Source organism: Ruditapes philippinarum, unplaced genomic scaffold, assembly GCF_026571515.1.
Source record: "Ruditapes philippinarum isolate M1 unplaced genomic scaffold, ASM2657151v2 ctg1244_1_1_1_1, whole genome shotgun sequence".
NCBI lineage: Eukaryota > Metazoa > Mollusca > Bivalvia > Venerida > Veneridae > Ruditapes > Ruditapes philippinarum.
In genome coordinates, this window is record NW_026862258.1 from 317,523 (window position 1) to 389,611 (window position 72,089).

Consider the following 72,089-nt stretch of genomic DNA (forward strand, 5'->3'; position numbering starts at 1 on the left):
GTCATAAAAGTAGCAAAATGTAAACAATGTAATATTGTACTTCCATATAAAGTACTTATTCACTAAAACTGTACTCATTGCCAAAAAGCAACAGATGAAAAAGATGGCCAATGAGTACTTTTGGATTCTATAGGATTACACCAAAATTAAATAGCTTTTAAGAAATACAAATAAAAGCATAATGGGCCTTTAAAACGTTATCTTTATAATCTCGGACGGATCGACGCACCCAACAGTCCCCTCTAGACCCCCCCCCCCCCCCTGTGAGAACTTTACATTATATGCCTTTATGTTCTTTTCAAGAAATAAATGTGAGTTTTTTTTAAGAAATGAATCATATTATCGTCAGCTCAGACTAGATGTTCTGTTCCTTATAAGGCTGGTAATCACATATGTTTTAATATAAAAGAAGCAATCAATGGGCGATTGAGGTCATGCTTTATGGATATCGTCATAATTTAAATATCGGTTTAGATAAGCTAAAGAAATGGCCCTTTCAACATAGTTACAGGCACATCTTTTTATTGATATGTCTTATTAAAATTTCCCAGGATCTATACCTTGTGTTTGCTAAGAATCATATTTCTATAAAATGTGTAAATAAAAAAAACGGGAACAATGAAATTAGCTAAAATAAATGGAGTAAATGAAATAAACAGTTCTTTTAAGATGAATAGAAAATGTGAGAAAACTATATTTTGATCTTATTTATTGATACAAATTCTTTATTTGATGAATGTTCTTCACTTACTGATCAAGATCATTTAAAATCCTTTTTGGTTCCACCATTATTCAGGGCACATGTTTTGCTCATGCTTTGTGTCTATTTAATACCTTGATTTTTGTTTACCGTTGACTACATTATATTATTCAAAACATTGAATTGAATTTTTATGACCCAAAAGTGCGTTCGTTTGTCTGATGTTAAAAATGCATATGAACCTGTTTAACGCACTTTGGTTGGATCCCAAAGTACGTAACGCACTTTGGGGTCGGAACCTTAAAGCGGGTTGGACCCCAAAGTGCGGTGTTACATGGCTTAATAAAGGGGAGTTTAAATTACTGCAATTAAGACGTCTATGTTGTACTGTTGGTGAACGCTCACCGCTTATAAAGTAAGACTGAACAAATGAAGGATTATACATTTCTTTCATTTTTCTTTGAAAGTTTGCTAAAATTTGCCTAAAAGTTTCGATGCTGAAGATACTATAGAATAAATATTCTCGTGCCATGACCGTCCTGACTTACTTTTCCGCCTAGGTGTTTATATTTTATTTAATTGAACAATATCAAAATGAAATTGTGGACAGTCTCTTTTACAAAAAGAGGACATTACCTCGGTATTAGAAGGTTTGAAATTAACTAACCATTGTTAAGACCATGTATTTGATATGTTGAGAACATGATTGAGTTTATCTTCAATCGTACTGATATCATTTGTAGCTAAACAACCGTCAGCAGCAAAAAAACTCTCGCTATCACAGTTTGTCACAGTGTTTTCCGTCATAGTCAAATCGATTGAGAATTATAACAGACTGAATACTAAAACATGTTCATTGTCATGCATTATCACATGTTCAGTCTATTTCAGAACGATGGTTAACTTCGATATCATGTTTTCAAAGAAGATTTTTTTCACCTTCATAATACAACGTAAATATAAACGCATTTTATACGAAATAATCTTAATGGTTTTCAAGTACGATATGGTCTCACAGAAATTCTTTAAAAAATCATCTTTTATCTTTTTATGGCAATCTTGTCGACAAAACTACAAAGGCATCTGTTATTTTTGTTTAAAGCTGTTAAATAGATATTTGTTTAACTGTTTATCGTAAACTAACTAAAAATTGTCTATGAACTTCTAAAGTACCTACATTTCTATTTGGGGCGATAATCTACGGCCCAACACAAATTGCACAAGCGCGAGAAAATATTACATCCGGTCGATTTTTTATAACAACGGATAGCGATGTAAAAAGCTCTATAAACAGAAAAAACTCGTTAGTTTTCCAAAATAGCCGGTTTCAAAAAACGTTCTAAATCTGAAATACCTTACTATTATTTTACTTTATGATAACTTTATGTTAATGAGATGAATATCCAAGTCTTATCAGTGAAATTAGCCAGTTTAATGATGTTTGTTTTATGCAAATAAGCCCCTACTAAACCGATGACAAACGTAGAAAATCTGTACCGTGTCTTAGCCATGTTTATCCTTTGCAAGGGCCACGGCCCGCCGTCTTAAATGAATCAGGAAGGCAGTAGATCAGAAAGTTAAGGCATATTTTCATTCGGCCTCAAAAGAAATGTGTATCTTGTCAAAACTGCGTAGTGTACTTTTTGAGTTAATGTCCGTTTTACATCAGCTTCAGACACCAATACTGAACCTTAATTAACTAGAACATTTTTTTTGTAAAACAGCACTTAACTGTTTACAGCTATTAAATGTCATAAACAGAAGACAAATTTTTACTTTATATCAATATAAATAACATTTTAGATAAAATTTATTGATAAAATGAAAATGATCTAAGGAAACAAAAGACTTGGCTAAAGACGCCTTTGTTACAACATAGTACTTTGGAAACAATTGCCTGCTCTTATAAAAAATTAAATTTATTTTTCAGTACCTACATTCGACCAGAGGCAGTTTTTCAGCGGTGATCTAACAAAAAATTTGTTTTGCCAATTTTGCTTCGTACCGAAAAATCACACATTTTTGGAAAAATGCTCTAATTTGTTTGATTATTTAACCCCTCTGAGTTACATACTAAATTTCGACATAAATACCAATTTTGGTAATGATGACGACGGAACTTCTACAGCATTTGACCTAAGTATAAGGTGTGGTGAAAATGAAATCAGAGATACATTCTTTGTAAGTCTAGAAATATTGTCATTACAAACATCCAAATTACCTTATCCTACTTCCTTTGTGACATTTTAGCATGAAATTAAATATATCTGAAATTAATTAAATCTTAAATTTTTCTACATAACATATTCCATAGTATTGAAACATAAAGGCAAATAAGTTCAATAAGAAACATTTTAAAAGGTAAAAGATGAATGGACAGACGTCGAAACGGACTGTCTTTCAGCTAAAGTTATAAACAAAAGTTTTAAATCTTGAAATTATACGTTACAACTTGGACTACTAAAATGATTTCTTTCTTTTTTTCAGGACAAATGTAGACAACTGGGATGTCCGTTTCCAAATATCACAAAACACAATACGTGCAAAAAGCCTAAAGTTTACCCTGTAAATCCGACGCTTTCACTTTCGTTTAAGATAGATATAGAACAAACCATCTATGAGGTGAAATTATCCTACTGGGACGACGAGAAGTTTACGTTCCAGGTTGAAGATTTCATTCGAATATCAAACCTGACTGACTGCAAATATATAAATTTTACAACAAGTTACTACATTTCTAAATCAAAAAGAGTTCTTGACTACATAGTAGTGGATGTACACTTTGTTAGGACCAGTACATGCGGCACAAATCATCTATATGATATCTTTACTGCAAATACACTTTCCGAAGATGGGTATAAATCATTTCCGGTCTTTAATGTAAGTGTTCAAAACTATACATTAATGCGTAACATTCCGATTATGTCAGAAGACAATTTAAACTTGTCCTTGATAAGATGGAAAGATTTATATGGCATCAAAACGTACACTGAATTAGATAGAATGTATATATCTGAACAATTTTATGATTTCTATTTCAATGAAATTGAATCTCTCCCTTGTCCATATATCTATTTGCTAGAAACAGAATACAATACCATTGCATCAATAAATACATTCTCAACTGGGCTCCAGCAAGACAAGAAAAGTCTCAAAGGATCAAATGCCATTGATGGTTTTATTTCAAGAGACTACTATAATATTAATAATGAATCTAAAACTATGTATTTCGTATGCTACGAAACATTTATAAACCTAACTCGAAAATCGTCGATTACAAACACCAGTTATTCAATAAAAGGACTGATAACCCTCATTTTAACGTCTCTGTCAATAATATGTATAATTATATGTTTTGTTGTATATTCCATGTCGGCGAACACACAATCTCTACCAAGCAAAGTGTTCAGACTAGCTTTATGCCATGTATTACTAGCACAGATAATATTTCAGTTTGGAGTCGAAAGATCATCACTTCCTTTTCAAGTATGTGCTTTCATTGGAGGATTGACACATTTTCTCTGGCTTTCTGCTGTTTTCTTTTTAAATGCTTTTTGTGTTTTAGTGGCTTCAAAATTACAGGCTATAAGAGATGACACCGAAGCAATCAAATATGGGTTGGCAAAAACAGTACTATTTGTATATGTTTTGTCTGCTTGCTTTGCGTTCACTTATTTTCTGTAAATAAATGTGTACGTGCGTCGAACTATTTTGTGGACTGTGTACGTGCGTTCAAGTATTTGTGTAATGTGTATGTGCATTTTGTTTCTAAGAGCTCTTGGACGTTGGTGGATATATAAAATATCAAGACTTTCTTTTACAAAAAGTTTAGATATAAAAATGTTTATGATGAGTTGATATTAAGACATGCATTAGATGTTCAATCACACTTATATATTTTTTAGCTTTTCCCTGTCTTTCTGTTTATTGTACATGTATATTTTATCAGATATTTGCTTGTATGGACTGAGATTTTAATATTCAGAAAATATCAATTGTTTGCAACCATTTCAAATTGCAATTAGTATACTATGTATTTGAGGACTTACAACTTTCAACAACCGACTGCATTTTTAACAAGTTCAGTGTAAATGTTTAATGTGATCGTGCCTTCTATTTTGAACACCTTGACGAATATTCATAATCACCTCACAGTTAATGCAGATTGAAAGTAGCTTTACCAAGTGATATTTGATTTGTACAAAGGCGGATGGTGTAATACTTGTATATCATGTAACGAAATGTATTTATTTGACATCCACGGGAAGTAAAGTTTATTTTGGATAGATTTTGTTATTTCTTAAGAAATGAATATCTGGAAAATAGTGATCCCTTGGAAATATAAAAATCAGCAAAATAACATGAAAAATTCAGAGTCAGTTTGAATGAGTCTATACATGAGGGAAAATGGAAACGTGCAAATAAAGAATGATTAAACTGCGTGATTCCTGAAAGACATATTTTTTCATTTTCTTAATTAAAAGTTTGTATAATATGTTTCTATTCTGATTTCAGAATTTTCTATTGTTGATGTGTTTACTATTATTTCAGTATAATATGTACGTATTGTATATTAATGTGTTGGTTTTTTATTTTAGAAATAAGTTTGTTTATGTGTTGATTTTGATTTCAATAAACGATAGTATAAATTATTGACTAATGAGCGATTCAATATCAAATAATATTCAATGGCTCATTAGTAAATAATTGCTGTATTGTACGAATAGCTAAAGGTTAAACAAGAGGGCCATGATGGCCCTATATCGCTCACCTTAAGGAATAGATCTTAATTGGATTTTTCTTATTTAAAACAAGCAACATGTTTATAAAATACTTAAATGTTATTTAGTTAGTGTCAAATGTAAATTATTTTGAGCAAGAGGAATGCAATCAAGTGTATAGAAATACCTCTTTTTCTTTTCTTTAAAGTATAGGTTGCTAAAAAATACACTCCCTGTAGTGTGTTTACATCATGAAAATTTTAACAATGACATCATAATTAACAAGGCGAAGTACAAATTTGGATAATACTTCAATAAAAATGGGTCAAAGACAAAAATGGCCGGGTTGCATTTGTATACCAAATAACATGACTCATGAGGCTGTGATGTTACAAAAATGTACTACCATTGACCAGTAATGTCGAACATTTTACTAAGTCGGTAAACAGGAAGTGGATAAGCGATAGACCTGAACTTGGGACCACATATTAATGCAGTCACATTACCAAATATCAAGAGGCTGTGTTATGTAGTTGCTGAGAAAACTGTTACGGAAATTTCCTTCCATTTACAATTAATGCCAAAAATTCAACTAAGTCATCAAACGGGAAGTGGATGAGCCACATACCTGAAATCATATCCCATTGTATGTGACTACATGTTGATGCTGTATACCAAATATCAAGAGGCTGTGATAAGTAGTTGCTGAGAAAATCGTTAGGAAAAATTCCTACCATTGACCATTATTATGAATTTAACTAAGTCAGTTAACATGAAGTGGATGAGTGACATACCTGAAATCGAATCCCATGGTATGGGACAATGTGTTAATGCTGTATACTAAATATTATGAGGTTCTCTAGAGTAGTTGCTGAGAAAAATGTTACCAAAAATGGCCCAACCAATTCGCCTGCCTGCCCGGAATTAAGTCTCAATACATGATGGTAAACAGTATTTTTTTTGCATATGATTATGAAAATTTTTTCAACAACCAGTTTTATAGTTGTACCAGATATCCCATTAGTGTATAGATATTAAAATAATTTTTGATAAAGGTGTTTACTCAGGGGTATCATGTTGGGGACAGAATCTAACCCCAAGCATCTATGGTTTATCATATTTGGACATCCCTTTCTACAAAAACTTCTTCCTGTTCACATGAGTGGCTCTATACACAGGTTTAATCATAAAATAAAATCATGTAAAATTTTATTAAAAAAAAAAAAAAACAGCAGGGATCTCAGGAAGGTCAGAATTTCACGTGGCAGATTGTTTGGCCAAAATTTTTCATGAGTCAAATCAGTTTTTTCTTGTGTTATTTTTCTACACGAATCATTTTCATGTTTTCAGAAATTACTGTTTGGGAAGTCATTTAGAGTATATTTTCAAGTTTAAATTGATAACTATTGTAAGGTTAGGCAATTATAAGCTTCTTGCTTAGTTAACATGCTAAAGATAATTAAGTATTTCTAGCACCATGGATAATTACCATAATTATTGTTCCATTTTCACTTACATTTATTGAGGTGATAAACACATGTGTACATGCAGGGGTAAAAGTTACAGAAACTTTAATTCTGAAAGAAAAAGTTGGGGGTCAGGGGGCCGCTAGGGCCCCCGGTGGGTCCAGGGCAACGCCCTGGCTAGGGGTTCAGGGGGCTGGAGGCCCTTGGAAGCTTTTGCAATTTAGTGAATTTAAAAGTTCAAAAAAGGCTCAGATACATACTCAAGGGCTTTATATATCTTCAGATGTAATTAATCTGATATGGTAAAATTTACACAAATTCACTGAGCAATACTATTTAAGCAATATATACACATTCCACATAACAAATTATGTTCATTCTTTTACTTTCAATTTCATATCTTAAATTTAATCCTTTTCCATTGCCTTCCACTTGTTTATGTAGCACACTTTCAACTGACTTGACTATTTCTTCAGATGTGGAAACATTTTGAATTTTCAATCCTAAATGATCCATTACTACTTGACTAGTTTCATCATCAAAGTACTGAAAGATTACTTTGTTATTGTTTTTTGTTAGTTGCCTCATCCATATTCAAAGATATTAACTTATCTTTCACTTTTGACTTCACTCCATCCTTAACAGATTTGGCTACACCATGTGTTGTTATGTACATTGCATTGGTTGGAGAAAGAGTAGTTTTTTCAAGAGCAGACTTGTCTTCAGCTAAACGTTTGGCAAGATGTTAGAGATCTCCTGCTATGGAAAATGGCAGTCAATGTTCACTAAGAAAGGCAGTTGTGATTGCTCTTTATTTGGCAATGCGGTCTTGCATACTTTCAATCTTTTTGTCCACAGCTTTGATGAGCCTGGCAGTACCTGAAAAAGACAATTTTCAAATAAAAGATGTATGAAACATATCAAATAAAATATCACACTCATAAATTGTCAATTTAGTTTGGAAACAAGGAGATAATCAAACTAAAAAAAACATAGATAAAGAAAATCGTGTTCTAATCCTTAAGATAATATTAAGGTGGTAAAAAATCTCCAGACCTATTAAAAATTTGGGCATAGGTTCCCCTGCACAAGGCCATTTTTTAATTCAACCCCCAACCCTTGCCCAGACCACATGAAAGTTGGGGGAAGACAGAAGAAAAAGAGGGTGGGGTAATGTGAATTGTTTATTAACTACACAATGCACAACTAAACCTCTTTTCGTTGCTTACTCTAGATAGTGGCTAAACTACAAAGAGAAATGATCTTACTTAGTCTAAGATTCTTTTAGTGGTCCTCATCTTCAGCTCATCGTGATTAAGAAGCACCTTTTTCTGTTCGATTTGTCAAGTTGATCGTTTTGGAACAGACTTCACAAAAGCCCATTGCATTTGGTTTCTTCAACCAAGCATCCCATTTTTCACATTTAGAGTCCTTTTCCGCTAACCATCCCACCTCCATTTGTTTTTTGCACCCTTTTTCAGATCGTTAGTATTAAAACCAGGCGGTAAACACTTCACCGTTGTTGTCATTGTATTTGTACATGTATTTTGACATCAAATGACTATGCAACAAACGATTTCATTGGCTGGTAAAAAACGACGACCAATCAAATCTGATCTTGTATATTCTAGCTCAACTTTTTATCGGCAAACTCCGTATTGTCGTATACAAACGGGACTGAGATGGACAAATTTATTTTAGAATATATATCAAGCATTATCAAGCAATGTGCACACGCTAATTAATGAGGCATGCACACACACCCTTCCCGATTTCTTATCGGATTTTTGCGTCATTCAGAAAAATGACCTCGGAGATCGCCGAAAACATGTATAATTTTAGAAATCATATCACGGGAGGTGATATTTACATAAATACTAAATGTCATCCCTTAATACTTCACAAATAGTTAACAAAATACCTGTTTCAACGAAGCACACCGATAATTGTATTCATCTTCACTTCTTTGTTTTGAAATACGAGTTTATGTTACAAAATTTCTCAATTTCCTTGTTCAAGGTCGCCATTTTGTCCTAATTCCCGTAATCCGATTTAGTTTAGTTTATAGGTCAGATTGATACAGATGTTTTCTAAGACTCAGGACTGATTGATATCTATTATTTAATGATTTGAATTGTATGTTTATAATCAGAATAAAATATTATGTCATAAATCGTTCAGCAGATTCAGTAAGACCGGTGTACACAATGTTGAAATATATGATTTTTCCCGCAAACCGGAAGGAAGAATTTAAGTAATATCCACACTGTAAATTAAACTTTTATCTTAATAAGCTATTTTTTTGTGAAAAAAATTTAACACTTTTTGTTCACTTTCGTTTCTTTGTGCAATATCTTACAAATAAAATGTGCAAGTCAATGTCAAGAACCAAAATACATTGCATTTTATTTCGGAAATGACACAGTCTTCCTTTCTGATGATATTACGAAATTAATGGAAAAATCCATTATTGAATGGGGAAATCAACTTCACTGTAGCTCTCAAATTTGTGCTATTCTGATCGACTCTGTTTTGAATTAACATTCACATTCAACAAAATTTTCATCCTTCTTATGCTTTAAAAGAAAAATCTTCATAACAATGTCTGTTGAGACAAATAATACAAGATACACTGTCTCAATTTATCCCTACAAAGAAAATCTATATAACATTGCAATAAAAAAAAACCTTTAACTCCCAAAATAGAGACCAATTTTCAGCTTTAGACCATAATTTGAATATACTTTGTAGGAACTAACAAGCTAATGCCTTGTGAGAAATATCTAAGCTCTAGCCCTTTCCATTTTGAAGTATAAGAACTTTTAAGTTTTTTCTTTTAGTTGCCATAGCAACCAGAGTTTACCATGGAATGGCATTCTTTGAACAATCTTGATAGAGCTTCATACAATGAGTATTCCTGCCAAATTTCATTAATATTGGCCCAGTGGTATTGTAGAAGATGTCGTCTGAATAAAATGTGGACGGACACCGGACGACGGACGCCATTTGGTTGGCCATCCTAAAAGCTCACCTGCATTTTGTGTAAGGTAAGCTAAAAACACACTAGAAGTAAAGCCTTATACACAACATTTCCGTTTTTATTAAATCGTGGGAAGGAGAAAAGTCAAGATATCGTCAGACGACTACGCGAACGCTGCAAACAAAAATTATTAAAGGTTATACACATTACTATCATTATACAATTATTGACTAGTGAGCCATTGAATATTATGTGATATTCACCGGTAAATGTGATATTGACCGAGGTGATAGCTGAGGTCAATATGGCATTTTTCCTGTAAATATCATATCCTTTTCAATTAACTATTTTGTTATAGGATCAGCCTTAGATTGAAAAACACAAACAAAAACTCAATTAGTAAAAGCCAATATTAAAAAATTATCATTACTTATCAATGTACTTTTCATTGTTTTTTTTTTTTTTTTTCTGTGTAACTTTTACCTTTTTTGTCGAGTAAATAAGTTTTTGAACGAGAAATATTGCCATGAAATGTAACAATTTTAAAATAGTCTATGCCGTATTTCATTGTAAATGAGGTCTTATTCAATAATTTTTGTAAGGAAAATTCAGCCAGTGAATTATGATCTACACCTAGTCATAAACTGCGCATGACTAAACCATATTTCACCATGAATATAATTTATGCCCCACGAGTTATATTGCCTTCGCTGTATGCGTTATTGAATCACCTTTTATAGACTTCGAAACATCCTCATCACCACTGAAATATGAATAACCCAAAAATCTCTTTGGATCTATCGTTTCTCTGTTTCAACAGTCCAATTGAGATGCTCACCTCGACCGCTATTAGATATAATAACAATATTTGGTTTAAAAAATGTAAAAAATTGCTTCTTTAACACATCATTTTCCCGGGGTTTTTTTTTTATCATCCCCAGTACCACTTTATTCGGTTATTGTTCAATTTCTATATTAAAAAAAACATACTTTACCCTTTTAACCCCGTATTTCTCATACTTTTTTTCTATTTTAATTTTTTTTATTCTCTTTTTTTTTTTAAAAAAATGAAAATTTTAAATTCCTTTTAAATATGTTTTTCTGATTCATGTAATCGAGCTTTTTTGGGAATTAAATAACCTTTTAAATTAATGATGGTTTTCATGTTTGAATAAAAATTTTCTTTTTTTTTTATTTTCCTTAAAAAAACGTGGTTTGGTTTTTAAATTAATGCGGTGGGAAAAAAATTTGACAGGAATTAAATTTTAAAATAAAATTTTCGCAATCCCTTTACTTCCCAATGCATTTTCCCGATTTTTCCCCCCTTATATTTTTAAGAAATATTGTAGATATATAGAACATTTGCAATGCACAACAAACACGAATATGTGTAAACTTACATTTTAAAAAGTAAAAAGGGATTGATTTAAATTTGAAGATTTTTTTTATTTAGTGTACAAACGTCTAATAATGCCTCAGTCGGAGGGCATTTCTTGACAGTCTATGCTAGGTGGATTTTAGTATTTTTTAACGCTATGGATTAAAGTAATTAAAGCACGTGTTGTCGCGATCTTTATTCAGAATTTCAGACATGACATTACTTATGGAATTTGTGCATTAGGTTTCACCTTTTTCACAAAAAATGCAACTTATTAAACAATGAGCACGTACCTAGAAAAATTGATAAGTGCTTTGGATAATCAACTGTAAAAAGAAGAATTGTCAACATTGCATGTGACTGTTCACATCATTTGGTGGCGTCTTTGATGTGCAGCATCAACATTTAACTTGTGGCTTTCTGCACCCTTGATTTAGGGCACCATGTCATAAAGGCTGACTGTAATATTTATGACCTGTTCACTGAGGCGGTAATTTCAATAAAACAAAACTGCTCGTGCATTAAAAGCATTTACAAACCATTCTCTTAAAAGATGAAACATAATTTAACCTATTGTTTGCAGAAGCCATTGGACAAATTTCACACCATGCATAAAACTCGTAGGGTTCTAATAGCATCCTCGTGATTCGTCAAATTTGAATGCACTTCAGCACGCTTGAACTCACTATGTTTTTGTTTATAATGGAGGTCAGCATTCATATCATAAATAATTATATTGAAAGCATTTGTATGTTTATAATACAAAACATGCCCATGGGCAGAATGTCGAGCATCAAACCTAAACATTTTAGCTTCAGATCGAGGAGAATGATGTATACATAGGTGAGATTCAAGGCAAAATCTTGACATTGCATCATCTTAGGTGACCTTGACGTTTGGCCCGATGACCTGGTTTATGTGCATAACAGGAAGTCTCATGATGAACATTTGTGTCTCAAAAACTCAATTCACATTATTTGAAAATTCCAATGCACTAAGAATTTATGGCATTGACAAGTTTGGACGCACGCACACACAAACACTGAACAGCCATTTTGACAAGCGGGATCGACAAAATCCTCTGACAACTTAGCATAATACTTCAAAGCATAAGCAAGACACAGTGCAGTGATATCTTTATTTTGCGCAAGACAACTCAATTCACCATCGAGTACATTTGATAATGTATAGTATATGATAATCCATTTACTAGTTTTTCAATTTTACATAGAAATAACGCATGCGTGTCGAAATAGTATTGTCAATGACCTAATGTAAACAAATTGAAAATATTACAACCCTTCCCTTAAAATAATTTGAAACAAAACATATGCATTTATTGCAGTTTAAGCTTTAAAGTTTAGTAATAGTTTAGCACAAATATATCGTACGCATTGACCTTGAAGTGTATATGTAAAATGTCCTTAAATATCCTTTTTTCCAAGCGTTAAGAATAAAATTTATTCCGAAATATTATTACATATACTCGACCAAATATTATCAAGTTCTCATCCCTAATGTGTTCAACTTCAAGAAAGTTACTGATTAATATCGCCCGCTTTGTACGCGAAATTATGAATACATTCAAAAGGTAATCTACTGAAAACAAACCTCTCAAGTTGCAAGGGTGGTAAATCCGTATATAATTTTAAATCACTGTCGATATACATCCTATCAATGAAACCAGTTTTGTCCAAAACATAACCTATTTATTTTTTTATATGTCCCAACCAAACATAGCACGTGACTTCCGAACGAGACGGTACTATTAATTAAAATTTATCAACAAGCGCAAATATCATGGAAATTGTGCCGTCGTATTTACAATAGAAATACGCATTATATTTATATAGTAAAACAACCCACAGTAATTCTTTTCGTAATTGTCTAAGTCAATATGACGATACTTTATATAAATATTTATGTATATTTTTCTTTTCTTTATTTCATAATCTATTTTGCTGTCCCCCTGAAAAAATCATACTTAGTTCTAAGTTAAACCCACATACTGTTTGAAACATATATTGATTATATGTCATGTCGTTACTAATGTAAACTGACTGGAAAATAAAAGTGATTGTTGTTGTTGTTGTAATGAAAAGGCGGAAAATACGCCACTTGAGAACATCGCATTGTAATCTGTGGGTCGTATTGCCCACCCACAAAACCCTTTAAATGTTGTTCATCTTAGACAATTTTTAATCCCCTCCCGCAAAGCGTAAAGGGTATAATAAGACATTCCGGCGTTACTGAAAAAACACGGTGTTAATAAATATAGCTCATAAAGCTCTCGGGGAGCTACATATGTTACAGCCCAACAAATAAAGATCTCCGGAGAGCTATATACATTACAGCCCCAACAAATAAGGCTATCTGGAACGAAAGACCGTTGGGGAAGTTTAAACTGAATTCCCGATTTCATCTTTGTGAAATCACAATTTTACCTCCGTGAACTCACATTTTCATTAAACGGAATTCATGATTTCAACTTAATATAATTCAAAAATTCAACTTCGCAAATTCACGTTTCAAATTCAGATTTAAACTGAAAGAATTCACGATTTCAAATTCATAAATTTGCGATGAATTCGCGATTTCAATTTCACGAATTCACGATTTCAGCTTCGTGAAATCTCGATTTCAATATCATGAATTAATATTTTGAACTTCACGATTTCAACTTTACATATTAAAGATTTCATCTTCAAGTTAAATCGTGAATTAACAAAGTTGAAATCTTGAAATCATAAAGTGGAAAGCGTGAAGTTCAAAATCTAAATTCATGTTGAATTTGTGAAGTTGAAATCGTGAACTCGTGAAAGTGAAATCGTAAATTCATAAAGATAAATTCTTGAATAATGTTTGTTGAAAATCGTGAATTTTGTTTGTTGTAATCGTGAATTATGTTTGTTGTAATCATGTATTTTGTTTGTTGAAATCGTGAATTCATGAAAAAGTAATTGTGAATTCGTGCCTATAAATTCGTAGTGGTTGTTTCTTACCTTAACGATAACAGTACTGAAACATTACCTCATCCCCATTAAGCCCTTATCTTGCTGCAAGGGATTTTTTGTCCCTACCCATGCATTAAGAACAATAATGAGAAGTCCGTTACACCGTCTACAGCGTGCGCTTTTCAAGTGCCTAAACACTTGATTCATAAGAAAAACCTCCGGCATGCAATTAAAGACTGAATACAGCGATTTGAAAAGTGCATACAACTTAATGAGGAGTAAATAATTCCAATCATAACACTTCCATAGTATATAAAATACAGCTAAAAGATTGCAGTGTTAATTTTTATGAATTTAATCTACACTTAAATTTCCAAATGATATCTTGGGTATGGACAGACGGACACAATCGTGTCTTTTATCATCATCACACGCAGTTTAATCTTTAATATCATTGCAACGGTTCAAATTAAATAGGAAACATTAAATATTTCATTTTATTTTAAATTAGTCTCATATTGGATACTCGTGTCTAAAGAAATTCACAAATATAGCCCAGTAACGCACTGCATGACCTCCCTCGGAATCTATGATGAATCCTGAGACACATTGCATCGTTGTGGACATTCCTATTCCAGTACATGTCATTCTGTGGTACAACGTCGTCATCCGAATATTTCCAGACATCGTTAATTTTTTTACCATCCGTCCATAACGATTGACCTGAAGTGTTAAAAAAAATGTTGATACCGGTACCACCAATTTATACTAATCGACTTAAGGTATGAGTATCCTTATTTATTACCCCCGCCATGAAGAGTATTCAAATAAGCTATAATTACTGTTAACTGCATTGAAACTAAGGGCCGTGAGTTCAAACCCAAAAGGGTCAGCAATTTGCTTTCTTTCTTTATTTATGTATCTCTCATATCCCTTTTGGAAAGAAAAAAGTGAGTGTTTAATTATATAATCAATATTGGCTAAATAATGCTAAATCTAACTTGATATTTCCAAAGTCTAATAAAATCAAAACTACACAGAAAAACGTATTTGATAATTTTCCAGATCAACAAATATACTTTCGAAACAAATAGGGAAACTTAAGAAACAGTCCCCAATTTGGTAAATTTTAGAGAATATTTTATTAGGCTCTCTAAGTAGGAAAATGGTTGAACACGTGCTAAAAATGGGTGGGGTAGGGTAACATTTTTATTCATATTTCATAAATTTTGAGTAGAAACAATCATTTTCCTTGTGTGGATTGTAAGCTGAATGTTATTGTTTGTTTAAGAAATATTAATGGGAAAACATTTTTCATGAGGATGATATTGTAGATTATTTAAATGTTCATCATTTCTGAAAAATGACCTTTAAGTTCAGACAAGTGGCCATTACTCGTTAAATATATGGTAATGTTTATTTAGATTTTGCAAACATGTATCCTTGAAAGAAATATATCTGACATATTTTCAATTTTTTAGTTCCTAAAAGTGCCCGCTAGGGTCATGCATTAATTTGGCTTTTGGAACGCCTCGACGGTTAATCATTAGTCAAAAAAATGCGATTGTTAATTTGGTTGCATAAATATTTCGTTTCACAATAGCAATACATGTATATTTTTACATGTCGTGTTTTATATCTTATTTTAATATGATAAAAACATTGCATGTTTCTTTTTTTAAATGTGTTTTATTTGTATTTAACATCAGCATTCATTAATATTAAGTCACATTTACACAATGGACACAAGTGATTGTTGATGCTGGTTTTATATCCGAAGCGAAGCCCATAACTAAAAATTTTCTGTCAGTTGATATAAAAAGAGGTAATGGGGTTCTATATGTTCAACAAACTGCTGCGTAAGCGATGGAAGAGATCAGAACTGTTCCGAAGAGAATATTAAATGTTGCAGATTTGCAGGTATTAGCATGCCAAAAATACCGTTTAGCTGTATATTCGAAAAAAAAAACCAACAAAAAATTATTTTCGAAAACATATTCCTTCCTGAACAATAGAGCTCATGTTTGTACTTTTAAGAGAACTACTCCGAATACTGTTTACCTTGTAATAGCAAACACACTGGTTTCAAGCATCGTACATAAGATTAGTATTTCCAGTCTATGTTTGTGTGTTTTTTTGTTTCATTTTTACGCGTTTTCCGAACAGTATTCCAGTCATATAGGCGGGTAGTTTCCTAACCATCGTTCCTGGAGAAATACACCAGTACTAGACTACCTTCCTCCGTACTAAACTACCAAAGCATCTCCCGGGGATCGAACCCACGAGAGGTAACTGGATTAGACGTCATCGACTCTAACCCCTCGACCACAGAGGCGGTCTCCATTCTATGTAAAGTAGTTATTCTGGCAAAAATATTGCGGATGGCATACCCCGTCCTTTTTGTAGTTTTTTGTCGTCGAACATTTTATCATGTGGTATTTAAGTCTCCATACTGGTTAGCTTTGGGCCAGCGGTGTTCGGTTAGAAATTTTCAAAACTTGTTAAATGTACATGTCACGAACAGCGCCAATAAACATCAAAATACGTAATAAAGTCGCAAACTTCCGCCTTAATAAGCCGGGACTGGCACTAAGTATTCATTACAGGTGAATTAATTTCCGACCCATTTTTTTTTACTTTGACTTGATTTCAAAAAGGTCCTTTTCAGCCTTTGTCTTACTTGTTTATTTGTTTTTAAGGTGCATAGCAATACTTGCCTGTGCATGTCCTTATCATACTACTGATGTACTTGAACATCCCGTTTTCTTTGATTCTAACAAGGGAAGCATTTCGTTCGGAACAAAAAATGCGTGCATTTTGGTGTCTCATCTCTGTGCTGAAAAACTGAAATCCTCTGATCACTTCTCCATCTTTAGGGCATTCTGTAAGTAAAACAATATGTATTTTAGTGATACACATTTTAGTATGTATCAATATTTACCACAATGAATGTTAGTCAGCAGTTTATATAAGATAGTATATATTCTTCAGGATAGCAACTTAATATTTTGGGAATTCGGCTAATAGGCGGATTAATGTTTATACATAAACTATACATGTAATTCATGGGGTCACAGATTAGTTCTCCCGCTCCTCTATTATCAATACTGTGTTAGAAATCGAGGTCCAATGTATCGGTGCTGTACATAGTATATGTAAAATGAACCGGGATCACCTACGGAACTGGGCAACTGCTGTAACACTCACTACCCCGAAAGAAAAAACTAACTCTTCTTGCAACCGCACGCCACATTGAATAAGTTTAAAAACATATGATATACCTGCCCGATAAACCAGAAAAAACATAATGTGAGTGTAAATAGTGAGCAAAATTAAATTGGTCAAAAACTGTCAATTTACAAAACTGATTAAATTAAGCCGATTTACCAAAGTAAATATGCTATAATACCCAACCTGCTTGACCCGAAAGTTTTTAGACTTTGCCACAAGTATAGAGCCAGGCTTGTATGAAAATGCGTCTGACTAGACTCTGTACCATGATATGGGACCGTACACTGGATATTTTCGTGTTTTGAGTCAAAACAAATCGGATGAAATTAGATGTATCGGGAGAAAGAAAAAATCGATTTCTCAACTGATATGACATTAATTTGACATGGGTTTGATTTCATATTTCCCTTGATATATGCGCGATATGAAATATTAATAAGTATCAGGATAAAAGATTTAACGTGCTGTTTGTAAAGAACAAAATCACCGTTTATACTATTTGCAGCACAGTTTGTGACATTGTAAACTCCATTTTACTTTGATATGGACTTAAATCTATCACACAAATTTTGTGGGGTTATTTCCCGTATTGGTAATTAATGTTCAAATTTTACCCCTGTTCAGCTCTTCTTTTTATCAAAAAAAACCCCTGCGAGCTTTAAACAAAATTATTCACTAAAACATGCAAGGTCCTAAATGTAAATATGAAATAATATAGTTTATTCATGAAATAAACACAGCTAGCGTCATTAATGGTGCAAATCCTGTTATATTAAACTTTTATACCTTGATAACTCCCTCATTCGAAAGAATCCAAATACCCTTAAGGGTTTCGACCTCACAGCCGTGTGTGACAAGTGAGCCATATAGTTAGTTTTTTCTCAATATTATTATAATCATATCGCATTAATCCACTTGAATTACGAAAACACTATTTAATCATAAACAATTTATTAGTTTGTTTCTATACAGATACGCTCAACGAATTGTTGAATAATTAAATACCGTTATTTCAATTGCGAACGAATAATCCGACATTTTAAAAACATGTAACCAATCCAACTTTTCTGCAATTTTGCAATCATTGTTGTTCTCAAACCCCAAAGGAACACATTTCCGTTGTAGAAAGACGTTTTCAAATAATCTATTCATGCAATAACCCAACCTTACCATTTTCAATAAATTATTTAACTACTTTTAAAGTAACAGAAATAAAGACAATAACAATATAGGATTGACATTTGCATTGCTAATTTGCTATATCACATTTTGTTACATTTAATGTAAAACGTCCTAGTCCGATAAACGTCAATATAAGAGAGTTCTATATGAAATATAGTTTTATATACAGATTTTGTAACGACCATGTTGCTTGTTTATTATTTCTTCCCGGAAAAAATGTAGTTTACTTGCTTTCTACTTGCTATAAAAATTGAGCAAATTTTTAATTGAGATAATTTTAGTCAGATTTTCATGACTTTGTGCATGTTAATTTATTTTTATTCTACAAAGTTTTAGAACAGTCCAAGTATGAATAGTAAAAAGTTACAAACATGTATTTTTGAGTTGGTTCAATTAAATATCACTCAAAATATCTTAATGATTTAAAAGTGAAAATTAAAATTTCAAATGAACAACTTTAGTTGATTTCAATGGTATTCTGTTTTTAAAAAGAGTTTCCTTTGGTTCATTCATGTGCAATTCAAGCTGATTAATTTGAATATTGTTATATTCCGTTTGGCTCATGATTCAATATAATGGCTGTTTGGTAGTGTTTTAATCTATGTATGTATGCGTGAATAACAGGACAAAAAATAAATCATACATTTAGCATTTATTTACATACTTTATTGAATTTTAAATAATTTCCATATAATTTGACTTAAGAATATGGAACATCTAACACATTGGTGGTGAAAATGCTTTAATTAATTCTGTAAGAAAAATAGTCCTCAGATTTGGACACCACTTGAATATGTTTTTAAAATGTCCAGACGTTATTTAAAACATTCCCTTTTTCAAAAAAGTGGAGGATAGTATTCTTATAAAATTTAAATACCCAAAAGTGATGCCCCAACAATTGTTTGTGCAAAATTGTCGAGTTTTATGCCTGTTGTATAGCAACTTTAGCTAAATTTTAACAATTTTAGGTTTGATATAAAAATGAAAAACACTAATTTTGAATTCTCATGGATTAGTTTTTGCAGGGTTGCACAGGTGCAAACCCGAGTTATAATATGGTGAATGTCGGGCGGCGGGCGGGTTTAAACTTTTGTAACAGTTTTCTCATCAACTACTTATCACGGCCTTTTGATATTTGGTATACAGCATTAACGCATGGTCCCATACCGTGGGATTCGATATCAGGTCGGTTGCTCATGCACTTTCTGTTTACCGACTAAGTTAAATTTTCGATATTAATGGTGAAAAGTAGGAAATTTTTGTAACAGTTTTCTCAACAACTACTGATAACAGCCTCTTAATATTTTGTATACAGCATTAACACGTGGTCCAATACTGTGTATTCGATTTCAGGTCTGTGGCTCATCCATAACATCGCAGCCTCATGATATTTGTTATACAAATGCAACCCGGCAATTTTTGTCTTTGACCCATTTTTATATTTATAACTCTTGTTGTAGTTCTTCAACGTCTACATAACATTTTGATTTCAAATATGACTATTTATATGTATATTCAGATCAGTTATTTCCGGTTTACTGGGTAAGCAAAATTTGCGTTTTAAGACAATAGGTGTGTCAAAGAAACATTTTTTTTCTGGACAGTGAAATTTCTTGCAAATTCGTAAACAGATGTGATAGATGATGTACTATTGGGAAATAATAAGTTAATTAACTTAAGTAACTAGAGATTACTATCCGTATTTTTCACGACGAAACCATTTGATTGAAAAATCCTCAATAGATTCAGCAATTTGACTACGACAAGCAGTAAAATCAATTTCAGAAGAAATTCTGTATTTAGTTCCTTTCAAGTTTACATTTTTGCTTATTTTTCCATTGATTGATATAATGTATTATTATTGTCGTTGTTGTTGTTTCAAAACACAATTTTCGTCTTTTTTGTTGAGAATTAAGACGCTTCTCGATAAAAACAAAATCTGAAATATTTATGTTCTTAATTCACTGAAACTCAAGAAAAAAGGATAATAACTTTTTTATAAAGATTATAGGACATGTACATCTACCTTAAACCTATGGAAACGGAGTTAAAATGTGTTATTTTCAGTAATAACTAATGTATGTTAGAGCTGACACGTTTGGAAAAACATCACTTATTTATGATACTATGCAACCAAGCAATTCAATCAATTAATTGATCCTTTATATCAGTCTCATTTTACACCTAAAATACTGTAAAGCGATTTTTGGCGTTAAATTAAGTACAAGTATTATGTCGGTCTATGGGGAAATAGGGAGGTATGCGTTTAAACTTACCCAGTTGTTGTCAACCAGAAATGAAAAAATGTTGAATAATTTCGTTTGTTTCCTAAATTGTGGATATAAAAAAATGTTATTTATTGTCATGTTCGTTAAGAATTTCATGTTAAATGATGCTGATAAATATTCTTTACCTTCTTTTGTCATATGTACCACAGATACTGTCATTTTCAATATTGTATTATATCATTATATTGTTTGACTTTGACATAATAATGTATAATTGTGTTATGGATGAGGAGCGAAATGCTCAAATCTAAAATGAAATTCAAGTTCTGTTCTGTTCTGTGTTATTTATTTCAAGGTGTACACGTGTTATACAGTATTGGTTTAAATTACCAAATACAAATAATAAATTTACGATAATGCCTGTGAAAAATGTGAAAATGGCACAAATAATGGTCTTGTAAAATTAAGAAAATGCTTAAGGTACTTGGTTTTGCCGAAATATAAAAATTTTCCGATAGTGTATTGGTGTAACTGTTCTTACCTATTTTTAAACAGAAACTTATCGATTGTTAGTTACAGGAATGGCGTTTAGATGTATTTTGAAAGGTGTGGGGCCCGAATTTTTTATTATAGTAGAGGAAAAGTTTTTCCGTTTTTGAATTTTATTTAGAAAAGATTAAATTTTAAAACATTTAGAAAACGCCCCTAATGTTTTTAAAGGGTTTTAATACTAAAAATAGGTCCCGGAAAGGGATTTTTTAAAGGGGTTGAAAGTCCCAAAAGGCTTTTCAAATTTTTTGATTTTTTTAACGAGCTCGAAATAAGAAAATTTTTTTTTTAAAAAACTTTTAAAAATTTCGTTACAATTTATTAAGGGGTTATTATTATATTTGCCTTGTTTGGGCCCAAAAAAAAGAATAACTGCAAAACCCAATGCCTAAAGAAATAGAAACCCTTTTGTTATTATTTTAAAAAAAAGGGAAAAAAACAGACCAATTTTAAACTCTGAAACCTTCAATTTGCAAATTTATTATATACCGTGACGTTCTTTAAATAGTTACTAAGTAAATATTTTTTGTCAAACAAAGTCTATCAAAAGCGAAGTTAGAGTTTGTTCTCCGCTTAAAACTTTAGTTCTCTTCATTATTCAAAGTGATAAATCCGATATAAATATTTATAATTGATTATTGGACCTTTGCAGGTATATGATGTATTGCATTGGTATGTATTAAATATCCCATTGCTCTGTATTGTATTGATTGTTTCTTGATGTTTATTGTGTTTTTTTCTATATTGTAAAATGTGTGACCTGAGAAATATTTCAAACTGTTTGATATAACGATGTACCTATGTGTGTACAAGTTATGAAAGAAACGCTATTCTGTTCTTTTCTGGTTACAATAAGCAGAAACAATGAAATAAAAAAACTTTAAAAAAAATAACAAGAATGTAGAAGTGAATATTCAAAAAGTTAATTTTTTTCATATCACCATGTTCAAAAGGTATAAATTATGTTTAAGGCTACTTTTGAGAAGAATTCTAAACTTTTTTATCTTTTCAAATATTTTTCTCTGGAAAGATTTCTGGTTTTCAAATTCTTTTTTTCCGTTTAAAGCGAAATTCTCCCTTGGCCTGTTAAAAATGTTTGCCTTTGGGGGTTTTTTGGGTTTAAAAAATGGTTTTATTATGCCGTCCTTTTTGGTCTCCCCTATTATCCCAAATATTTAATAAATGTTATTATTTAAATTGATTAACAGTATACACATCATTTTTTGGTAATAATTATTTATTATCAATTCAGCTGCACCTATCACCGGTGAACATCTTGATTTTAATCACCCATAGCATCAGTTTTATCTCTTATCGACATAATTCATCATACATTATATAAAGAGAATTCTCGCAAAAACATCACACCCTCTTTTTAAAAAGTTAATAAATTTCAAAATTTGGAAAATTGGAAAGGGAAAAATAAAAGGGGGATTATACTGTAAAAATAATGATGATGTTGGGTGAAAATTGATGGTTTTTTATTTTTGATGGCCCACCGATTTTGGTTAAACAGTTCTCAAAAAATGCTATACAAAAATAAATTTTTTGGGGGACAAAATTTGTTTTAAATAACTTTGATTTCTGGAAAATTTTTTTTCGAAAGGAAACATTAAAAGGGTTTTCAAAAAAACCCAAAGTTTTCTTGGAGTTTATTTGGGGTTTTTACGTAAACGAATAAAAAATCATATGTCTCCGGGGAAACATACTTTACAGGCCCCCAAAAAAAGCTCTCCCGGGGAGTATATTGGGGTTAAAAGCTTAACAAAAGAAAACTATTGGGATGAAAAGGGGCCCTGGGGGAAAAATTTATTGGGGGTTGATTCCCCCTTTTGATTCCGGTTTTTCAATACCCGGAAAATTATTTTCGTTACATTCAACAAATTTTAAAAATTTAACTTTTGCAAATTTTTACGTTTCAAATTTACACTTTTGAACTTAAAAGAAATTTAGATTTCATTTTTTGTTGCGGTTTTTAAATTCACGAATTTTCGTTTTTAACTTTGTGAATTTTAAAAATTTAATTTTAAAATTTAAAAACCCAAATTGAAAACGTGAAAACCAAAATTTTAAAAGTGGTTACAAAATTTAAAAAACCCTTAAGTTTTAAAAATAAATTCATTTATGTTTTAAAAACTGAAATTGAAACGGGGGAATTCTTGAATTATTAATTTAAAACCCCAGAATTTTTGTTTGTTCAAATTGGGGATTTTTTTTTGGGTTAAATTGGGAAATTATTTAAGTTGAAAATTTTTTTTGTGTTTAACCCGGAAAATTAAGTCCCCCCTTTTTAAAATTTTTGAAAAGCCCTTTAACCATTCTACCCCTAAATAAAGGGTTTCGGAGACTATTTTTAGTCGAGAGCGTTTTCAGCGTTACAATTTATATTGAATTTTTAAAGGTGTCAAATTTTTTTTATTTTAGTTTTCTAAATGATGGAGACTTAAAAAAAAAAAAATAAAAAAAAGAATTCCCTTTCCCTATGTTTGTAGTCGAACGTGGACCAAAAAAAAGTTAAAATAAATTAAAAGTTTCAATTTTTTTTTTATTAGTCTTTTATAATGGATATTTGGTTTTAAAAAAATTCACAAAATTACCCCCGTTTAAACCCCCAGCGATGACCTCCCCAGGAATTTTATTATGAATCCCGAGAAAATTGGGTCCCTTGTGGAAATTTTTCCAGTAATGTTTTGTGGCAAGTGTATGAATTTTAGAATCGTTAAATTTTTTTTTAAAGTCCTAAGATGAAAGTTTTTAAAAAAAAGTTTATACCGGTACCCCTTTTTATAAACGAAATTAAGGCAGGGGATCGCTGAAACATGGCCAGCGATTGGCTGAAAAAAGTGCAAGGAAAACTGTATGATTCAATTTATAGTTTTATACAAGAGGTGATGAAAATGGGGTATTTTTAAGAATAAAACCTAATTTAAAAAGTAACACTACATTGTTTTCTGAAGAAAATGAAATATTTCATGAGTCTCAATGATCATTTTGACTTGGATATTTGCATTTATAAAAAGTGTATGTCAGTCCTGTGATCCACAGAAAATTTCAATGAAATGGGGGGTAATCCTCTTTAAAGTCATTTTGCAAAATAATTGGTTGGCTACCCCTATATAACAGGAACATTTTTATGTGTCAGGCATTTCATTCTGCTAGAAAAATTACCTCTTTAGCTTGAAAACTCAATTTTTAGGTAGGTTTAGGGACCATTTCTTATAATGTTAGTCTATGGAAATATCAATGTGAGTGTCTGACCTTAAGGTATGAGTATCCTTATTTATTACCTCCGCTATGAAGAGTATTCAAATAAGCTATAATAACTGTTAACTGCATTGAAACTAAGGGCCGTGAGTTCAAACCCCAGAAGGGTCGGCAATTTTCTGTCTTTCTTTTTTTCCTTTTTTTTCTTTTAGCATTATTAATGTATCTCTCATATCCCTTTTAGAAAGAAAAAAGTGAGTGTTTAATTATATAATCAATATAGGTATTTATTGGCTAAATAATGCTAAATCTAACTTGATATTTCCAAAGTCTAATAAAATCAAAACTACACGGAAAAACGTTTTTGTTAATTTTCCAGATCAACCAATATACTTTCGAAACAAAATAGGGAAACTTAAGTAACAGTCCCTAATTTGGTATTTTTAAGAGAATATTTTAATTAGGCTCTCTAAGTAGGAAAATGGTTGAACACGTGCTAAAAATGGGTGGGGTAGGGTAACATTTTTATTCATATTTCATAAATTTTGAGTAGAAACAATCATTTTCCTTGTGTGGATGAAACTAAAATTTATTAATGTTTTTTAAAAAATTTTTTCATGAGGGGGTTTGGATATTTGTAAAATTATTTAAAAGTTCATCATTCTGAAAAAGACCTTTTTAAATTCAGACAATGGGCCAAACTCGTTAAATATAGGTAAATTTTAAATTTTTCATACAATATCGTTTTAAGGGAATACTGCCTCCTTTCAAAATTTTTTTTAGTCCTAATTAGAAGCACAAGTATCTGGTTTATATCCAACGAAGCCCAAACTAAATTTTGTCAGTTGTAAAAAAAGTAAGGGGGCTATATTTTAAAAAAACCTTTCTAAGCGATGAGAGAGACAGGACTTTTCCGGAGAGAATTAAATGATTTTGGGGATATGCATGCCCAAAAATACGTTTAGTTATATTTTTTAAAAAAAAAACCAAATTTCCTCTGAACAAAAAGAGGCTATTTTCACTTTTAAGAGAACTCTCCGAAACTTTTATTCTCGTATGCCAAAACACGGTTTTAAGCTCGTCAAAGATAAATTCCCTATTAAAATAGAATTCTGGCAAAAATACGCGGATGGCATACCCCCTCTTTTTTTTAATTTTTTGTCGTCGGGAAACTACATGTGTATTTAATTTCCCTACGGTAAAGGTTTTGGGGGAGGGTGTTTTGGTAGAAATTTTTAAAACTGTTAAATGTACTGTCACGAACAGCGCAAACTTCCGCTTTAATGAGCCGGGACTAGCACCAAGTATTGTTAACATTAGAGGTAAATAAATAAGTCCGACCCATTTTTTAACTTTGACTTGATTTCAAATGGGTCCTTTTCAGCCTTTGTCTTACTTGTTTATTTGTTTTTTAAGGGCGCATAGCAAAACTTACCTGTGCATGTTCTTATTATACTAGTGATGTACTTGAACTTCCAGTTTTCTCTGATTCTAACAAGGGATGCATTTCGTTCGGTACAAAAAATGCTTGCATTTTGGTGTCTCATCTCTGTGCTGAAAAACTGAAATCCTCTGATCACTTCTCCATCTTTAGGGCATTCTGTAAGTAAAACAATATGTATTTTAGTGATACACATTTTAGTATGTATCAATATTTACCACAATGAATGTTAGTCAGCAGTTTATATTAAACAGTATATATTCTTCAGGATAGCAACTTAATATTTTGGGAATTCGGCTAATAGGCGGATTTATGTTTATACATAAACTATACATGTAATTCATGGGGTCACAGATTAGTTTTCCTGCTCCTCTATTATCAATACTATGTTAAAAATCGGTGTCCAATGTGTCGGTGCTGTACATAGTATATGTAAAATGAACCAGGATCACCTACGGAACAGGGCAACTGCTGTTACACTCACTACCCTGAAAGAAAAAACTAACTCTTCTTGCAACCGCACGCCACATTTAATAAGTTTAAAAACATATGATATACCTGCCCGATAAACCAGAAAAAAACTTTATTTAAGTGTTAATAGTAAGCATTTACAAAATTAAATTGGTCAAAAATGTCGATTTACTAAAATGATTAAATTAAGCTGATTTACCAAAGTAAATATGCTATGATTCATTTGAAATACTGCATTTCTGTTGGACAGTTTTGATTTTATTAGACTTTGGAAATATCAAGTTAGATTTAGCATTATTTAGCCAATAAATACCTATATTGATTATATAATTAAACACTCACTTTTTACTTTCCAAAAGGGATATGAGAGATACATTTATAATGCTAAAAGAAAAAAGAAAAAAGGAAAAAAAGAAAGAAAGAAAATTTATATTATAATATAAACCACCGAAAAGCATGTAATAATAGTATTAAAACGGATATTGTCACTGTTGGCTTTCTTAATTGTCGTGGTTCTTTTAATGGTTTTTATTTACGAGATTCGTAGATTGTTGAAACTTCCTTGCAAGACGTGTAAAAATTCACTTCTATACTTATTCGTCTTTTTTATTTCCCATCTGTGCACAAATATTTATTTGTCTTTTTTCCCATCTGCGAAAGACATTCAAAAATATCCGTCATGTTACCTGGACAAGCGGAAATAATTACAGGAGCCAAATAATAACATGGGTCATGAAAACGTAAACTTTAATATTTTAACACCATTTCGACGATCACACATGTTCTAAAATAAAACTTTGAACAGTGCCTTTACATTGTGGGACAAAAATCCAATGACCAAACTGTGAACACGTAGCATATCGTTCCAAATTTTTATTTTTTACCTCGAAAAACCCGTCATGACATTTCACCGACTTATTTGCATTAACTTCATTCATATTTCCACGGAAGGTAACGTTAAGGAAGTGTTGTTCAGGCGGGCATTCTGTACAACAAAACAAGAAAGATATATGAAAACTGGGTGTGTTTGGCTTTCCAATACAACCAAATCAATGTCATAATAAAAACAGCTCAACTCACCAACGGTTATTACTTAATACCCAACCTGCTGGACCCGAAAGTGTTTAGACTTTGCCACAAGTATAGAGCCAGGCCTGTCTGAAAATGCGTCTGACTAGACTCTGTACCACGATATGGGACAATACACTTGATATTTTTGTGTTTTGAGTCAAAACAAATCGGATGAAATTAGATCTACCAGGAGAAAGAAAAAATCGATTTCACAACTGATATGACATGGGTTTGATTTCATATTTCGCTTGATATATGCCAGATATGAAATATTAATAAGTATCAGGAAAAAAGATTTGACGAACTATTTGTAAAGAACAAAATCACCGTTTATACTATTAGCAGCACAGTTTGTGACATTGTAAAATCTATACTCAAAGCCGTGAGTGACAAACGAGCCATATAGTTAGTTTTTCTCAATATTAATAATAATCATATCGAACTTATCCATTTGAATTACGAGAACACTATGTAATCATTAACAATTTATTAGTTTGTTTCTATACAGATACGCTGAACGAATTCTTGATTGATTAAATACCGTTATTTCAATTGAGAACGAATAATCCGGCATTTACCATAAAAACATGTAACCAATCCAACTTTTCGGCAATTTTGCAATCATTGTTGTTAACAATTCGCAAAAGGAACATATTTCCTAAGTATAAAGACGTTTTCCAATTATTATTCATGCAATTACTCAACCTAACCATTTTAATTAGCTATACTCAGAAAAAAATAAATTATTTAACTACTTTCAATAATCAGAAATGAAGAACGGCAAAAACAATACAGAATTTGACATTTGCATTGCTATTTCACATTTCGATACATTTCATATTAAAAGTCCTGGTCCAATAAAACGTTAATGAAAGATCATTCTACATAAAAATAGTTTTATACACAGATTTTGAAACGACTATGTAGCTTGTTTATTATTTCTTCCCTAAATAATCTTTAATAATATCAATTTTACAAACAAAATGAAGTTTACTTGCTATTTACTTGTAAAATTGAACAAAATGTTAATTATAGTCAGATTTTAATGTTAATTTATTTTTATTCTTACTATAATTATCTGAGAGTTTTAGAACAGCCCAGATATGAAAAAGTAAAATGTTACATACATTTTTTCGATGTTGGTTATGACTGAAAACAACAATTGAAAGTTCCAATTTTTAACCAATACTTGATCAAAACTGAAATATCATTCAAGATATTATAGAGACTTAAAAAGTGAAAATTGAAAATTTTAAATTTAACTTTATTTATTCAGTGGTTATCTGTTTTTATAAATGATTTTTATTTTGTTCATTCATATGCAATTCAAGCTGATCAATTTGAATATTGTTATATTACGTTTGGCTCATGAGTCCATATAATGGCTGTTTTGTAGTGTTTTACACTATGTATGTATGTATGTATGCGTGAATACCAGGACAAAAATTAATCATACATTTTGCATTTTTTTACATACTTTATTGAATTTTAAATAATTTCCTAAGAATATTGAACATCTAACTTACACTATGGTGGTAAGAATGCCTAAATTCTGTAAGAAAAATTGTCCACAGATTTCGACACCACTTAAATTGAAAATGTTTTTACAAAATATCTAAACGGTAAAACATTCCCATATTTAAATAACATGTGGTGGATAGTATTCTTATAAAATTGACATATTCAAAAGCGATGCCCCGACAATATGTTTGAGCAAAATTGTCGAGTTTTATGTCCGTTGCATAGCAACTTTAGCTAAATTTTAACAGTTTCATGAAAAAAATGAAAAACACTAATTTTGAATTCTCATGGAATAATATTATATCTATAACTGTTGCTGTTATTCTTCAATGTCTTTTTTATATCAAATATGACTATTTAGATGCATATTCAAGATCACTTTTTTTTTCGATTTACCTTAAGTGAGTGGGGTTGACACACACTCTTTTCTGAAAACCGAAATGTGTCATTAAAATAATTAATACATGTTATTCAGAGCTTTATATACTTGAAGATCGGTGTAAAAATACATTTTTGAAATGAAATATTTTTAATATTTTGTATTTTCTTAAGGGAATATTTTTAATTTTTTGTTTTAATTTTATGATCGTTTTTCATTGGAATGTCTAGAATAATTTTGCAAATTCAAGTTTGTATTTTGTATATTCGGCATATATTTTTTCGTTTTCCCCATACATTACAACAATAATAAAAAGGAAGAAGGTATGCATTATGAAAAAATGCGAGATTCCTTATTTAAAAAGTACTTTATTCGCCTAAATAAATTAACTTTAGAATTAAATTTTTTACACACCTCATTCGCTTAACAATGTCAATTGAGTGTATTTACAACATAAACAGCAAATTTTGTGATAACACATTGTCAAGAGTTGAGTCGTTAAGTTTGTGTTATTGCAATCTTTAGCATTTTTACTACCCTCTAGCATACATTTAGACACTTTCGGGTGCAAAAGCATGTTATTTATTTTACACCACTTAATAATCATATTAAGACTATATTGTAGTTTTTCTTCTATATCTGATTTATGCAATGTCGAATCATCAGCATATAATATATATTGTAGGCAAAATAGAAATAGGTCTATAGTTGCTCAGATTATCTTTCAATCCAGATTTGAAAATCGGAATTACTCGCGCATTTTTAAATTTCATCGGGTAATACCGGTATTTCTTATCTAATACTATTATTTTTCATACTGGCACTCAATTTGAGTTACAAAGGCACCGCACGATCTTATTATTTTTGGACTTAGTTAATCCAGTCGAGTGGTATCTAGTTTATCAATAATGTTTTTAATAACAAATGCAGAAATGTTTTAAATTTTGAATTATTTTCATTTCAATTTATTATCTAACTTATCCTTTAATATTTTAAATTCGTCATTAGATAACTGTACTTTTTTCTACAATATAAGAAATACTTGACAAAAATTTGTTCAAATCATTTATATTATTAGCATGATCATCAAATTTAGTGTCTCAAAAAGTGAGCCTTTCAGGAATATGTACAATTTCCTTTCTACCAAAGTTAGTTAAATCATTTATATTTTGCCAAATGTAATTGTATCTTCACTTTCATTTATTGCATTATTGAAGAAATTCTTTTTTCTTTTCTTTATCTCTGAGTTAATTTATTTCGTAATAATTTATATTCATCGAAATCTCAATTTTTGTGATATTTATCTCTTAAAAACGTCATTGCTTTCATTTCTTCAGTTAACAATTTAGACTGCGTATCAAATTTCACTCTCTTTTCTTTTATTGGAGAATATTTGGAAAAAATAACTTTGACTATTGAACAAATGATTTGAAAAGCTTAATTTGGATCAATAATATGCTCCACAGATTCTTGAGAAGATGGAGCTAAATCAGTCTGAAAAGATTGTTGATTAGATGTTTTAAATGATCTGTTCTTCATTGCCTTATGAAAACCAAGTTTCATTCGTGTCTTTACTGTTCTAATGAAACAGACAAGGAAGTGATCACTTATTGATAAATTTGATGCAAATATATTTCAGACCCGTATAAGGCTATTTACAATGCCATAAATATGATCAATGAGTGTTGCACTAGTTTAAGTTGTTCTTGTTGGAGTTTGAATGAATTGCCTTTGACCAAATTTTGATATTTAATTAGACAAATTTGTATTATTGAACTTATATCTGAGTTTATCAGGCATAAAGTTGATATTTACGTCGCCTAAAAAATAGTACTCAGAATATTTAGAATCAATTTCATCCAGTTGCTGTCCGTATTCAACAACCCATGATTGGCGTTCTTTTGGTGGGCGGTATGCACAGTTTACTAGAAAAGTTTTGTATGAAGGTAGTTTATCACTATCCAAGGAGATTCGAAATTTCCATTTTCTATGTTATAACGACGTTTTAGGGCACTTTCTCATTTATGAAATTTATAAATCCGCCTCTTTCACTTTCATTTCTATCCTTTCTTTTAAAACAAAGCTTTCTAACTTCAATTCATTATTTGAAACATTTTTATTTATTATATTTCACAAATACTTAAGATATCTGGTTTGTTCGTTTTCCCTAGATTATATCTGTTTTCATCATTTGTGCATCAAATGTTGTATATTGACCAATGCAAAACGCAAGCCCTTAGATGTTGACATTGTTTTGATTTGTAATATTGTGTTTTTTTTTCGGAAGACATATTAAAAGTAGAAAGCTTTATCTTGCTCATGTTATATTCTAAACTAAAAAAAATCAAAATGTGATGTAGAGATAGGAGATTACAACAAGAGTTTTAACTATAAAAATCATTCTATGACAATTCAAAATTAGTGCTTTTCACATTTAGATCAATCAAAAAATTGTTAAAATTTAGCTAAAGTTGTTCTGCACATACATAAACACATTACAATTATTACGGCATCACTTTTGGATATTTAAATTTTATAACAATACCATCCTCTACATTTTGTTTAAATATTAAAATGTTTTACCGTCTAGAGATTTGGTAAAATATTTTCAATCCATGTGGTGTCCAAATCTGTGGACTATTTTAATTACATAATTTAAGCACTTTCACCCCAGAAACAGATTACCAGTCCACTGAATTAATAAAGTTGTTAATTAAAAAAAAAACACTTGATAAGTCTCTATGATAGATCTATCTTGAATGAAATGAAATTTTGACCAAATATTGGTTAAAAATTGATATTTTCAATTATTGTTTTCAGTCATAAACAACACCAAAATACATGTTTTTAATTTTACTTTTTCAAGTTTGGACATCCAAAACTTTCAGAATGTTATAGTTAGAATAAAAATACATTAACATGCACAAACCTATGAAAATCTGACTAAAATTATCTAAATGGAAATTTTGTTCAATTTTTACGGCAAGTAAAAAGCAAGTAAACTACATTTTGTCTGCAAAATTGATATCATTTTAGATTTAGGGAAGAAACAATAAACAAGCTACATAGTCATTACAGAATCTGTATATAAAACTATATTTCATGTAGGACCCTCTTATATCAACGTTTCATTTGACCGGGACTATTATATATTTAAATGTTACAAAATGTGAAATAGCACTGCAAATGTCAAATCCTGTATTGTTATTGTCGTTCTTTACATCTGTTACTTGAAAGTAGTTAAATAATTTATTTTTGTCTGAGTATAGCTAATTAGAAAATGGTTAGGTTGGGTTATTGCATGAATAGATAATTAGAAAACGTCTTTATACTAAGGAAATGTGTTCCTTTGGGGTTTGAGAACGACAATGATTGCAAATTGCAGAAAAGTTGGATTCGGTTACATATATTCACAATGAAATATAGTACAAATGGGTCATTAAAAAAACAGCAGCCTTCCTCACAAAGTCAACGTGTATCATACAGTTAAATTATTCTAATTGAACAAAATTAACCGATGGTCTTTGATAGTCATAGCTATATGGAAATACATCCGGTTTGATCGAAAATTTAAATACGTATGGTTTTACTGAAATATGCCATAGTTATTTGAAAAAAAACACAAAGGTATACAAGTGGGTTACATGTCATTGAAATCTTGACCAAGTAAAAAAAGGCAAAATGAAATCGTTACCTTTTTGGACGCACTGTCCTGTTTCCTCTTCGCATACACTGGTGTCATTGCAGTTGCACTGTCGTTTTTTTATTTTTGAAGAAGATAAACATTTAAAGTGAATAAATACACTTAAATACCCGCATTTCTTTATTTGACAGAAACACACTTAAATACCCGTATTTCTTTATTTGACAGAAACGCACTTTAATACCCGTATTTCTTTATTTGACAGAAATACAATAAATACCGGTATTCCTTTATTTGACAGAAATATACTTAAATACCAAGAACTTTATAAAGATGTAACGAACAAAGTCCGCTGAAATTCTCTACAGTACGGATATAAGTACTATGCGGAAAAAATTACATGCCATTTCAGAACATTTTTACTTTGTGCGTTAACACTTTTGTCGCTGTGAATATGTAATACATTTTCTGATTTCAAAATTTATTCCTTTTAAACATTTATGAGAAAGACGCATTTAAGAGAATGACAATCATATCATCATATGTTTTAAGTTGGATTAATATATTTTATAGAAAATTATTTAGAAAATAAGCTTTTTAGATTCATTAATGTTTTATTAATTACGAAAAGATCTCACCAAAGTGGGTCGTTCATCCATGTCATTCCGTAATACCATCACACAGTGTTTGTCTGTAACCGCTGGAGAAATTTCGTGCGCGTAAAGCTCGCACAGTCGAAACAAACGCTTAAACCCTATAGCCTTACAGCTCGTTCTTCGCGTGCACTCATCGACGCACTGTTCCAGAGAATGATCAACTATCGTAAGAAACTTTGAATTCTGTGCCGGGCACGTGTGAAACTTACTTATACGAAAAGAATATTTACATAAAACACTCATTTTAGACAAAACATACATGGTACAACATATAACTAGTAGAAAATGATAATGTTTATTCTGATTTATCATATCTGCCTATGTTGAACTCATGTCACATGTAACAAGCGCGTTCCTTATTGTGATTCACTAGTTCAATTGACTGTATCCCACCGTCCTCATGTAACTTATTAGTTATATTTACAACTGAATATAGCTTTTATAATTGACACGTTCGTGTGTCAGATAATTCTTTTTCCAATCTTGCATGCATATTTAAATTGGTGTTAGATGAAGCAAAAACGTCCGCTGACTATGACTTATCAAATATTCAAACCTTATTTTATGAATTGATGTATTAAATCATTGTGATCATTAAAAGTCAAAGTTAAATGCGATATATGTAAAACATGAACTTAAAATCCAATGTTTGAAGGCCATAGTTTGAAAATTTAAAGTTAGGGTAGTACATGTATATGCAACAAAACCTACCTTGGATGGGGCCATAATTGACCCTTATGTATGATTTACATTAGTAAGGCTATATACCAAAAATCTAAGCTATGTCAAATTGTTTCACAAAAGAAGATAGAAGTGTGTTTTAGATTTATACTGAGTTTATTTCAAGTTCGATTGTGCTTATAAACACACTTTCGACTTTTAAAATGTGTATTTTAGTCTATATAGACTAAGTGACCTCATAATGAGGCAACTTTATTTATCTTATTTATTTATTTTTGGTTGGTTTTACGTCGCACCAACACTGTATAGGTCATATGGTTACTTTCAAGCATTACTGGTGGAGGGAGACCCCATGAGCAAACGGGAACCTGAGTAGAACCATCGACGTTCTGTTAAATAACTGGATGGCTTTCACACATGAAAGAATCCGAAGACGCTTGTGGGGCTCTAACTTACAGCGGTTAGAGGCACATGGTTTGAAGTCAACGACCTGAACCATGGCTACGGACGCCCTAGGGGCTACTTTAATCCTATGGAAATACTTCTATACTTTTGTAGAGTTTCACTAGGAAATGCTTCATCCCAATTGTCTAAGCGCTAAACCTTGGAGGGACTAATGAGACGATTTTAAAGGGATTCCACTGAGTATTTGTGTTATGATCCAACTGGATTAATATCCAAAATTTATGAATCATTTGATGTAAGTCTGAATCAAGGTCAGAAATAAGAAATTGTGATCAGTCTTGCAGATCATAATCTTGCCCCATTTTCCCAAAAACATAAATTTTTATTTTGCAAAAACCGGCATCGAGCACATTTATAACAAAATATATGTATGTAACAAATGTGTTTTATTTCCATTACACATGTGAAACATCCATGCCTTGCAAGTAAAATTTTAAGAATATGACTACGGCTAACAGAAAACACCGGAATATCTAGCTCGAGAGTGCTAACGAGGCTCTACATAGTTTCCATTAAACAGTTACCCTAGAGATAGATATTTCTTCTGTGGCAACAGCCAGTGTCTGATTTTTTTTTATTTTCTTATTTTTTTAAAAACAAAATCCATATTTCAGTATTGTATGAATTTACAGCGCTTCATTTATAACGGAAAAATGACGTCATCATCAGCTGGCAATTCGATGACGCAAAAAGTCCTTTTTAGAATCAGTATATAAACGGTAGATTATCATCTTGTCTGATACTCAAGAAACAAGGGTCTGCTCTAAACAAATTCAAACAACTAGATCATGAATAACGGTAAAGGACAATGAAAGATAAGTCAATGGAGTTCTTTTAAATTAATTTCATTAAATACTTTATTAAATATATTTTACTTATGTCCAAAACCCCTTATTTTAGATGATCAAATGCTTAATTTCTCGCAGAAAAAAAGGAATTTAAAATCACAGTGGGTGTCGTCAAATAGACCATTAACTATTCTGAAACAATGATGTGTTTCAGGAGAATTAGGGGCGTGGCTCGCCCAATAATATTTGTCCATAGGAACTACTTTGCCATCATGGAAACGCCAAGCATCCGGTGCGTAATAATCGACAGCATTCGCGTTCGTTCCATCCAGCCAGAACTGTTGATCTGCTAATCCTGGGATAAAGAAACGCAGAATTAGAATCATTCAGGTAAATTTATTAGCCCTTTTCGATAAACAATGGAATTTATACCCCGTTTCTTTTACGAAAATTGACAAAGTATACCTAACACACGTTTTTTCATGCAAATATAAACTGATTATTATTGCCGTGTCGCAAAAGATACAGTTCGTTAATTTGCAATCATATCAAACCTGTGCGTTTTATGGCACTAATTTCAAAATCAATGATTATATCATTACTTTCAACTTAAGTTATCAATTATCAATGTTAAGTAATTACCTCGTCTAAATTGCACATTTAACACAGCAGGAGTCTACAATTATGCTATTATCTATTTCTAAATGTTACGAATGATAGAAATGTTCAAACACCGCTTTTGAATAAAATCGATAAGAAAATTGTTTTTCTACCATGGTTTTTACGGAAGCGTATAAGTACCACGCTAACACTTACTTTTTGACACTTTAATCTGTAAATTTTAAACTTAAACGATAAAATGTTAATGCTGTGCATATGTCATGTAATAGATTTTATCATACATCCGCCGGAAAGCGCTGTTTACTGCTTTTTTGTCACGTTGTATACCGGAAGTCTGTCGAGTTTTCAAGTCGTTTAACTCTAAGTCATATATCTAATTTCTGTATGACACGGAAAATTATGAAATGTAACGAATTATCATGAATTATGCCGCTATTTCTCTTAATCTGCCGAAAATTGGATAGTGGTTTTGGTACATTCACTGCTGACAAACTGACAATTATGGACTGAGCAACAGTATTCAAGTCAAATTATGGCGAAAAGTAACGAACTACTCCGTATGTTTCAAACCGACTTCCTCCACTACAATAAAACTGTTGCACGAACAAGTAAATTTTATTACTTCTGATATATCTCAATTATAAAATAAATGTTCTTAAAAGCGATGAAAAAAGGTAAAAAAGGTAATACATGTATATTCTTAATTACTGACGGTTATCTACGTTTTTGTACTATAATGCCCGATGTTTTTATCCAAAGTACCGGGCAGTTACGTTGTCTACGACTGAAAATAAGAATTCAGGCTTATCCACCAGCGATGAATTAATGAAATAAGTTAAGCGGCAAATGTTTGAATTATTTATAAATTTGTGCTTTAACATTTTTTATAAATTTATATTCTGTTAAATTATTCAAACCTGGACAATCCTGAAGAAGCTCAACAATAAAGTCCATTTTCCATTTCTCGTCTACTTTGAAGAGGTGTCCATCGATCGACTCGCAGAACGCCGAAGCCTCGGAATGAGTAACAATTTCCTGTAGCTGAACATTTATTCTAGAACATTCTTTGGGTAAATCTATCCAATCTGAGTCAGCAGACGGACACACTGTGGTAGTCAACGAAAAAAATGTTATCTCCTTTGTAGAAGAGGAATAAAATAATTTGAATTTAACATTTCTTTTCGTTTCAAACTGGAAATGAAAGCTACGGCCATATACTTCTATCGGTTATCTGCAAGAAATAACTTTACAATTCGATTATTCTCTCAGATCTTTTATTAGGTTTACTTCAGAAATTGCTTAACTTTGGACAGAAGAGCATTAAAACTATTTGTATCTAATTTTGTCGAAATGTATAAGGAATAGTTTTAACTTTGCACATCAAATGTAGATATTTATAGAATCTATGTTAATTATTTAAGAATGTTTTCGAACCTATTATAAAATGCTTACCTTTGCGCTTATAAAATACAGAACCAGTCATGACGTTTTCAGTTGTATTGACATTGCACTGCGAGCGGCACGCAACGCATGTCAGCGTGTCCCGCTGGTAAAATATACCACTGCACGTAGGGAAGACGGAACACACCCTAGCGCAGTCTAAAACACTAGCCGATTTTGTTGACTCGAAAATTTCGTTTCCTTCATGACATCTATATCCATTTAGTTGTTCAAACCTTTCCAATTTATCACTTATAATTATAGCATTTATTAGGAAAAAAGGTACAAGACAAATCTTAATCAAGGACAACATTGCCATCATGAAATCAATCTGGCGACTAGTGACATAGGAATTGATCTTCAATGTGAAGGGACATGAACGCAACACACCTGATTATTGTCTAAACAATTATAGTTATCTTGAAGACTCAGTGTAAGGTTTGTTGTTATTTACGCCTTCTAAATCATAAAGAGCTGACAATTCTGATGAAAAGTAAAACAGACGATTCATATTTAATGTTTTTAAAAGCAATACTAAATATTAAAATATTTGCCTAGTGGACAAAATGTGATTTTATTACTGATGGGGATTTTTGTGACATAAATGGTTGACTATGATAGGGAAAACAATTGTTGTTAGTTGCAAGTTTTCGTTTTATTTAAATATGAATACTATAACAAGCTGGGCCTCTATTGCCAGGAAACGCTGATCAAAAGTAGCTACTTCATTTCAAAATTATAAAAAACACATATAGATAATCTTTTTTTATTTCTTTAAGTATGTCAATTTATAAGCAAGCTCTAATAATGAACGGAATTGCAATCAAGCAAAATAAGCTTTTGTTTATATAAAAAGAGTGTAGCTGTGAATTGTCAAAACTGACTTATGCTGCATCTGTTGAAATGTCAGAACTGTAAGTGAAATGATTTTTTTAGAATGTTTATTTTTATGAAAAAGATGTGAAAATGTTTTTTTTTAAATCATCTGTTTTTTTCTATTTGGTTGAGCATTGGACGGCAGTAGTAACTGAAAGTTACTGTTCTCGAACATAAAATCCCTAAGTGCAAAATTAAAAATGTTGCAGGCTTGGTTTGATAGAGTCTGTTCATGGACTGATCATATTATCGTACTATAATATCATTTAGAAATTATTTCTCAAAATTCAAAATTTGATTTTGGCAACCGATGTCCGTAACTCCGATATGTATGATGTATGGCAGAGCTTTTAAATTGCTCGGTATAAATTTTCATGTAGATTTAGAAAAAAATGGTAGATATTAATGTCACAGAAAAATTTAAGAAAATAGAAAATTGCATAAAGTATTGGAATCGGAGGGAGTTAACTTCTATAGGTAGAATTATAGTTGTTAAGTCTATTATATGACCACTTCTAACACGGTTGTTTATGTCTCTTCCAAACCAGAGTACACAAATACTCAAAGATATTAATAAAATGTTTTATGAATTTGTTTGGGGTGGCCCATCTAAAATTAAATCTAGTGTTTTAATAAAAAAAACTACAGGGAAGGTGGTTTAAAAATGATTGATGTATTTGCATATATAAAAAGTTTGAAATTAACATGGTTTAGAAGACTTCTCACTGGAAGTGGTAAAAAATGTTTCACATTTATAAGTAACATTTTTAATTATGACAAAGTTTTTAACTGTGGAAAGTGTTATGTAGAAATTGAATCTAAATCAATGTACAATTACTTTTGGAAAGATGTTTTGTTAGCGTTTATTGACTTTAAAAATATTGTGAAAATAACAGATATAGACCAGTTACAGTCCATTGTTTTACAATAATAATATTTTAATAGATAGGAAGCCTCTGTATGTTAAATCAAGGTATGAAAATGGAGTGTCAAAGATATTATGCAAAAAACTTGAAATTTTGTGAGTAAAAAAAAATTAGAAACAAAAATTGGTACAAATATATTTTTTTTTAGTTTATGAAGGTTTGAAAAGTGCTATTTGAAAGTACATAAAGTCTCTAAAAATAGAATATTCTAATAGCAACGTAATATTGCCATCTATTCCCTTTTTATATAAAACAAATATTTTTATGTAGAAGTGGAACCTCTACCATATATAACGTATTTATTGATAATTGTCAAATACCTACATTTATATCAAAATGGAATGCTTATTTTTACATTGATGATACTGAGTGGAAATACCTGTTTGAATGGGTTCACACTGAAACTAATGATAGTTACATTCAATGGCTTCAAACTAGAATCACCGATAGAATTCTAGGAACAAACTATTTATTGTCTAAAATGAAATTGACACAATCTGATAAATGCACTTTCTGCAAAGAAGAAAAAGAGACATTATCTCATTTATTCTGGAATTGTTCTGTTATAAAAACTTTTATCTCAGATGTGCAACAATTGTTAAAATGTCATAATGTTGATTGGACGGTTGATTGTAAGACATTTATTTTAGGGTATCAAAAAGGTGACCAATGTCAATTTAATATTTTTTGTCTAGAATTAAAAAGATATATATTCTTGTGCAAGAGGAGGGAGATAATATCATCTATACAAGGCCTCGTCTGCAGTTTAAACCTAGCATCTTCAATAGTTAGTTATACTAAAGTTAAAAATCTATGTACTCATCAGTTGATATGATAGCAAATAGACTTTTTTGAATTAACTACTTATATATTACAGTTTGTGTATTTTTGTGGAAATCAAATACTCTGAATCCCAAGAGAACTTTTATCTTCTGTGTATTGTATATATTATAAAATAATGTATGATATAAATGCCCTTATGTTTTTTGTAACATTATAATAAATTGTAAGGTAAAATATTGGATGGATCCCCGACGCTACTTTACCTATTATGGGGATAGTAAACGGAGTTACCTCTTGGGCTTCAAAAAAAAAGATATGTATAATGTACTCAGTGACGGTCTTGGCTATAACATTTTGGACCGAAAATGGTTATACCGAACTTTTGGCTTTTTTACATAAACTTTTCTGTGGCTTCTATATAGTATTATAACATAATATCAAAATTGGACCGATAAAGGCAACAAGTGATATTTCGACCTTACATATTAGATGCTTTCAGGCTTTCAGTCAGCTGGATCAGTGACGCTTGTGACGATTATCTCAAAATCTGGAGGATCGAGAATAACAGCCTGAGAGGATGAAAAAGACAGCTCGGGAAGACCTCGATCGAGGCCCAAGAATGTCGCACTCTCAAAGTAGGCATTACGTGGGAAAGAGAGGGCAAAGAAGACTTCTCAGAAGACCAAGACGAGGAGCAATCTTCAAGATCCACCAGATAAGGGAAACAGTTCATGGTCATATGGTTGAGCTTGATAGTTGGTAAGAATAAACTTGTCCGTCCGAAACGCATGTTTTTTGCACCAATCCGGAACATCTGACTGAGGCACCATTGCTTGTCCGTGAGTCTGTCCGTACACCTTGCATGTACGCTTTTAAAACATCTTTTATTTAGGCAGCAAAACAGCGCATGATTGCATTATATTGGTTTCATATGCCCCCCGTGTATTATCGTAATTAAAATATAAAAATGATTGCGTATTCTTTGGTATCATTATGTGAATTACTGAATTCAAATAAATTAGGTCACCATTAGCATAGAATAGAAGAGGACAGGTCGATAATTGATCAGACATTAAAAAGATTATGCACGAGTGTCATTTTCTATAAAACGGCATTATGTGTTTTTCCATAAAACTGTTTTAACCGCCTTCCATAAGCTATATATCGACTTGAAATTGAGACACTTGAGAAAAGTTGAGTTGAACTATTTAAATTGGACAAAATCATTCAGATTCAACGTTTATGATCAACTACACATTCACTTCCACGATATTGTGTAACCTTTTATGTGGTAGGCTGTTATCTTTAGTTCACAATGCATAACTCTAACATGATTTGTTATCGTTTAAGACAAATTATACAGTTCTACTGTAAAGTTCTACCAATCTATAATGAAATAAGTTTACATTTTCCTAATAACTCAAAGTCTTGCATTAAAGTGGTGTAACAGGACGGAAAAGGTTTACTACCATTAATAATTGTGTGACGTATATTGTTTCTTAATTAATTAATTATTTTTTATCCTTTGAAAGATATTATAATGTTTCACTTTATGATCCCTGTACCTGACGTTGATCGTTATTCCTTCATCAGCTAACGTGTATGCTCTGGTACTTTATTTAGTTTATTTTTAAAGAAATGTCATTTGTTTACCTACTTCACCCCGTTCACTCGCCAACAGTTTTCCATCTACTCCTCGTTTTATACAACCGTGCTAGACTTTGTACACAAGACAATGTCGTTTTTCACATTTTTTCCTAAAACAGTTCGAGTTGAAGGAGGCCCCCTCAAATACAAGTAGAAGGAAGCTTATTTGTATTAAATACAGATTTTGATATGACCCTATTTAGTGGTAAATGTCCACATCTTTTTTCAACAAATACACTAAAATCTATCGCCAATTTAACCAAATGTATTCAATTTGCAGAAAAAAGCAAATCTTGCAATAAAACCAGACATATTTAGCTTCACAAAACTGTTAAGTTGGAAATGGAAAAATTGATTACGTTATGAAGGAGAAAGAAGTTGAAACTGTATCTTGGGTGAACTAGACTTAAAAAGAAATTTCTTTGGTTTTCTGTGTGCTGTGGGGCTATTTCCGGTCAACGCTGTACAGCAGTGGGGTCAACGCTGTACAGCAGTGTATTGTGTCAGTTTAAAACAACTTCTATTTTATGATGATAAAAAAATAAAACTTAAGATATTCTTTTCACAAATGAGATAATAATGCTCAAGAAAATTGCAAAAGTCATAGAGTAAGAATAAAAGAAACAACACTTACCGCCAATTTCAGTCTTCAGGCAATCATCTATCCCACTGAAATTGTTTGAATCTGTATTCAGATCAATTGTCTTTAATACAGCCCTTAGGCAAATTAAGTGGCGGCCCTCCTTTAATTTTGTGAATGACTGCTTAAGGCACAGTGTGTATGCTTTTATATCTTTAGTTGTTCTTAGCGCAGTGCCATTCCTCTGAAGCAATTATAGCCTCACAGATCTTGTTCTTTACATTTTTAGGATGTTGAGTATGTACAGACTCAATCAAACCGAGTCTGCAATTGTTATGTAATTTTGTTGTGATTAATGCTTCCAAGGGATCACTTTGTTTCCAGATTGTTTTCACTCGGGCCTTAATTTTGCTATAATACTGATAAAAGTACGTATATTTCTTTATATATTTCTTTAATTTATCGTTAAATTGAACGAAGGTTTTGAAAACTATGGCCATTAAATTTATTTTCTTTGTTTATTCTGGCATCAAAAAAGGCTCATGCGAGGTTGTCTACATTTATGCCTTTATTACAAACTCTTACCATTTTATATGTAAGAAGGAAGAAAATTATCCTTATACATCTTTGACCAAGTAATTTTCTAAATATCTAGCTTTATTTGCTGTATTTCATAATATATGGTAAAATGAACGCAACGCACCTACAAATGAAGTAGGAGATTGCTGATTAGTTAAGACATTTTTTCTTTCACAAGCTCTAACGTAAAGGAAATGACCGCGAGTAGCCCGCGTGTTGTGACCGCTTTTTGAACTGGCGATTTGTTCTTTCTGTATATAAATTGTATACATTTTTGAGGAAAAGAGACACCATGTTTTTGGAGCCAAGTGCTAGAACACCATTTGTAATATATCGTTACCGATAGGCAATTAAATAAGTTTGGATATCTTCTGTACAGAAATATAAGACTCAACGCTCTTACCAACAGGCAATGGCATTAATAGTTCCATTACGTGGCATGGTAATTTTCTTTCGGCAGTGAAAGTTGATACTTTAAGATAATACAGACAAATCCTGAAGATTTTACTAAGAACTAAACTTTCACAATGACATAATATAATGGCCATTGTCCCTGAGAATGTTCCTGGAGTACATCATGTTTAAACTGGTAGGGGACTTTTGTATCGCTTGCTGCTTGTTCTAGTTAGGTGGTCCAAGTATTCCTCGCTTGAATACTGTATAATCGCCATTAGGAAATGTTGCCTGCTTTTTGTCTTTGGCCAAATTGGTCTTTTGATATATGCACGCTTCATAATCTGACGCTGTTTCAAATTTCATTTATATTCATCATAAACTGTCTGTTGGAGATTATCATTTACAGTGACAGATGAACCGCATTCCAAACACCCCTGTTCATAGTTATCTCATTCCAGTATTCAGCGAAGTTCGGCTCCATATCTAGCTTGAAATGGTCATTTAGACTTGCTGTAGAGTCTTCCATCTGTGGTTCTATTTGGTGTTTCCTTTCACCATATATACGTTTGTGACAACATATTTTGAAGCCAAAGCAGTTCTGCTTTAATTGCTACTGGGTCAGTGTTTAGTTATGTTTTTGAGATTTCTAAGCTTAGTCATTCAAAATTGATTTCCGCCGAACGGAATGGACAATAGTGGGTATTGCTCTCTGATTAAAATCGACTCCTAAAACACTCAACTACATGTAAGAAATAAATAGATCTGAACTTTAATCAGGTTTCATGGGTATTGTGCTTTTAAACTTATTCACGGTGGCATACCTAGAATGGTACACTTGAACTTCCGTCAATCTAGAACCTGCAAGCCAGTCTGGCCGCGCTTTCCCAATGCTATCAGACGCGGCATCATATCAAGCTGTCATGACGTTAAGCGCTTTAATCCCCGTCCGCGATTTGCTCTCCTATTTGTATCTTGTATCCTGCTTGGCTCTTTGCCGATGGTCTTATGATGCTGGATTGTGCTGGGCGTTGCGTTCACTCAATGCTACCCTTCCTTTTTGATCTTTGTTTTCATATTTTAGCCAAAGAGTTGTCCTTTTCAATATACAGACTGAATACGCATACATTTTCCTACGAGTATTGTGTTCGAGTTCGTCAGTCTCATTCTTATTCACCTTTATTTTTCTCAAAGGTCAAACGTTTAGCTCACCGTTTTACGTCTTAAATGCATGAGGAATTTAGAAAACATGATAATGATAAATAAATAAAAAATAAACAAACATAAGCAACAGTAACACAGTTCTGGCTACTTTTTTCGTTTAATGGATTTTATTGAACATATACTAGTACTTTAGTATTGTCTAAAATGTCACCACCACCGTGATCAGATATTGTCCCATCTTCGTCAGCTGCTGAAGCTGACCTCTTGTCATGCTTTCAGCATTGATTGTGATATGATGCCTTATAAAGATACAAGAATCTTGAAACAAAACACAGAAAGAGTTTAAGACGAAAAAAGGAACGTTCGATATTGTTTACATCAAATTTATTTGAAAGATCACTGGGATTGTAGGAAACAAATAATGATGGTTTTCGCTTAGATAATAAGATCACATTGAATTATGTCAACGATGATCGTCCCGTAATGGCAACCGCGGGCTTTTTTTCGGAATTTTTGTGTTATGTGACATTTTAACTCTTATAATGGAACCTAAAGGAATAAACGTTAGACTAAGTTACATCTTAAATAACGCTTGAAAATATACTTCAATATTCACAAATATAATTCATCAGTTTCGTACAGTCTCTGTCATCGAATAAATATTCGCCATTTTCTTTCGTTAACCTAGCACAATCTTTATTTTCATAATCATCCGGTTTGTCTTTGAACCAGAATACATTCTCAGTCATCGGCACCAGGGTGTTATCAGCAAACCTGTACTTCCCATTGACGGGTCTCCCGTCCGTCCAGTAATCATCACAACCCGAATATGCTAAAATAAAAAATCATAAATATGTTTATCTCCTCCTATGTCATTTATAACCATATCTTAAAAGCTATAAAATGTACCGGTTAATGTTAAGTGCCTTCTTAGTACCTGGTTGGTGTGGTTGTGTTATGTCGTGACAGCGTTCTATGAACGTTCCTTATTAGGTGGATTTATTTTTTTCATTATGCATGGACTGAAATTAATTTGATCAAATTGCAGTGAGATGGCCGCAAGTATGCTACACGTCTTATTTGAACAACATCTATCCAGCTAGTTTACGAAAAGACTGGCGGTTCTATTGATTTCGCTCGTGACTGGAATATTGTTCGATTAGCGCGTATGAGGTCTTCCTCTCCACCAGTAAACCTGGAATATTGCTATATGGCCTTTATAACGTCAATATTACTTAAAATCGAACAAAACAAATAAACAAACAAATAGTCAACCATGTTTAAAACTCACAAAAAGCAGTCGATCCTCGCTTCAACGTACCAAAATTCAAACACGTTATTAAAAGGGCCATTGACGTACCAATATTAGAAAGATTTTATATATTAGAAAGAAAATTAAATCGTTTATCATATAAAGAATTTACGTTTACCTGAACAAGCTGTCAGAATTTCATTTAAAAACTCCATTTTCCACCCTTTGTCAATTTTCACTAGTTTACCGCCCTTAGAGGAACATTTTGAAACCGCTTCATCTCGTGTAAAGGATGCGGTTAAGAAAATGTTTACAGCGAAACCATCTCTGTAGTAGCCGTCAGATGATGGACAGTCTGTAAGTGAGCATAAAATAATAATGTAACTAAAAATACTCTCCTAGACTGAAAGCTTCCTTAATGGACGTTTTGAACGTTTTTATAAAATTTGCTTTTATTTTAATCAAATTTGAATGCATTTTCATATGTTGTTTTTATTTAAATAACTATGAACAATTATCTTTTTATCCCCCGTCGAAGGCGTTGTCCGTCCGGACGTGCGTTCTGCTGTCCGTCTGACCGGCAAAAAATGACTGGAGCATAAAAGGACTATTTTAATTAAAAAAAGAATATTACTTCATATATTGACAGCACCTTGTATATTAATTATAAAATATCATATACTAGTACATGTACATGTATAGAGCTTGTGAACCAATAAAAATGGATATAAATAAGCAACTCAGATTCTGTGTTAACAATTTCAGTTTAACTTCTTATATCCAATTAAAACACTTGAAACTAAGGTTTTGTTTGAGTTATAACATACTTAGCTTGCATTCTGGGATATAGGACCACCTGCCCTCACTTTCACATGTGATTGTTTTCACACCTGATGCTTCCTGGAAACCTGTGTTACAAACTATTGCCCGCGACGCTCCAACGTTGTACCCAGTTCCGGTAAAATATCCATTCAATAGTGTAAAATTGCTGCAAACTGAAGTAAGAAAGGTGTCTTTGTTACTTTTTAAAATAGAAAATATAGCTAGCAATGTGGCAAAAAATGAAAGTGCCGCTTATAGCAAACCAGGTAGCAATATGAAGAGAACATAATGTTACAACAATATTCAAAAATGTAATGGTTTTATCAGAATTGATTCACTAGTACCGGGAATCGTGGGACATTTGTGGGGGGGGGGGTTCTTCAGTTTGATTTAAAATGGAAATTTATTAATCCGAAGAAATTAAATTATTATCACCATTTATAACATTGCATATGGGGTTATAACTCCAGTTGCCCGAAATTTCACAGGTTATCGTCGTAATGTTCGATCGTTCCTCATATCCCGTGTTACAAACTACTGTTCTTACAGCGCCGACGTCATTTCCGGTTCCAATTAAGTTTCCGTTCAACGTAGATATGTCGGTACAAACTGAAATATATACATAACCGTTGTGATTTCTAGATGTATAACACATGCTAATATGGTCAGAATTTGTTTGAATAGTCTTCTTTGCATGAGCCATATGTAAGTAACATTGGCGGGAAAATTACACTGGATCGAAGTAAAATTTAAATTGCAATAGCTACGAAACATATTATGTTGTAATACCACTTTGTTATTTTATTATTGGACTAGACATAAATTTAAAAATCCTTAAACAACATGCTTTTAAAGATCCTGTATGTTGTAATTAAGGTTGTTACCACACTTAAGTTATTTTTATATATGTATATAATTATGCTTCTAAAACAATTTTCAAACATCGAATAATGTGTAAAATATATGTACTGCAAACATTTGTCCACATTAAAAGCAATCATTAAAATATATGCATTCATTTCTTATTGAAATCTTTGACTAGACTTTATAGAAAATAAATTTTAAATTACCTCTCCTTATTAACATGATATGTAAATTCGTAATATCTTCATAAATAATGCTTTTTGGAACTTACAATATTGATAAATCTTCATTTGAGCATCATATTTATGATATAAAGACAATAAAATACTTAATAAACATGGGATTAACTGTCTAGACATAAATGACATAAAGAAATTTAAATATATGACATAAATAAACTTTGCATTAATGATTCACACATAAGAGTAACAATCTTGGCATAAAACGTGTATATATTATAACTCTGTATTATCGGCGGAGCTCTATTACAAACGTACTCACAATATTTTGTCATGTGCGGTAATGCATTCTCTTTGACCTCATTCAAAAAATATGTAATGATTAGTTGAAATTGTTCTGCTTCACACAAAATATTACTTATCATCTGTGGAATTCAATGCAGACATACAGGAAACGTTTAGTATATCGTCTCATACTACATTGAATAATTAGTGTTGTCAAAAACTAATGCAGTAAAGACTATAAAAGCTTAATTCAATTGTAGTGTTTGAGCAATTGAGAACATAATAGTGCCTATGATTGTTAAAAGATGAAATAAGCCAGTCTTGTCAAACCTACAGCATTCAAAAAATATACAGGTCTGGCATGAAAAACTATGCAGTAAAGACTATAAAAGCTTAATTCAATTGTAGTGTTTGAGCAATTGAGAACATAATAGTGCCTATGATTGTTAAAAGATTTCCACTTAAACAAATTCTTCCGTATGATTTTTTTTGTTTGTTTGTTGCTTTATTTTTGTTTTGTTGTTGCTGTTTTTTGTTGTTGTTGTTGTTGATGATGATGTTTGTTTTATTGGTTTTTACTCTTTGTTTTTGTTGTTGTAATTGTTTTGTTATGTTGTTGATGTTTTTGTTGTTTATTGTGTGTGTTCATTCAAAGAAAATACAACTGCAGCTCACCGGTTGTAGAAATACATGACGGGGTATGACTCCAGTCGCCAGACGTCCTACATTGAATCGAGGAAACGTTGCTTGCTTCTATAAACCCAAATCCACAGTAAACTACCAGTCGAGATCCTACATCATTTTCATTACCGAGAAATCCAACATTGTTAATTGAAAGCTGGTGGCATTCTGTAAGCGGAAGAAACAGTTTTCATTGTTTGCGTTCTTTAAAAATCTTATGAAAATGGTTAATCATTCACTATGCAAACCACAAAAATAATTTGGGGCATACGGTTTCCGTGTCGTTCATCAAGACATACAGGTAGTTTCATTTTGTCGGAGAAAATAAATTAATCAGAAAAATTCAATGTTTTACGCTATTGTTTCACAGGTTCAAAAGGTAGTGTTACTTTCCTTTTGGTAGTTGATGTGACTTTGGTTATTCAATTTAGAAAACACCAAGTACTTTTTCACATTATTTTGGCAGGTCTAAACATTGATTTCTAAGTTTAATCAGTTCCACTTTCGTTGATCATTTCACGAGGACTATATGGGTGAGATATTTATGTCGTATATAAAAGTATTGAAACCACATCCTACATTATCTATTACTCTGTCTATTCAATGGAAAATTATGTAACAAATTTTATTTTATATTGAAGTCTAATTATTTGTCTTAATACAATTTTATCAGGATCCTTTACGATTCTGACAGCTTATTAACCTGTAAATATTTCTGAAACCTTTAAGACTTTCTAAAATAAAACAAAGCTCGTATAAAATATGCTCGTGATTGGTAAAAGGTTATAATGACACTTCTTCAATATTTTCATATTGACGTCAATGTTTGCCACTACGTCGTTGGTACTTTAAACGCATTTAACGCCATTATTTTCATTTTTGAATAAGCATGTATAAAATGATAACATGTTGTTGCTGTCCATTGACATGTGATATGATTGATAGAAGACAGTTTGTATTTAAATCAAAACACTGATATTAACATGAAATATTAATCAATTTTATTAATCAATGTGTAAATATGAGTGAGGTCATCTGTAAACTAGACTTCTAGTAAATTTTACTGGCTTTATGCCGTACAGGTAATCTGTGTGTTATGTCAGGGGCAAGTTACACAGACGGTCGGTCCCAAATCGGTCATTTAATTTTAATTTACTCGCTGTTTTGATCGGTTGTCATGCGTGATTTTTTTTCTGGTTTTCTGTGTAAACGGCCATCGGTAAGAGAAAGCAAACTCAAACGGGGTTGGGTCGATGATTAAAATGCTGAAATACTATCGGTTTTCATCGTTTGTAAATCGGAGCTAAATCGGGCGCAACGCTGATTAATCGGTGTTTGATAGCTTGTCATCAGTGGTTAAACACTTTCCGTCAGATATGGCCGGTGATTAATATTTGGTTATCTTTGTCCAATCGGCGATATCGGTGATTAAGAGCTTGCATATAGGTTGCTGTCGGTTATTTGTAAAACATTTTCACCGATTGAGAATTTTAAACATGTTAAAAATCCCAATCGGTAATTTATCACCGATGAAACTTATCTTTTCCCAATAGCAGTTGATAGGTGGAAAACAGGTGACCAATAGGTGATATCGGTGTTAAATACGTTGTCATCGGTTCACTACATAATTTGGCTAAAAAAACTACCGATCAATCACCGATGGCTCTGTGTAACTGTGGTGTCATCGCTTTAGCATTTAGAACGCTCAATTATTGTACCCAGAATCTTTCTTAAATGTACTTCTTGTTTTAATAACCGTTTTTAAAAAAATGTTTAAGATAATTTGAGTTATTTGCCCTTACCTTTATTTGAGCACGTGCCGGCATCGCAAACTTGATCCTCGTTACATGTACAGTCATTAGGTACCTTAATAAGATTATAAACGGGGAAATTAATGAAATTTATGTGAAACATATAAAAGAAAATATACATATTTGTCAATCTTTAAAGGACATATTATTTTATAATTCTCTGTTTGTTTGTTTAATTAATTGAATGAAATTTATTATTGTCGTCTCAGTTATCATATTCAAAATTAAACCTAAACCTGTGTTTTTGTCCCTAACCATCATAGATTCGAGTTCTGAGCAAGACACTTGCATTCTAACGCAATGACAATTTAATTGACCATAATCTATCTGATGTAATTCGTCATGTCGCTGTTTAAAAGTGAAAATCTGGCAGTTATATTTGATAGAAAAAAAAAAGTTATTTCTGGAACAGAATCCAGAAACAAGACATGTTTTATACAGTTTATAATTTATATTATTCTAAAAAAACTAACTGATCTTACAAGCGTATTATCAATATCTTGTTTCCCAATAACGATGCCTGCTCGATTTTGTATCCGAGAAAATGTATCCGAACTTGGGTACAGTTGGCACATATTTGTATACCTATTGTACCCAACGTATTCACAGCCTTGTCGTTTCCCACATTCAGGAATACAGTCGTGTAATGAAATTCCAACAATTGTTTTTAATGGTAATTTATCTGGCAAGAAATAATTCCAATTTGTAAATGATATTGCACAAATCACGCTTATTTGATTTGAGATCAATACAAGGAAAATAATATTTATTATATCAAAACTATGCATGACGTCCTCTTAGATATTATAGTGGTATCTAATATCCTGATTTGTTTAAATTTTTTTGTCAACTTGTTTCTGTCTCTATTTTCGATTTTCCTGGACGAGTCAATAACACTGTAGAGTAAATTATTCGTTGTTAAAGTAATCGGGAAGGGGGTGCACTTAAAATCAGTTAAAGTTGAAAGTTGAAAATAATGCAGTCCTGTTGACTTTTCCTGAATGACATTAAGAGCTTTCTGTTATATTTACTTTACTACACTGTTCAAATAATATTTTCCTACGACTAACACAAACATTTAAAGAAAAATGTGACAAGGTGTATTACAAACCTTCCGGTATATTGTACAAGCTATTTACAAGCTATTGTTCCATTTGCTTGCCACTTTAACCCAAAGCTATAGTGGCTGATGTGAACCATGTCGATAACCAGAAAGTTGTTTGATATGTAAAACGAAATCTCCGTTGCTATAAATTTATATTTTTATTATGTGCTTTCACTTGTATAACCGAAACGATGAAAATGCAACAATGCGAAAATGCGAATATACAATGCAAAAAAAGAAAGAAAATTCGACAGTGCTAAAAAGCGAAACTACGAAGAGACAGCAAAGTTTGCCGTGCTTTGCATTGTCGCGTTTCTGTCGATGCAATGCAAGACCACGACGCTTTTCATTTTTGTGTTGTTTTGTCGCCATTCTATTGTTGCCATTTTGCGATTTTCATCGAGAAGGCAAAACATACTGAGTCAGTCATTTTCGTTCTTTCGTGTTTTCGCTTTTCTAAATTTTACGCGAATAAGCACAAGAACGGCATGGCGTAACTGAGCAACTACAATAAATCTTTTTAGCAAATATATATCTATTGTATATGGTTGAAATACCTTGAGGTAATATGAGGTAATAAGTAGCAGAAATTTCAGGTCATGTCCCGCAGACGCTAGAAATCTTTATTTCATATGACGATGGATAAATAACTGTGGATGAAGTTGTTTGTTGTTGTTTGTTTGTTTTTTTGTTTGTTTTTTGGGGGTAGAGGGTTATTTATTTATTTATTTATTTATTTATATTTATTCGTTTATTTATTAAGATATTCTTAAATTAATGATTGGCAAAATTTTTGCAATTGTTTGATCGTTTAAAGAGTTACCTGTACTTGATATCCATATATTTCCAACTAATCTCAACTAACTTTTAATATCGTAACTAAAATTTCAAAGACATGCCATCTTTAATAACTTATATCTCTACAGTATTAACATGTATGAAGTCACAGTTTGGACTAATACATGATAAAATGATTAAGTAAATGGAGCATGAAGGTTGAAATAATTTACTAAAACTAGAAAAAAGGAGTGTGACTTATTTTGCAAATGATTCATCGCGTCATATAATTGTTGTCATAGTAAATCTATATTCTAAGTAAATTTTAAGTAAAGCTTAAATAGAGTCAGGATTTCGTTCTAGAATTATCATTAAGATGATTAAAGACTTTAGAATTTTGCCAAGAAAGATGTAAACATCCGGACTGATCCTCACAGGTCATTTCCACCGACTCCCGTAATACATCAACATTTTTCTTTATAGACAAAGTATAACTGTTGTCGACGTATTGAACTGTTGTCTGGTTTTTCGAATACATTATATAATATCAACGGATAAAGAAATAAACGGGGAATAAACGGGTGAATGTGATCCATTAGCAGGGTAATATTAGATCATGACAACATGTATTAATGTATCTTGGTTTGACACAGTCTATGTATTAATCCTACATATTCGTTGAAAGTACCATATTTACTAAATGATGTCTTAATGTGTTACCTTCGTTAAATAAAGTTATTATTATTATTATTATTATTATTATTATTATTCAAAACAATAATAATGAGAGCTTTTGTGTGTTACCGCATTTGAATTCATTCAAATAAGTTGAAAAATAAACACGAAAAGTACACACACTATGTTGTAAAATATCGAAGGTTATTTAGCCTAGAAATCAACTAGAAAATGGACATTTTAGCGTGTAGGTTATAATATCGAATGCAAATATTGGCAAAAGATTACAACTTAAAAATAAACGTACTTTTTAGTTTTATTTCAAATCAACTTTAACAGAGTAACCTGCCACTGTTTACCGGATATGAATAAATGTTATGACGTCATGTGATTTTTTCCTTTACAAGAGCTTTTATTCTGTTTGCCGAGTAAAGTACATTGCACTCTGTGTCCTTCCGAGATTTGAAATAAAAAAATTAAAACTTGAATCGGACAATGTTATAATAATAGCATTGAAAGCTCTTTCAATGGCTATTTTGACATTATCACCTAAAAATAACAAGACTTTTAGCACAATTGATTGGACAAAGAGGAAAAGCCACATTCACTCTTACGGTTACATAATAATTAATTTGACACATTAAATATTTGTAACTTAACATATTTGAAATTTCAAACATATTTTAACTAGTGGTCTTCTAAATAGAAATAACAACTTTAAAAGTAAATAGCATGCATATTTATCCATTTTTTGTAATTGCTTTGTTTTTCGACAGCACAACATAAGATATAAAAAAAGAAAAGAGCAAAACTATATATGAGCCGCGCCATGACAAAACCAACATAGTGCGTTTGCGACCAGCATGGATCCAGACCAGCCTGCGCATCCGTGCATTCTGATCAGGATCCATGCTGTTCACCTACAAACCCTATTACAAGTAGAGAAACTGATAGCGAACAGCATGGATCCTGATCAGACTGCACGGATGCGCAGACTGGTGTGGATCCATGCTGGTCGCAAACGCACTATGTTGGTTTTGGTTTTTGGTACATTTTGTAATCCTAATAAAAGTGGATATATGTACTGACATGTTTGATGAGTATTACTTTATACTTGTGTAAGACAATGTTCATTGCGTTTAACACATTCGTTGAAAATATTTCCCTTTATACTTCATCATTTCAGAATTATAACACTTTGAATAGTAACAACAATAAATGAATAAATATGCTTGTTCTTTATCAGCAAAATTTAAAAACGAGAACATTTTAAAAGGTCAATTGGAGATATTCAGAAGGAAACGGCCTTGAAACTTAAAACGATGAATTATGTCAAATGTTTATCATACTGTGTTAGTACCAAATATGTACTTTTAAAATTAATACATTTTTAAAAGTACAATTCAACTTAAAAAAGAGACACTATAAATTTATTGGTGATAACGTTTCTGGATGATTCCTATTGATGGACTTAAAATAACCTTGCACATTATGATTTCCGTGGGAAAGTGTCCTTTTCCGGTTCACCTTAGATACAAACGCACTTTTAAATACCATGTTCATGTGCATTTATAGATTTTAACAAAAAACTGGACAGAGTAAAAGTTCTTGTCCATGTAAAATGCGTTTAAACTGCTAATTTATGTGTGTTTTGTATAAAAAAAGAAGAATTCTCTATAAGATTTTTCTACTGTATTTTATATATACTAGTATATAAAATAATGGTCATGTAGAAATCTTCGTTTACATATCAATTATTGTGTATAGTTCCAAGTTCCAGAACTATCACAATGTATGTTTGTTTCATCGGTAAACTTTTTTGTATATTCGAGAAACACACATAAAATGATATTTTTTATTTTTAAATGTGAATTTTTAGGTGCAAATTAAACTTTGATGATTAAGCATGCCTTACATATTATATTATGTGTAAAAAAAAAACACTTTATAATCCATTCGTCTCTTGTTCAAAATCTGGTAGTTTTGAGTAAAATTTCAAAATTACTTGCTCATTCGTACATATTTATCTTTTCATTTGTGATTTTCTTCGTTGACATATACATAATTACCTAATTATAATAGAATGTTGCAAACGTAAAGTTCAGGCTTATAAATATATAATATTTTTCAAATGTTAAGGAGTTCTTGTGATAACTCTGAAGATGTCCTATAGTTCTTATAACTTTTGTTACTGCCAGTGTGTTTCTTGTGGAACGTTTTAGCGTATTTTAACTACGGAATGCCGTTAGGGCCATCGCATATGAATGTGTTGATCTGAAACGCGATAGTCGATAATACGATGGTGAAAACGCGAAATCACGAAACTACGATGGTGAAAACGCGAAAGTACGATGATGAAAACGCGATAGTACGATGATGAAAACGCGACAGTACGATACTACGATGATGAAAACGCGATAAACTATCGTGTTTTCACCATCGTACTGTCGCGTTTTCACCATCGTAGTTTCGTGATTTCGCGTTTTCATCATCGTACTGTCGAGTATCGCGTTTCAGGTCAAACCATTCATAGGCAATGGCCCTAACGGCATTCTGGAATGCCGTTAGGGCCATCGCCTATGAATGTGTTAATCTGAAACGCGATAGTCGATAGTACGATGGTGAAAACACGAAATCACGAAACTACGATGGTGAAAACACGATAGTACGATGATGAAAACGCGATAGTACGATGATGAAAACGCGATAGTACGATGATGAAAACACGACAGTACGATGGTGAAAACGCGATAGTACGATGATGAAAACACGACAGTACGATGATGAAAACGCGAAATCACGAAACTACGATGGTGAAAACGCGACAGTACGATGGTGAAAACACGATAGTTTATCGCGTTTTCATCATCGTAGTATCGTACTGTCGCGTTTTCATCATCGTTCTTTCGCGTTTTCATCATCGTACTTTCGCGTTTTCACCATCGTAGTTTCGTGATTTCGCGTTTTCACCATCGTACTATCGACTATCGCGTTTCAGATCAACACATTAATAGGCAATGGCCCTAACGGCATTCCGTATTTATCAGCAATAAATGTGTAGATCATTATGAAGCTTATCATTTGCACAAAAATATGGTTAAACACTGTTGGTTTTGAGTGTATTTCAGTTCAAGAGATATTTTTTTTTTTTAATTTGATAAAATTTTTTGGTTACGCAGATTTTGTAGACTGAAAAAAGGCTAAATGAAGTCATGAACATTTCATTAATATATAACTTTGTTTATGTCAATGTATCAGTTTCAAAGGTTTAAATAAGTCGTGGCCTCAAAATAATAAGTTGTGGCCACAAGGTTTTAAGTCGCGACCTCAAGATTATAAGTTGTGGTCACAAGATTAATATCTTGAGGCTACAAAATAGTATATTTAGGCCTCAAGATAAGAAGTTGTGGTCACAAGTTAATATATTGATGCCTCAAGATAATAAGTTGTGACCATAAGATAATAAGTCGTGGCCACAAGTTAATATCTTGAGGCTACAAGATAAAATATCTAGGTCTCAAGATAAAAGTTGTGGTCACAAGTTAATATATTAAGGCCTCAAGATAATAAGTTATGACCACCAAATAATAAGTCGTGGCCACAACATAATAGGTCGTGACCTCAAGATAGTAAGTTGTGGTCACAAGATAATATCTTGAGGCTACAAGATGGTATATCTTGGCCTCAAGATTAATAAGTTAATACATTAGGCCTCAAGATAATAAGTCGTGGTCACAAAATAATATCTTGAGGCTACAAGATAAAATATATAGGCCTCAAGATAAAAAGTTGTGGTCACAAGTTAATATATTGAGGCCTCAAGATGATAAGTTGTTGCCACAAGATAATACACGTATGTCGTGGACACAACATAATAAGTTGCGGCCATTAGATAATATGTCGTGGTCACAACATAATAAGTTGTTGCCACAAGATAATATGTCGTGGACACAACATAATAAGTTGTGGCCATAAGATAATATGTCGTGAACACAACATAAAAAGTTGTGGCCACAAGATAATATGTCGTGGACACAAAATAATAAGTTGTAGCCATAAGATAATATGTGGTGGACACAACATAATAAGTTGTGGCCATAAGATAAAATAATACTGGAAATATCACGTATATGCCACCCTAGTTACTGAATCTAACCACTGTTCGCTTTAAAGTATGATATCTAATTTGTCATGGGCAATATAAAATTGATGGTTGCAAATTTTGAGCATTGTGATACTGTTATATTAACAGTTCCAAATCAAAAAGAGAGCATGTCCTTTTTTATGTAAAAGGGAAGTGATATTTCGTCTAAATAAATTATTACATTGATTTCTTTACATGTAAAACGCTATATTCACAGGTGGCAGTATCAGTGTTTGGACACCCGACCCTTATCTGCCCCTGGACCCCTACTATAACCCTGAAAAAAATATTCAACTCTCTAAGGCTTACTATAAGGTACCAAATACAAAACCACCGATAAAATTATGAAAAAAAATCCACTATCAAAATTATAGTTATAGAAAGGTAAAAAGCCTACTATACTGTGCTCCTCTTAGTCCACGGTACTTAACGCTTTGAAACCAGAAAGAAAACAACAAATGAAACTTATGGTACAAAAATTGTCATAATCTTTAACATATAGGTATTTTCTGATGTATGGCACAAGGAAACAACAGTTTATTTAGTCAAAGTTAATTCAAATGGACCAAATGTAGACCATATGTCGGCCATTTTGAAAACAGTATGTCATCATTTAAATCGCGGTAATGGTGTTACATTTCAGTTTTTTCATGTTCAGTTAAAATTTCTACATGTTATTTTGCTTGATTTTAAATATTAAAATTTTCCTTACTTTGTTACTCAAAATTTATTTTTACAACAAACAGAACATTCAGAAAATGACGATTGTTTCAGACATACGCACAAATTTAACGGAATGTTGTTGCTTTTTGAAGAATTTGTAAAATGTTGTTCTCTTTTACGTTAAAATCTAGAGATTTAAAATATTTTGCACAAAAATTTTGTTGTAAAGATGTATGAATAAAATATGTCAATTCTGACCAATTTTATCACTGGTCACATGAAAATATGCCATTACCGTTAAATAAGTGATGACGCGGAATTAGTGATGTTGAGTATACATGTTCATTTGCCAAACAATGTGGAACACGGGAAATCGTCGTTATGGCGACTGAGGCGCATTCCGAAGGCATTTCGCTGCATCATTCACACGGGGGAGGAAGTGTTACACGAAGGATGGAGTTCTTATGATAACTTGTTTGGAGTTCTTATGATAACTGTAACGGAGTTCCTGGAAAACGTTAAGGATTTCTGTGGAAAACTTTTCTATATACTTTGAGAACTCACGTAAAAAATGGTTATTTTTAACTTTAAATGGGGAGTTTGAGGTGCTAAATTTAACTTTGATAATTAAGCTGGCCCTTCATATTGTATTATGTTTCAGAAAAAATCTTTTAGTCCATATTTCGTCGCCGTTTAAAAAAAATCTGGTAGTTTTGAGAAAAATTACCAAATTACTTGCTAATTCGTACATATTGACCTTTTCTTTTGTGATCTTCGTTGCTATACATAATCACCTAATTATAGTGGAGAGTTGCAAACATAAAGCCCGGGCTAATAAATGTATACCCGATTTTTCAAATGTTACGTTTAAGCGTATTTTATCAGTCAATAAGTGTGTAAATCATTATGAAGCATAGTACGCTTATCATTTGCACAAAAATTTGGTTATATAACGTGGGTTTTGATCGTGTTTTAGTTCCTAATTAAATTTGTGCGAAATCATATTGACATTAATAAACCCAACGAATGCACTAAATGTTTCTGTGTATACTGTTCGTCAACAAGAGTTTTATGTCATAAGTTTCCGCAAATGCAACATTGAGGCCATGTGGCAAAATTAAAACACGATCATTCAATATATCTGGAGAAGACATGAAACTGCTTTGGTGTACAGTCTACATAGGATAAACAGGTGCTTAGCTATCTTCAGGAACGACCGCCTCCGTGGTCGAGGGGTTTGAGTCGATGACTTCTAATCCAGTTACCTCTTTGGCGTGGGTTCGATCCCCGGGAGATGCTTTGGTAGTTTAGCACTGAGGAAGGTGGTCTAGTACTAGTGTAACTCTTCAGGAACGATGGTTAGGAAACTATCCGCCCATATGACTGAAATACTGTTGGGAAAAGGCGTAAAATGAAACAAACAAACAAACAAACAGAAATCTTCAGGAAAACCTGAATCAGCGGTCACCAGTATTCAGCAGTAACATGGCTTAAACCGCCAAGGAAAAATTGTTTAAAACTTACACTTTTTTCTCGGTTTTATGTTTTAAGCAACCGCCTTTCTAAAGCAGACAATAAGTAGTTTGGCTTCCCTCAAGAAGCGGCTAAGTAAATTGTATCATTATATACCATGTATCGTATATAACCGGGATACCCTTCACACCCATGCACCCGAAATGTATGATCTTTTTATGCATAATAAAAAATCAACCGATTACTACCGATCTCTTCGACAGATTTGCACGTGCCCTACGGGTTCGAGCGAAAGAAGTTCAACAATATATTTTTGTAATCAATTACAGCAAAAGTTGTTGCAAATTTCCACAACTAGGACTCCAACTTTGATCAGAAAAATGTATGCAGTAATTTTCCGAAATATGGAGATTGCTGTACGTCACGTGATGCTACATTGGATGTAATAGAGAAAGGAACAAGGTCGATAAACGGCATGAACCTTACGGTGACTCACATATCTTATTGAAGACTTACTTTCTATCGTCATATCATTGTCATAGAACTTAATACGTTTTATGAAAAAAGCTTATACCTTTTAGAAATTGAAATATCCGTTGAATACATAAAGACGACACCCACCTCATTAAATTTAGATAAAGGTAGTGCATACTACCTCCTATTTTGCTGAAAACCATTTACATGCATACCGATAGCATAGTTACTTAATGTTTTCTAAAACTGCCAGGAATATTTATATATATGACGAAATCATGCTTGAGTATTAAATTCAAAGCGTATTTTTATCCTGTAAGTAAATGCTCTACATCAAGTATGTTTACAGTCATTCCAATCAAATTACACACACACACACACACAAAGACCAAAACAAACACAAACAACACAAGAAACGGAGGTAAGAACTGAAATACACGATCAAAACCAACGTTATATAACCATATTTTTGTGCAAAGGATAAGCGTACTATGCTTCATAATGATTTACACACTTATTGACTAACAAAATACGCTTAAACGTGCCGTGATTAAGCACAAAAACACACTGGCAGTAACAAAAGTTATCATAAGAACTCCAGGACATATTTTGAGTTATCGCAAGAACTCCGTAACATTTGAAAAATCGGGTATAAATTTATTAGCCTGGGCTTTATGTTTGCAACTCTCCATAATATTTAGGTAATTAAGTATAGCAACGAAGAAGATCACAAATGAAAAGGTCAATATGTACGAATTAGCAAGTAATTTGGTAATTTTTCTAAAAACTACCAGATTTTTTAAAAAAAAGGCGACAAAATATGGACCTAAAGATTTTTTCTGAAACAAAATACAATATGTAGGGCAACAAACAAGCCTAATTATCAAAGTTAAATTTAGCACCTCAAACTCCCCATTTAAAGTTAAAAATAACCATTTTTTACGCGAGTTCTCAAAGTATATAGAAAAGTTTTCCACAGAAATCCGTAACGTTTTCCAGGAACTCCGTGACAGTTATCATAAAAACTCCAAACAAGTTATCATAAGAACTCCATCCTTAGTGTAACACTTCCTCCCCCGTGATTCATTAATATCAATAAAAAGAACTTGAATATCACAGCTTACTTAATTCAAGTCCAACGAATATCAATATTCTATCGATTTTTTCTGTTTCACTGTATGTTTTGACTTGTCGCTGTCATTTTGGATTCTGATACCTGTGTGATATACGCGATCTGATTGGACGTCCAATAAGGCTCGTCCTATCAGACTGCAAAATGGCTACGACAAGTCAAATCAAAGCACAGAAGGCGCTGAATTTGTTTGGGTCTCAGAATGTAAGAAAGGTGAAGGTTGTGAGATTATAAACCAATTTGTTTTTGTATAGTGCCACCAACGCTTTCCAGCGTTTTGTTTGTACTAAATTGGCTATAAGACTAATTGCAACACTGATATTCAATCCAATGTTTATTTGACTTAAACAATTTGAAAAAAAATGAGTTGCCTTAACTGGGATTTGAACTCCAGACCTCTCGCTTCTTAAGCGAGCGCGCAAACCCCTCGGCCACGGCATGAAGAAAACCATATTATTCTAAAGTAGGGTTTTTAACGACGCTAACTGTTGTTTAACACAGATGAAACTAATCATGGAGCTTACTATAAGTATGTATATCTATAAAGAATAAAACAATATTAGAAATATTCGAACATTCGGGAATTATTTTGCTTGAAAATTAATGAGCCTTTCATTTGACCATCTTTACGCAGTGATCTCCCCTGAATTGTTCGGCTTTAATGTACATATAAAGGGAAGTAACCGCTTCAAAAAAGCGGACTACTTTCGGCATTTGCAATTAACAGCATTAGAGTCTGTAATTTCGCTACCATTATTTGTTTGGTCTGACGACCCAAACAAATAAAAATACCGTGAAACAGAAAATCAAAGCACTGATAGCGCTGAAGTATACATTGCTTGAAAATATAATCCATTTTTGTCATCAAGGCCATGTTGATTTTAACCTACTGACCTCAAAAACAATAGGGGTCATCTTCTGACCAATGTCAATGTCCCTAACAAGTGACTCACACCAAGGCTTTTTTCTTCCAAAGTTATTAATGAGACAAGGAAGATGTGATGTTCCAGGCAAGCTGATAGATGAGCAATAAAGAAATCATTTTTTGAAACACCGTTAAATGGACTGCAGTATAGAATATTGAGTCTTCAGTGATGCTATCTAATAATTAAAAGGCATGACCTGGCTTGAACTCTGTACTTTGATGCATTAATATATATATATATATATATATATATATATATATATATATATATATATATATATATATATATATATATATATATATATATATATATATATATATATATATATATATATATATATATTAATGCATCAAAGTATATATATATATATATATTAGAAGTTTTGTGAAAGACTTTCCTCAGACTTACTCACTCTTTAACTAACATGGCCATACCTTTTTAATATACATGTAGATATTTTATGGTTACAGCTAAATGCGAGTGAGGAAATTTAGAAATGTTATTAGTTAAAACATATTGTATTGCATCAAATAAATGTCAAATATTATACAAATGATGAGTATATAACAAAAAGCAAATGAGTTTGGCAACGAGTTAGATTAAGCCCTACCTTGGTATTGTAATGTGTCTTCAAATGTATCTTCAAATTATTAGGTTACTTAGAAACTGAAGTGCAGAAAAATTTTTGAATAATTTATCCTCTAAAATAAGGTTATGACTAGACTACCTCTATATAGACACCATATAAAACATATAATTTAATGCCAGCATTTTTTAAAAATTATTTTCTGATTTTATTATAATCAGTTGTAGTGCAAAACTAACTGTTGAAGAGATCACCTTTCAACAAATACTGGTCTTTAATGACAAGTAATTAAGATTAGTTACAATAGTTATAGATGAAAGTTAAAGTGTTGAAATATATGTATAAACTTTATCAGCTAATCTGTTCGATGTACATTTACACTAGTCTTGTAAAACAAGAAATAATTTCATTATTTGTGATATTCATATTATTTATACCCTTAGATTTGATTGTTTGTAAATAGTCCTGTATGGGAGAATATTAACATTATGTAAAAGTATTAAAATAGTCTCAGTGTAAATGTATTCATCAATAAATTAACTACCAAAATTAATAAACTCCATTTAAATGTCAGTTACAAATAATATTAACTCCATGTGTATTTATGTTTCAACTACATGTACTAAAAATTAAATACTGCTAGTTCTTCCCTGTATAAGCATAATATACTGCCAGTTAGAATAAAGAACTTTGTCAGAATATCTATTGTAAAGAAGTTCACTTTGTCATGAAATATCTCAGATTCTGGAATTCTCAAACATCTGAATGAGTCTAATATAATGTTCTTTAATTTTTAATTTCTAATTTCTAGGTACAGTTGTATGTTATTTCCTTTCTTTTTGCATAGGTTGGTACCTTTAAACACCTTCAAATGAAGCATGCATACCTTTTGTCATGCAAAATCTTTGAATAAGTCTATTAATTTTGGAACAAGCGCAAGCTTAGAGAACAGGGTCTAAGGTTATGAAATGAAAACGGCTTCCATTGGCCAGTTTGATTATTTATACTCAAAAAGCAACCAATCAGATTCTAGCTTTTTTGTAGACTGGTATCTAGTTTTTAATTTATAACAAGAAGACTTTTTATATTAAGGGCGGGGGTTATCTTTATATAATATAAATATTTATGTATGTGCAATCTACAAGAAAGATGACCCTTCAATTGTTTCTAATTACAGACCTATATCACTTCTTAGCACGGTCAGCAAATCTTTAGAAAAAATTATACATAGACATATATTCAATTTTTTGGTTGTTAATAACACTGTTCCAAATGACTCCACAACCAATCAACTTGCGTCTTTATGTAATACATTTTGCAAAGCCCTTAATGATGGAAAAGAAGTGAGAGCTGTCTTTTGCGATATTTCAAAAGCCTTTGATCGTGTGTGTCATAAAGGTCTCATTTTCGAGCTTTAGTCTGCTGGAATAAATTGTGGGCTTTTAAATTGGTTAGTAAAACGGAATCAGTAGTAATCGTAACGTGTTGTGAACTTTTTATATGCCCGAAAGGGCATATTATGTTATACCCCCTGGCGTCCGTCTGTCTGTCTGTACGTCCGTCCGTTAGCAATTCGGTTTCCGGAGCATAACTTAAGTTCCATTTGGCCCACAATGTTCAAACTTCATAGGATGATCGTCCATATTGGGTAGGAGACCCCTATTGATTTTGGGGTCAAAAGGTCAAAAGTCAAGGTCACTATTACCTTAAAACTGAAAACAGTTTCCGGAGCATAACTCAAGTTCCATTTGACTTACAATGTTCGAACTTCATAGGATGATTGTCCATATTGGATAGAAGACCCATATTGATTTTGGGGTCACAAAGTCAAAGGTCAAGGTCAATATTACCTTGATACTGAAAACAGTTTCTAGAGCATAACTTAAGTTCCATTTGGCCCACAATATTCAAACTTCATAGGATTATTGTTTATATTGGGTAGAAGACCCCTATTGATTTTAGGGTCAAAAGGTCAAAGGTGAAGGTCACTATTACCTTAAAATTGAAAACAGTTTCCGGAGCATAACTTAAGTTCCATTTGACCCACAATATTCAAACTTCATAGAATGATTGTCCATATTGGGTAGGAGACCCCTATTGATTTTGGGGTCACTAGGTCAAAGGTCAAGGTCACAATTACCTTAAAACCAAAAACAGTTTCCGGAGCATAACTTAAGTTCCATTTGGCCCACTATATTCAAACTTCATAGGATGATTGTCCATATTGGGTAGAAGACCCCTATTGATTTTGGGGTCACAAGGTCAAAGGTCAAAGTCACTTTTACCTTAATACTGAAAACAGTTTCTAGAGCATAACTTAAGTTCCATTTGGCCCACAATATTCAAACTTCATAGTATGATTGTGTATATTGGATAGAAGACCCCTATTGATTTTTGGGTCACAAGGTCAAAGGTCAAGGTCACTATTACCTTAAAATTGAAAACAGTTTCCGGAGCATAACTAAAGTTCCATTTGGCCCACAATTTTCAAACTTCTTAGGATGATTGCCCATATTAGGTAGAAGACCCCTATTGATTTTGGGATCACAAGGTCAAAGGTTAAGGTCATTATTAATAACTTAAGTATTCAGCAACCTACAGCTGTAAAATTTTATAGAGTGAACAGCTAATTCCCATGTCTTACAAATGCTTCATCCTTACTAAAAAAAAACACTTTCGGGCATATAATGCTCCGCCTAGCGATGCTCTTGTTTTTTATTATTTTAATATTTACACCCCCTCACCCACCTCGACGAACCCCAGCACCAAAGTATCTTATTTGTCATGGGCAATATCATATTGATGGCTGCATAATTTTAGCATTTTGATACTGCTTTCCCTAAAATTGATAATGAACAGTTCCAAATTAAAAAGAGAGCAATTCCATTGTTAGATGAAAGGAAATGGCAGTCAGTAAGCATATTTCGTTTCATTGATTTCTTTACATGACAAACACTCTATCACTAGAGTTTCGATATTTACCACCGTATTATCATTTATTTTTAAACCGCATTAAGACACCTGTTCATCTCTTTACAAGGACAATAAGTAACAATTACAGTACATGTAGGGTAAGTTATCATTGTTTTATGTTTTTCTATAGATATGTATTAATACATGTATATATGCCAAATAATTGATTTAAATATATTGAAAAATTAAAGCTATTGCATGTACTGATTAATCAATTGATTGCTCGTACTTGATAAGCGGGCGTTTCATAGTTCGATGACCTTTCTGTTGAAAATGTGTCAGGGTTCAATCGTACACATATACACGCACAGTGCGTTAATTGGATTGCAGGTACTAGTAACCCGCACTTTACTTATATTTACAGATATACATGTTCTCGTAGTTCCTCAATTGTTAAGGACTAAGGCCAAAAATAGAAATATGTTTGTTTCCCCTTCCCCACCCATTAAAATCAGGGTAGGAAAATTATTTTTTATATGTGCAAAATAATAAATAAGCTGCATATATGTATAATGAACTATAAAATTAATTTATTAAGTGCAATAGTATATGTACATGCATTACCATATTCACCACTGACATACTCGTACATGAAATATGAAACAGTAGTAAAGAATTATATTGTTGCCGGTGAATCTTCAAATTTTACCTGTAAAATCAAAATTGGAAGTAAAGCTATTTTACTAATGAAGTTAAATGATTTTCATTCATTGCATGTAAGACAAATATTCATTACTTTCTTTAATAGTTCGAAATACATTGATAAAAATAAATTCAGCATGTTTCTTCCATAAACTGTCTGTCTTTCAAATTTGTCCAGCTGATTAGTCATCTAAATATAATACTGTATAATGTACAAACCAGCTCAGATTTTCATTTGTCTGTTACCAGTATAGTTTGCACACAAAATGTTGATATTTTATAATGTTATAGGTTACATATATGTACATTTAAATTATTTAGAAATAATTAACCAGTTTGAAGTATGAGCACATCATATATACATTTGTTTATTGTTGCAGGTTAACAATGAGTACATTTGAAGATTACAATACCACGTGTAATGGTTATGATGACAATCGTCAGCCGCTAGGTGCTGATATTGTTGCTGGAATGATGCATGTTTACAATAACAAACCGCTGAAGGTAAACGTATTATTTTGTCCTTTTTCAATGACGGGAAAAATAGATTCAACATTTTAAATGGCATAACCACATTGTCATATTTCAATGACGAGATAATTACATCTTTACATTACCACAACATACTATAATCAAAGCACTGAAAGCATTGGCAGCTGAACGACATGTTAAGAGAAATTGTATAAGTCATTCCGATAATTTTGATAAACAAATATTAATTGTTAGCATTGCGTTACTGACATTTTACAGTTGCAATGGGTAGTTATATAAAACTAGCGTTTGCTAGCCAAATGGATTGTTTTAAAAATGCAAAAAATGAGAGCAACTATATATGCAATGTTGTCCTGCACCGATTCGAAAAAATTTTCTTACCATTTAGTTTATTTAAGACATGTATTGTGGTATGAATTATAATTATAAGCTGTAGATTTTTCAAAACTCATCTTATCTTAAATATAGCCTTCAAAGTTGTTCATATGTACATGTATCTGTGTTTATATGTTGAGTTGAACGAGTAAATTCATAAAATCTTTTTAAAAGTTATACCGAATACCGGGGTATATGATTTTTTCAATTATTAATCATCTATCAGTGTATTTAGATTCATTTTTGTATAGTTTAAATTATACATATTTGCTTTTAACTTATTGACAATGGTAGACATCGTCTATTATGTAAAGTGTCGAATTTGTCATACATTGAAATATGTTTGTCCATAACACTAGATCTAGCACCTTGATAAGAAGGGTGAATTTATGTTATCTGTGGGACATTCCAGATCTTCAAACTTGTTACTCCATATTATGTATAACAAAGAAATGTACTTCTATTATAAACAGGAGCTTCATCTGCTCGATGCCGGATGTGGGACCGGTAACTATACAAAATCTTTAATCAATTATGGCGTCGGTAAAGTAAACGCTAATGGACGCTTCCACTGGCATGTTTTGAAAGGGCTAAGATTAAACTGCTGATGCTCTATCTAGGGATGTTGTTGTTGACACAGTTGAACATAGGCTTCCAAATATGCCATTTGATGACGCTACATTTGATGCCATTTTATTCAGTCAAGTATGAGATTTTGATGTTAAATAAACATGAGCGTCTAAAGTAAGTTTAATAAGATATAATAGCCCTTACCGTCCTGGCGGCAACAGATTCTACGTAGGACAATGCCAACGGACACATCCGTGCCGTCTAACCATGGTCTGCACTTCTTGCTATTCAGTCAGTACATATTATTAATATTTTGCTAAAATTGTTATGAACAGAATACGCTTTTAGTCAACACATTAAAAGATGGACAAGTCCATATAATATGTAAACCGCGGTAGGGCGTTTTGCTTCTTATTCAGTTATGTTAACGCTGACTGCACATTATTAACAAACAATACTTATGATATAAAAAGACTTACTGTGGAAGTAACAATATTTTAATCTGTGGGTACAAACAAACTTTTACAGTTACAGCTAACAAGTAACCGTGAAGCTTTATACCTATGGATTGGCTTGGGAAAACACAACATGTGTGCCGGATAACGGCATTGATCAAGCTTGACTTTATTACTACATGCTTACAGATTAATGTCAAAAAAATGAACGAACGACTACAGCATTAAAAATATCACTTTTCTATCAATGAATCAGTAATGCGTTTATGGATATTGTTTTGGAAGGCAATATCCGCCAGGTCGTCTTTTGTGCTTTGTTGTTTGATATTCTAACATGATATTTCTTATTTTATTGCGTTAGTTTTGTTTTGGACGGAAATGTGTTAGCTTATCAGTATGACACCTTTCTTATATGACTTAAGTATATTTTGACAACATTTTATTTGTGAAAAATCATCGTTTATCTTAATTCGTATCAGTGATAATATGATTATATGCATTTTATTTTGTAAACATGCAAAGAAACTATTAATGCATGATTATCACTATTATATTTTTTGTGTTCAGACATTATTTATCTTTCTTATCAAAATTAGCTCTTTGATTCCCCACAACATGTGTAAAATATTTGAACAAATAAATACAAAACATAAAAAAATAGCAGATACATTGTGTTGTAGTGTAAAATGTGTCATTGAAGAACAGCTCGCAAATCAATGTTACTTGTAATGCACCTTTGATTAACACATCAACACCAGTTATTGTTAATATAGTGACAAAGGGGAAGTAGCTAGTAATGTAGCGCGAATGAAGATGATGAAATTAGATATATTCTAATATTCTATGAGAAACTGAAGGAAATAATTATTAGCATCACTTTTAAAAATAACTTCTTACATTTTGACAAATTGCAATTTTGAATAGTTTAAAATCATATCTTTATGCGAACTATTCTGCAGCATGGAATAAAATTTTTAAAAAAATTGTAGAGATATATCACTACTTCTCGTAATCCTCCCCACCCTCATCCTAACACATCCTAGGCAGGCTCAATAAAAAGGTAGTCATTTAAGTTGCCGCTGATGAATGTACAAACACCTGACCAGCAAGTGTGCAGATATTCTGGCACATACTGTTAAATTCGGCGGCCAGTATTATACACCTTTCTACAAAGATGTGTCATCAGTGCAGACTGATGACGTCCATATTCATACATGTATACTGATTTTTCTATACATTACTCAATGTTACTGTCAAACAGCTTTTGCAGTTACTGAAACATTCCGTATATAAGATGCAGAGAAAGAGTGCAGATTGTTAAAAAAAACACATTGCTCACCCAGAATAGATATGAATAAAAAATACAAACCTATGTGCTTACTTTTATATGCCGAACATTAAAAAAATAAAGTGTGTTTATTCATGTCAACCCGACAATAAAGGTTAGAGAGTAGACTTTTTTAATGAAAGTATGCATATTCATAAACACCAATCTGACAAAATTATTCATCATTGCAACATTTTGTTCTTACATTCGCTTACTCGAAATTAAGGGATGTTCAGTGGAAATAGTTATTTTAACCAATACATGTACAAAGATTGATACAATGTAAAAGTAAAAATTTTATAAACTGAGAATGTGCATGCATATATACCCGAAAATAATATCTGATAAACGTTTTAGTACATATATATCAATCTCGTGTATATACACTTGTATACTGTTAATGTCTGTCAATCTCGAGAATATAAATCTACCTTCAAAATGGTTTGCACTCCAGAATGGTAACAAACTCGGGTATATGAAATATGCATTTTTAATTTGGGACTGTTTTTTTATCATTCAAGTCTAATAGAATACTACTTCCTATTGTCAATTTCATTATGAGAAATAAATTTCACATTCACAATTCATAAAATGAGACATAGATCATGATAAACAAATTCACATAAAAGTCAAAGGTACTGTTCAAATAAAAATGTTCTCATAATATGCTTTATTCATATGAGAACAGTATCTTAGTAATAAGCATGTTTGCCAACAAACTATTGTAATAAAATAAGAATTAGGATGTTAAATATCAAACAACACAAAAAAGTGGCTGATATTCCCCTTCCATATTTTGTAACGTATCTTCATCAGGTCTTACATCATCTTGATACAAACGACGATATAAATGAAAGCCAGCGCTTCGAACAACTCGGGCACGCTATTGCTGAAGCTGGCAGGGTATTGTGTCAGAATGGAACCATGTTCATTATGGCATCTACCCCGGATGATATCATGAACAGTTGGTACAATCATCTCAACATGGAAATTTCGCGCAAATATGTCAAGAAGTTTGCTTCAATTCATCAATTTCTTGACCTCTTTACACTGACAGGTTTTACTTGTATTCAGAAAATGAAATTGCTAGGCTCCGTTTTGGTAGACTATGATAACGCAGAAGGTCCACTGAACAAAGCCTGGCGGGACAGTGATTCTTATTGGGCAATAGCAAACGAAAAAGAAATAAAAGATGTTGAGCAGAAAATAAATGCCTTGAAAAAGGATGGTAAGGTTAAGGACTTTGTTGAAAAGCACGATCGCGTACACACCAATGGCATTGCTACTTTATTTGTATGTAAGAATATATAAGAAATCCGTACTTGAATTTTTTCCATGTATCATATATTTCTGTAAAAAAAGGCGCTAGAATATGCCCAAATTTCTACGGGCATTATTTCCCATATGCATATAATAATCATTTGTTCATTTTTTTGTAAAGATAGTTTCACTCATATAGGACTACCGTTATATTACCGTTTAGCAGTGATTTCGATTGTATCTTAAAATGGTAACTTCGAAATGTTCCATATGAACCACAACAAACATGTCTTTATAAGGGTGCAAGAAAGACAACCGTGTATCAATGTATACTGCCGTATGAATTTGGATATGGAATGATCTCCCTTAGATATTTGAATTTCTTCCAGCAGTTATAATGTTATGTTGCATGTCAATAAACCGTCGGTCTCCGACGGTAAGTTTGTCTTATTTGTTGTTATTTTCGTTAAAAAAATTTAATGTTATAATAGTAATTATCATTATTTATTATTATTATTATTATTATTATTATTATTATTATTATTATTATTATTATTATTATTATTACGTTTTATTATGGGAAAATAAATTATGTCAGTTTTTTTGTCGGCATTTTAAAAATTTTACAGACAGTTATTCTGCACACAGTTGTGCGAATGGGCGCTAATAACGAAACGACCATTCAAATTTTACAAATCTAAATGACACATTTAAAACAAGGACAAAATAAATACATTATTTAAATAATTTTATTTCGTGTACATTTGTATACGGTTATGTGATTTATCATGAATTGTACGTATAAACAGAAAAGTTTTCTTAAATGTTAAAACAATCTTATCAAGGAATAAAAGGTAAGAATAAAGCGTGACAACTCTTTTCTTTTTCTTACACTTTGTCCATTTAAGCACAACTACAAGTATCAAAACTTTTCTTAAAACTAAAAATTAAAAGAAAGAAACGGCAATTAAAGGGACTCCACTGAGGATTTTGACTTGAAGGGTCTGGAGAAATTTTCCAATATGTGTGTGTGTACCATTTGATGTATGTCGAGACCAATAACTTTTCTGCAAATTTTCAGAACCTTCACTCTCCACGTTTTTTCAGAATTATCGTTTTATTATGCAAAATGTTACCCCAAAAAAAAGCGTTGCAACGCTTTTCACTCAAGTTGGGATAAGAAACGCTCAGAAATCGATTTTCATTTTAGTTCTGAGCATATTTCTTTATAATCCTTTTCTATTTTAAGTGCTTCATTTGATTTATGTAAATTTTATTATTTTTTTTAATTTTTAGGCTTTTTTGACCTCAGTGGAGTTCCTTTAAAGAAGCTATCTGGTCATAACTATTTTCATACATGTATGACAAATAGCATTATTATTTGTAAAACAAGGAAACTAAGAGCTATCTCTATTAGTAATAGAAAGA

General features: G+C 31.9%; 5 protein-coding genes and 1 long non-coding RNA gene across 6 annotated transcripts in view; 2 read left to right on the top strand and 4 right to left on the bottom strand.

Annotated features, from left to right (window-relative positions):
- Positions 1 to 27,278: 27,278 nt before the first annotated feature.
- LOC132718446 (uncharacterized) lies at positions 27,279 to 34,439 on the bottom strand. The gene is made up of 3 exons (XM_060702146.1): positions 33,758 to 34,439; positions 33,171 to 33,228; positions 27,279 to 27,490 (listed from the first exon to the last, which is right to left on the bottom strand). The coding sequence occupies exons 1-3, from the start codon at positions 34,085 to 34,087 to the stop codon at positions 27,279 to 27,281; spliced, it is 600 nt and encodes a 199-aa protein (XP_060558129.1). The 5' UTR covers positions 34,088 to 34,439.
- A 1,384-nt stretch (positions 34,440 to 35,823) lies between these two features.
- On the bottom strand, positions 35,824 to 38,096 carry LOC132718448 (uncharacterized). The gene is made up of 3 exons (XM_060702147.1): positions 37,783 to 38,096; positions 37,248 to 37,436; positions 35,824 to 36,064 (listed from the first exon to the last, which is right to left on the bottom strand). Exons 1-3 carry the CDS (start codon positions 38,090 to 38,092, stop codon positions 35,826 to 35,828), a joined length of 738 nt encoding a protein of 245 aa, XP_060558130.1. The 5' UTR covers positions 38,093 to 38,096; the 3' UTR covers positions 35,824 to 35,825.
- Positions 38,097 to 44,929: 6,833 nt separating this feature from the next.
- Positions 44,930 to 51,796, bottom strand: LOC132718449 (CUB and sushi domain-containing protein 1-like). The gene is made up of 7 exons (XM_060702148.1): positions 51,095 to 51,796; positions 50,604 to 50,667; positions 48,796 to 48,969; positions 47,228 to 47,401; positions 46,798 to 46,965; positions 46,149 to 46,325; positions 44,930 to 45,550 (listed from the first exon to the last, which is right to left on the bottom strand). Exons 1-7 carry the CDS (start codon positions 51,398 to 51,400, stop codon positions 45,324 to 45,326), a joined length of 1,290 nt encoding a protein of 429 aa, XP_060558131.1. The 5' UTR covers positions 51,401 to 51,796; the 3' UTR covers positions 44,930 to 45,323.
- A 13,782-nt stretch (positions 51,797 to 65,578) lies between these two features.
- On the top strand, positions 65,579 to 67,621 carry LOC132718452 (uncharacterized). The gene is made up of 3 exons (XR_009624086.1): positions 65,579 to 65,638; positions 66,563 to 66,686; positions 67,523 to 67,621. It is a non-coding gene; the product is annotated as an uncharacterized LOC132718452 (long non-coding RNA).
- A 37-nt stretch (positions 67,622 to 67,658) lies between these two features.
- On the top strand, positions 67,659 to 70,796 carry LOC132718450 (uncharacterized). Its single transcript, XM_060702149.1, has 2 exons — positions 67,659 to 67,754; positions 70,218 to 70,796. The coding sequence occupies exons 1-2, from the start codon at positions 67,710 to 67,712 to the stop codon at positions 70,710 to 70,712; spliced, it is 540 nt and encodes a 179-aa protein (XP_060558132.1). The 5' UTR covers positions 67,659 to 67,709; the 3' UTR covers positions 70,713 to 70,796.
- Positions 70,797 to 71,392: 596 nt separating this feature from the next.
- The window catches only part of LOC132718451 (proline dehydrogenase 1, mitochondrial-like), a gene marked incomplete at its 5' end in the record, with an annotated part of 5,395 nt that continues 4,698 nt past the window's right edge, over positions 71,393 to 72,089 (bottom strand). The window contains 1 exon segment of the mRNA XM_060702150.1: positions 71,393 to 72,089. This exon segment is cut by the window's right edge and continues 1,349 nt beyond it.

What these genes read in the sequence shown, in the direction of transcription:
- LOC132718448 (XM_060702147.1), bottom strand. Translation starts at nt 38,092, where the DNA reads ATGATGGCAATGTTGTCCTTGATTAAGATTTGTCTTGTACCTTTTTTC. An exon ending in TGTATTTTATAAGCGCAAAG is followed by an intron (nt 37,437 to 37,782) that starts GTAAGCATTTTA and finishes TGACTACCACAG; the next exon opens with TGTGTCCGTCTGCTGACTCA. An exon ending in GCTTCTTCAGGATTGTCCAG is followed by an intron (nt 36,065 to 37,247) that starts GTTTGAATAATT and finishes TCTTTATCCCAG; the next exon opens with GATTAGCAGATCAACAGTTC.
- LOC132718446 (XM_060702146.1), bottom strand. Translation starts at nt 34,087, where the DNA reads ATGATAAATCAGAATAAACATTATCATTTTCTACTAGTTATATGTTGT. An exon ending in TGGATGAACGACCCACTTTG is followed by an intron (nt 33,229 to 33,757) that starts GTGAGATCTTTT and finishes AAAAAACGACAG; the next exon opens with TGCAACTGCAATGACACCAG. An exon ending in AGGACAGTGCGTCCAAAAAG is followed by an intron (nt 27,491 to 33,170) that starts GTAACGATTTCA and finishes TTTGTTGTACAG; the next exon opens with AATGCCCGCCTGAACAACAC.
- LOC132718449 (XM_060702148.1), bottom strand. Translation starts at nt 51,400, where the DNA reads ATGCATAGTTTTGATATAATAAATATTATTTTCCTTGTATTGATCTCA. An exon ending in CGGCACGTGCTCAAATAAAG is followed by an intron (nt 48,970 to 50,603) that starts GTAAGGGCAAAT and finishes TTCCGCTTACAG; the next exon opens with AATGCCACCAGCTTTCAATT. An exon ending in AATTCTGACAGCTTGTTCAG is followed by an intron (nt 45,551 to 46,148) that starts GTAAACGTAAAT and finishes TTTTTATTTTAG; the next exon opens with CATATTCGGGTTGTGATGAT.
- LOC132718450 (XM_060702149.1), top strand. Translation starts at nt 67,710, where the DNA reads ATGCCATTTGATGACGCTACATTTGATGCCATTTTATTCAGTCAA. An exon ending in ATGCCATTTTATTCAGTCAA is followed by an intron (nt 67,755 to 70,217) that starts GTATGAGATTTT and finishes TATCTTCATCAG; the next exon opens with GTCTTACATCATCTTGATAC.